At 45.5% G+C, this 61,694-nt stretch overlaps 4 protein-coding genes across 6 annotated transcripts; all 4 read left to right on the top strand.

Moving 5' to 3' along the window:
- The first annotated feature begins 6,021 nt into the window (after nucleotides 1-6,021).
- atp6v1c1b (ATPase H+ transporting V1 subunit C1b) lies at nucleotides 6,022-11,183 on the top strand. Its single transcript, XM_088364299.1, has 13 exons — nucleotides 6,022-6,232; nucleotides 6,947-7,130; nucleotides 7,249-7,316; nucleotides 7,572-7,657; nucleotides 7,731-7,825; nucleotides 7,897-7,988; nucleotides 8,059-8,157; nucleotides 8,525-8,593; nucleotides 8,693-8,785; nucleotides 8,868-8,961; nucleotides 9,038-9,135; nucleotides 10,361-10,484; nucleotides 10,574-11,183. The coding sequence occupies exons 2-13, from the start codon at nucleotides 6,999-7,001 to the stop codon at nucleotides 10,670-10,672; spliced, it is 1,149 nt and encodes a 382-aa protein (XP_088220425.1). The 5' UTR covers nucleotides 6,022-6,232; nucleotides 6,947-6,998; the 3' UTR covers nucleotides 10,673-11,183.
- A 538-nt stretch (nucleotides 11,184-11,721) lies between these two features.
- On the top strand, nucleotides 11,722-13,781 carry LOC148380451 (uncharacterized). 2 transcript variants are annotated; one of them, XM_088364329.1, is made up of 3 exons: nucleotides 11,722-12,075; nucleotides 12,431-12,567; nucleotides 12,705-13,781. In XM_088364329.1, the coding sequence occupies exons 1-3, from the start codon at nucleotides 11,946-11,948 to the stop codon at nucleotides 12,828-12,830; spliced, it is 393 nt and encodes a 130-aa protein (XP_088220455.1). In that variant the 5' UTR covers nucleotides 11,722-11,945; the 3' UTR covers nucleotides 12,831-13,781. The 2 variants fall into 2 exon arrangements, with proteins under 2 accessions (XP_088220455.1, XP_088220456.1); XM_088364330.1 differs by having other exon boundaries at nucleotides 11,728-12,075; nucleotides 12,434-12,567.
- Nucleotides 13,782-13,883: 102 nt separating this feature from the next.
- On the top strand, nucleotides 13,884-29,719 carry spire1a (spire-type actin nucleation factor 1a). Of its 2 annotated transcripts, XM_088364285.1 has the most exons (18): nucleotides 13,884-14,384; nucleotides 20,838-20,872; nucleotides 22,629-22,883; nucleotides 24,048-24,173; nucleotides 24,428-24,502; nucleotides 24,577-24,741; nucleotides 24,812-24,898; nucleotides 24,967-25,096; nucleotides 26,171-26,218; nucleotides 26,324-26,457; nucleotides 26,521-26,599; nucleotides 26,687-26,835; nucleotides 27,268-27,300; nucleotides 27,670-27,807; nucleotides 27,887-27,957; nucleotides 28,034-28,061; nucleotides 28,127-28,284; nucleotides 28,350-29,719. In XM_088364285.1, the coding sequence occupies exons 1-18, from the start codon at nucleotides 14,105-14,107 to the stop codon at nucleotides 28,615-28,617; spliced, it is 2,259 nt and encodes a 752-aa protein (XP_088220411.1). In that variant the 5' UTR covers nucleotides 13,884-14,104; the 3' UTR covers nucleotides 28,618-29,719. The 2 variants fall into 2 exon arrangements, with proteins under 2 accessions (XP_088220411.1, XP_088220412.1); XM_088364286.1 differs by lacking the exon at nucleotides 27,268-27,300 and having other exon boundaries at nucleotides 13,887-14,384.
- A 5,225-nt stretch (nucleotides 29,720-34,944) lies between these two features.
- Nucleotides 34,945-44,064, top strand: fam91a1 (family with sequence similarity 91 member A1). Its single transcript, XM_088364284.1, has 23 exons — nucleotides 34,945-35,277; nucleotides 35,800-35,884; nucleotides 35,966-36,117; nucleotides 36,302-36,359; nucleotides 36,503-36,570; nucleotides 38,950-39,063; nucleotides 39,136-39,226; nucleotides 39,299-39,361; nucleotides 39,435-39,541; nucleotides 39,612-39,650; nucleotides 39,731-39,843; nucleotides 39,902-40,011; nucleotides 40,097-40,299; nucleotides 40,390-40,519; nucleotides 40,666-40,814; nucleotides 40,890-41,024; nucleotides 41,253-41,366; nucleotides 41,515-41,587; nucleotides 41,661-41,807; nucleotides 42,050-42,151; nucleotides 42,240-42,363; nucleotides 42,436-42,505; nucleotides 42,646-44,064. Exons 1-23 carry the CDS (start codon nucleotides 35,206-35,208, stop codon nucleotides 42,829-42,831), a joined length of 2,505 nt encoding a protein of 834 aa, XP_088220410.1. The 5' UTR covers nucleotides 34,945-35,205; the 3' UTR covers nucleotides 42,832-44,064.
- The last annotated feature ends 17,630 nt before the right edge of the window (nucleotides 44,065-61,694 follow it).

Here is a 61,694-nt window from a genome sequence, read left to right as displayed (position 1 = left end):
GGCCACGGGAGAGGATTTGTACCTTATAGTGAACGTGAATGTTGGAATTGTGGAGAAAAGGGCCACATGGCACACAATTGTCCATATAAACAAAACAATAATGACTAGTACAAGATCAAAATAAATCAGATTCTCATGTAATAAAGTGGGGACCTGGCAGCCAAAATTAAAGAGAAATTAGCTCAAATATACAGGAGATATTTGTGTTAAAAGGATAAAGTAAGATAAAGAAACACTGAAGTTAAAATTTGCAAAATAAATGGAACAGAATTACAAATAGCTCCTGAAACTAAAATAGAGAATAAATCTGACAAATAAGATGAGCAAAAAGGTGTTCTTAGTACGCTCGATGTGGTTTTATATGTTGTGCGTCATCCTCTTGTGCTGGTGTTTGTGTGTGCGTGTGCGCAGAGGATCCTCATGAATGTTGTGTATATGTGTGTGTGTGTGAGTGAGATGTGTGTCCTATGGAAGAAATCAGTAATGGAGAATGTTCAGGAGGCTGTTGAGCAATAATAGGGTAATTGAGAAGTGGATGATGGTGTGCTTAAGTTGGTTGGAGAACCTAAGATGAGCAGTGTGTGGCAGTAGAGAAAATAAGACGTGTGTGGCAGAAAGTGACTAGAACGGTCGCTTGATAGGATGAAAATAAGAGACAGCAAATGTTGTGTAGAAGACAGTGAAAGATGTTGTATGTGAACATGATGAAAGGGGGCAACAGCAAAGTTGGCCTGCCCTTTGAGAGGGTGAGACTGACAAGCGTGCCTGCGCTCGCGCGTAGTCGCGGGTCGGGGCTGTGCGCGTAGGCTTGTGCTATGCTCGTGTGGGCGGTGGGCCGGCATCATGATTGTTGCAGGAAATGGCCAGCCTGTGACCAATCAACATTGATGCCGCGTCCCCCCCTCGCACGGGGGGTGCTATGGCTGTGGGCGAGGCAGGGAAAGTGTGAGTTTCTCAGAGAATGTTTGAAGCAGGGTGATGCTTAAGGAAGATGTGACAACATTAGCATGAAGGATAAAAGGCACTGATGAGAAAAAAAAAAAAAAAAGGTATAACCAAAACGTCAAAATAGAGGATGACGTTTGCGCAGCGTTGTTTGTTGGTATTGTTTGTGATCTGTGTCTCTGCTGTTTTTGTGTTGTCTGTGTGCTGTCAGTGTTATGTGTTAAAAGGATGAAATTGGCTAATATACGTAGGTGCACAAAATAATTTTATCTGATTTGCACCGCAAAACAAAATCAATTTTGAAAAAATAGGAAGTAAAGAAAAGCAAGCAATTTGTTTATGGGCAGAAACTGGTCCACACTGCATTAATGCCTAGCCTTGATTAAACAAAATTTGAGAGATGGAAAGAACTTGCTTTCTGGAATTGGATGAAGAAAAATTATGTAATAACGACATTTCAAAGCTAAATTTAAAATTTGAGAATAAGAGAGCGATTGAGATAGTTAAAGTTAAGAAACAACAACAATTAACTATTATATTAATTCACTGGCAGTTATTTTGTTGATTTTTTCCGATTGGTGGATTGGTTTGTCACTTTGAGAAAGAAAAACTTCCGATGCAAACGGGCAGCAATATTATCTGCCCGTACAAATGAACCGATACATATGGGCAGCAATATTGAGCCATGAAGTTGTCACGTAATGTTGACTTGACACATGGCTCAACAGGGGGGATGAAAGGGCAGTTCAGTCGGCTTTATACAACATATGGATTTGATTCATATTCAAAACATTTATAAAAAAAAAAAAAAAAATTGTAGAGCTTGTTTACCATGTGCTAAACTCAATCCACAGGGTTATAATGCCTGGTCATAATAGATGCATTCTCAAAATGGATCGAATTGGCTTCAAAATAAATACTGAATGCCTTAACAGTGGCAAAAATGTAACGAAATAATACTTTGGCAACAACAGCTGTAGAAGTTAAAGAATGAAATTAATATCTCTAAAATGAATGTTTGATAATTGGTTTCAGGTAACTACCTATAAGAGTAACTGGTAAAAGAAACAATTGATTGCTAATGGCAAAACAAGCTGCAAACCAGAGAGAAAAAGAAAAAAAAAAAAGAAAAGAAAAAATTTAATATGTGTATGGGTTTGCGACCGATTCTTTATGTTGTACCATTCCCATTGACCAAAGATTGTGTGAAATCTGTCACGTCTACTGATTGTGAAATGTGCAACAGAGCGTTCTATATAATATCCGTTGAGGAAAAGAAAAGAAACCATTGCTTCTAGAGAATGTAGTCAAGCAAAATTGTATATGTATCGACACGCCAAGATCTGGGGAAAAGCTGGTAAAAATCAAAATGTCTTTAAATTTGAGAGGCGACGATGATCTGACTTTAATTGATGCAATTAGAGTCCCCAGAGGAGTTCCTGATTAATAAGAATTAATTGACCAAATTGCAGCAAGATGGGAGTCTTCCATTTGTTGGTGGTGTACGATAAACAAAAACGTAGACAGGATAAATTACATCCATTACAACATGCAAAAATTGGGCAAATGGACACAAGCGGCGCTTGAGGCAGTGCATGAACAGCTCGCCACGACTTCCCTAATGGCCTTCCAGAATCGCATTGCTCTTGATATGTTGTTGTCTGAGAAAGGAGGGGTCTGTGCAATGTTCGGAGAACAGTGCTGTACCTTTATCCCCAACAACACCCCCCCTGATGGGAGCCTAACAAAGGCCATTGAAGGCCTGCGATCCCTCAACACGAGGATGAAAGAGCACTCTGGTGTGGACACATCAATGTGGGACAACTGGATGCATGCCTTTGGGAAGTATAAAGCACTTGTGTCCTCAATTATAATATCAGTTGCAGTATTTACTGCTATACTCACCTTGTGTGGATGTTGTTGTATTCCATGTCTGCGTGCTCTGTTTAATCGTCTCATCACTACAGCAATATCGCCCATGGAAGACAACATGGCCCGGGTATGCCTAATGTCTGAACGCCAACATGTTGATGATAACGATGAAGATGAAATTTTTGCACTTGAGTTTACAGACTTTTTCCCAGATCTGTGTGTTTCCGAATGATGATGATGCAACATTTATCCTTTTTAGTGTAAATATATTTGTGCTCATACCTGTGATCCGACAACTGAAAATCGAGTGAAGTGGGTGTTTTTGGTGATGTAAAAATTGAGCAAATATGTGATAAACAGGGGGAAATGTTGGAATAATTTTAAGTGAAGCTTTGGCCTGCCAGACCTGGAGGCCTCGCCTTTACGAGTTTATCTTTCCTTTTATCTAGGTTCTTCCTTTTTAGTGATAGGGATGTCTTTTGATCCCTGTCAGCCATTTGTATCCTTCCTGTCCTTATGTTGTCTGTGTGTTTTGGTTCCCGTAAGAGGCCTTCACTAACAATGAGCAGGGCTTATTTGCATAGGTGACATGTTCTTTGTTTGATTCACAGGAACTTCATTCCTTTTCATTTAGATGTAGGTTTGGTTCATAGATTGTAGTTTATCAGACCTATTCTTCTTTGTTAAGGGTTACATACAGTTAGAAGTAGTTGCATAAAAGTTATCCCATATTTACTCAATGTTTGTTTAAGGAACTGCATACCGGTTACCTCACATTTGTTTAATGTGTGTTGAAATGTTTAGGACAAGTTACTTATTATTATTATGTGTTAATTACCAAGTAGATAAAGTTAGCAAAGGTCTAGTTGCATTTGTTCCACAGCAAAGCGGCAATCAACGTGCTTCAGGGTATTTGACCCCGGTCGAGGAAGAGTCAGCCAACTGAGGGAGGACAGCTGGGGACGGCCTCTGCGGGGGGTCACGAGCCAACAACGAAGTGCTAATTCACACCACACTACATTCTTTAACTTATCAGCGTTGCTACAGACACAATCCCCCCTCCCTTTAGTGTAGCAACGCCTCTGTAACCAGGGCAACCATAACATTAAAAAGAGGGGCACGTGGAGTAAGGACTCAGAACTGATGGAGGTTGTAACTGAGATTGCTTTCTCTATCGTTCTCCTCGCGAGTAAACCTGTTCTGGTTGTCTTCTCCTCTTCATTCCAGCGAGTGATTTAATGTCTAATCGTATTTAGACCCAACAGTTATCCATGCAGCCAGGCGCTGGTGCACACCCGCCTTCTCCATCTTCACCCTAAGCCAGGGGTCTCAAACTCCAGTCCTCGGGGGCCGCATTCCTACATGTTTTCCAAGTTTCCCTCGTTAAACACACCGGATTCAAATGTTCATCCTCACGTTCTGCAGGAGCCTGATAATTGAATCAGGTGTGTTCAACGAGGGAAACTTGGAAAACATGTAGGAATGCGGCCCCCGAGGACTGGCGTTTGAGACCCCTTACCTAAGCAGTGATGGCTGGATGGTGTTAAAAGCGCTGGAGAAATCGAAGAACAGGATCCTCCCAGTGCTCCTGTTGTCCTCCAGGTGAAGCAGTGTTCTGTGCAGTAAATAAATCACTGCATCGTCCACCCCAACACCAGGCTGGTAAGCAAACTGCAGGGGGTCCAGCTGCGCTCCCACTAGTGAACGCAGGTGACCCAGGATGATCCTCTCCATAGTCTTCATCAGGTGGGAAGTCAAGGCAATAGGCCTGAAGTGGTTAGGCTCCTTGGGGCGCGGCACCTTTGGTACGGGGACCACGCAGGAGGTCTTCCACAGTCCTGGGACCTTTTTCAGGCTCAGGCTCAGGTTGAACAGGTACCTGACCACATCACTCAGCTGGTTTGCACAGTCCCTGAGCAGTCTCGGCCAGATGCCATGTGGGCCCGGGGCCTTCCCTGCCTTGATCTTTCTGAGGTGACTCCTCACCTGAAGATCTGTAAAGGAGAGGGGTGAGGAGATATGATTCTGTCCATGGTTACGATCTTTTAACTGCTCTCATTTCAATGGCATTTTATGACTGAAAATTTCCATTTTCAAAATTGGTAAATTATAGATTTAAAATGAAATAGTTCAGTGATGGGCGGCTCGTTGGCGCACTGGGTCGCACGTCCGCCTCACAGTTAGGAGGGTGTGGGTTCGATTCCACCTCCGGCCCTCCCTGTGTGGAGTTTGGATGCTCTCCCCGGGCCCGTGTGGGTTTTCTCTGGTCACCTCCCACATCCCAAAGACATGCTTGGTAGGCTGATTGAAGGCTCCAAATTGTCCCTAGTTGCGAATGCGAGTGCGAATGGTTGTTTGTCTGTGTGCCCTGCGAATGGCTGGCAACCGGTTCAGGGTGTCCCCCGCCTGCTGCCCGATGCCGGCTGGGATAGGCTCCAGCGCACCCGTGACCCCTGTGGGGACTAAGCGGTTCAGAAAATGGATGGATGGATGGATATTTCAGTGATAATTTACAAAAATTTTGTTACTAAAAATTTCCATTTTCAAACTTGGTAAATTATAGATTTAAAATGAAACATTTTAGTGATAATTAGTGTTCTACTTTTTTTTTTTATAAATAAATACAGTCAAACCTCGGTTTTCGAACGTCTCGGTTCCCGAACAAATCAGAATTCGAACAAAAAAATTTTACGCTACGGTTGCGTGTTCGGCGGTGCGCTGCAGTTGCGCGAGCGGACCAAAATGCGCAAATGAAAAAATGCTTAAAAAAGGCGTTTTCTTGGAACGGATTAAATTTTTTCCCATTATTAGTAATGGGAAAATAAATCCGGAATTCGACCAATTCGCTTCTCGAACCGCCTTCTGGAACGGATTGTGGTCGAAAACCGAGGTTTAACTGTAAATAAATAAATAAATAAATAAATAAACGCTAAAAGTGAGGAGGCAGCATTATTGACGCTTACTGTGTTGCAATGCTTGAATCTCACCAGGGGCGTCACTGCCGAGTCGAACTCGCTGGCGGTCAAAACGATAAACTTGGATGTTTTTTTTTTCTAAACACTGCTGGAACAAAATATTATTGTATCTTAGACACAATTGCACTTGCGTCAACATTGCAAAGCTTCATTGTCTGCGTAATTGAATGCAAATATGTCCTGTTCCTTTCTTAGACATAGCTGTTAAATTCACCAAGCCATTTCGGTCCCTGAAGGCAGCACAGTGACGTGCGCATGTGCAAGCCATCTCCGTTAATCAGCTGACCGGAGATGCTAGCGAGGCTGAATTGAAGGACCTCTGAGTCGCAACGCCGCAATTATCAGTCATATTTTACCATTTTCTGTGATATGAATGGAAATCTGCGACTGTTTGACTGAATCTCACCGAGTCAAGAACGGTGAAGTCTGTAAACGTTTCGGTAAGGACGGCGACGAACGAATTGATAATCGTCGTGACACGACTAAATGCTAACAGTACCGAGAAGATATTGGTTACGTATCGTTTCAATGTGTTTGTTTCGGACTATTTTTATGTCCAACATACGTCGAGGACCTGTACATGTCTTCATATCTGCATGACTGTCATATGACAGTTGCACTTCTCTGACGTCATCACCATGCTGCAGAGGTTGAATGTAACGAGAAATAATAGAAGTGAAAAGAGGAACAAAGTCATGTCGTGAGGATTTAAAATTGCTCACAAGAGGACGTAAAATTAGGTACAATTGCATAATCAAACGAAAGCTACCTACCTATAATAGTGCTCATTTTTTTGTTTACATCAGGGGTCTCAAACTCCAGTCCTCGGGGGCCGCATTCCTACATGTTTTCCAAGTTTCCCTCGTTAAACACACCTGATTCAATTATCAGGCTCCTGCAGAACGTGAGGATGAACTGATCATTTGAATCAGGTGTGTTCAATGAGGGAAACTTGTAGGAATGCGGCCCCCGAGGACTGGAGTTTATGACCCCTGGTTTACATTGTTGTGGGAGTAGTGTGCAGTGATTTGCAGCTGTTATGTATCAGCTGTTGTTTCTTATTGTTGGCCAATGAACAGATTTTGAAAAAAGATACAATTTTAAATATCAGTTGTTTAAAAAAAAAAAACATGTTTTGCCCCCAACCACTACAGTGCTCCTCCTGCATTAGTTGAAGCCTCCTCGAAGCCCAGCAGCACCGCAGCCATGACGGAATTCTGGTTGATCTCAGCGCCGGGTGAGAAGACGTGTCAGCAAACGTGGGACAAGCTGATGGTGGCCACCACGCGCACCAACAACCTCTCCACCAACACAAAGTTCAACATACCCGATCTCAAGGTGAACCAAATGAACTCGTGCAGTCCCCCAAAAAATACACAGTGGCTATGACAGCGACGCTAACGTAGCCGAGGTGGCATCTGTAGAGCTGAAGTTCTGATTCTGGTGTCTGTGACAGGTGGGCACGCTGGACGTCCTGGTGGGTCTCTCGGATGAGCTGGCCAAGCTGGACACGTTTGTGGAAAGGTGACAAAAACTAATCTGAGCGAAGGCCTGAAATTGTTAAGATGACTACCGATAACGACGTGGAAATGCTGTGAAAATAAACATCCAAAGACATGAAACATAATAAAGAAGTAATACAGGAATAGCAGAAAAAAAATATTTTTTTTAGATAGACACTTTATTTGCATAACAACACATGTATTTTCTGTATCTTTAATGTTTAAGCTGAAGAACATTATTATTTTTACCATTCTCTTTTTTTGTGTGTGAACGTAGTGTGGTAAAGAAGGTGGCTCAGTACATGGCAGATGTCCTAGAGGACAGCCGAGACAAAGTGCAGGAGAACTTGCTGGCCAACGGACGTAAGACAGCAAACCCGTCCTTGCGTGTTCTTTGCAAAGCACTGGCCAGTGTTGACTCGTTGTCTTTGAGCAGTGGACCTGGTCACGTACATTACCCGATTCCAGTGGGACATGGCCAAGTATCCCATCAAGCAGTCGCTGAAGAACATTTCCGAGATTGTCTCCAAGGTGGGTCGGGGAACATCGCCACGTCGTTCCTAGATTTTTCTTCTTCCTTTATATTTCTCGTGATTTGCCAGCAAGCGACACAGATCGACAACGACCTGAAGGCCCGAGCGTCGGCCTACAACAACCTGAAGGGGAACCTGCAGAACCTGGAGAGGAAGAACGCGTTAGTCTTTGTTTGGGAAGTTTGTTTGCCTTTGCCAACTTGACCGTAAAGTGCTTATGATGTCCACCAGGGGGAGCCTGCTGACCAGAAGTCTGGCCGACATTGTGAAAAAAGACGACTTTGTGCTGGACTCGGAGTACCTGGTCACCATGCTGGTGGTGGTTCCCAAGTAGGTGCACATTTTATTGCAGTGTGTGAGTCTCGTTTGTCGACACGTGTAGCCGTATCATTTGCGTTCAATCATCTCGAGCTTAATGGGTTATGATGGCAATTTTGTGAGGCATCCTGTGGTGCTTTCTTTGCATATTGTTTCAGCATTAAGCTAGCAGACTTTGATCAGACAAGGTTGTTGTGGTCTTTGCTAACCTACTGCTATATTTTAGTTTCCTCAATGTTTTTTTTGCAGATCTTGCAAGAATTATGTTTCTCCCAAACTGCAAACTTTTTTCTAATTTGTTCACAACTCAAACATGAAAATCAGCCATGCAAAAAGGTGCTGAAAAAGCTTAAAACTGCTTTTTTTGTGCCACGATCAGAACAAGCTTCGTGGACTGGCAGAAGACATACGAGACCCTGGCGGAGATGGTGGTGCCGCGTTCCACCAAGTAGGCCGTCCGCCTTTCAGACGCGTGCCAGCGTCAAGTGCCTGCCGTGGGCGGAGCCCCGACGTGCATTGCCGTGCTAAGCAGCTCATCTGTCCGCAGGTTGCTCTTTGAGGACAACGACAGCGGCCTGTTCAGCGTCACGCTCTTCCGCAAGGCCGTGGACGACTTCAAGCACAAGGCCAGGGAAAACAAGTAAACATGCTTTTTTCCAAGATTCCCATTCTGACGAGACGGCTGCCTCAATGGCTGACAAACTGCCGTGCGTCATGTTCAGGTTCACCGTGCGTGACTTCCAGTATAACGAAGAGGAGATGAAGGCCGACAAGGAGGAGATGACACGCCTGTCCACCGACAAAAAGAAGCAATTTGTGTGTTTGGCGCTCGCCCGCGCGTGCACGCACGCTCTCGCTCCTTGCTGCACTTCACCGGTGTCCTCCATTTTAGGGTCCGCTGGTGCGGTGGCTCAAAGTCAACTTCAGCGAGGCCTTCATCGCGTGGATCCACATCAAAGCACTACGTGTGTTCGTGGAGTCGGTCCTGAGGTCAGCCTGTCAAAAATAGGAACTTAATTTTTCAATATCAAAAAATAGGAGACTTTAGCTTTTATAAAGTCATGATTAATAATTGTATACATTTTTAAAATATCTTTAAAATAAATATATTTTTACATATTCTACATGCATATATACCAGGGACGTGCGGTCAGAGGAGGCCTCCCCTGCCGTCATGAAAAAGGGAAAAACTAATTCAATTGTTTTTATTATAAAGTCATTTTCCTTTTAATTTCAATAATTTTGTATTATTTTGAACCAAAATCGCTGAATTTTTATAGTTATTTTTAAAACCGAAGGCGATTCGTTCAGAGGAGCCAACGTCGTGTCTAGCCTCCTCTGAGGATTGCGTAATCACACGGCTGCCTATGCCGTTCGACTGAACTGCTCTCTGTCTTTATGTCGCTGTTTAAGTAATCAAACACTGTGGCTATATTAATTAATTTCTGTAGTTAAGCTGGTGTATATAATATCTTGTGTGTTTTTTGTCATCTGTAACGTCGTGTTTTGTTTTTTTAGAATCTAAAAGTTTAGATGAACAAAACGGCTCTGAAAAGAGATCTTACGGAGGCTACGAAAAAAGGTTCTCCGGCCTTATGGCAGGGGGTGCTAGTGATCCTGGGATGCTTCATGCGCCTACCTGTACAATAAGTGATCTCCAGTTCAAATTTACAGTGAACAACTGAGGAGCAGTCGTCCATTTGTTTCGTATTACATTCGTTTTTTTACCCCGTTTTTACATTTCGTTTTACAATGGAGGATTACATATCCAAACGATTTTCAACTATGGATTTTCGGTCGAAGCAGTCGGTCATCAGTAAAGGAAGACCAACTTCGGAGTTAAAAGGTTTGATTCGGACAACGGGACTTCGGAACGGAGTGGTACGCACGATCGAAAACAAGTTTTTGATTTCGTGTGCTTTGAGTGTATGTGTGAAACTGCTGATAGGAGATTTTAATTAAAATAGTTCAAATTAAATAATGAATAAGCCACACTAGAGAAGCGTTCCCCAATTTTTTATGTGACACGGTTAGGTGCTGGACAGTGATGTCAGTACCTCCCCAGTCATGAACCTCACCGCACGTCACTGATATATACATACATTTGCATATGTTGTTTGTCTCTGTTAATACACTGTCAATAAAAAATATTTTAATATTAACAAAATACTGTATCGGCACTGCGAATGGGACGTTGCTTGCATTGTTCTTCCAGGTACGGTCTTCCAGTGAACTTCCAGGCCATGCTGCTGCAGCCCAACAAGAAGAACATGAAGAAGCTGCGGGAGGTTCTGTACGACCTCTACAAGCACCTGGACAGCAGCGCTGCCATCATCGACGTGAACGCAACCGCCTCGTCGCCATTTTGGGTCAATAGCCGGTCTCGCAGTTTTAGCATTCTTTTTCTTTTTTTAATTGTCCCTCGCAGGCCTCCATGGACATCCCCGGTCTGAACCTGAGCCAGCAGGAGTACTACCCATACGTTTACTACAAGATTGACTGCAACCTGCTCGACTTCAAAGTTTAGAAGGCGCCGTCGTGCCCATTTTACATTCCCGCCCTGGTTTGCTTCCTCTGTCCGCTGTTCATCATTGTCTAACTTTGGTTGCCGCTCCGTTCCACGAATCTAAACCAAGGGGCATCAATTGAAAGAAGACCAGACGGTGGCTGTGCAACCTTCCCAACGTGCCCTCCCGCCATCCAAAGATGTTAACACTCCATTGATATCGTGGCTTCATCGAGAACATCCTAAAGAGACACAAATGGAGATGTACATGACAAAGTATTTATTTTAAGCCTCTAATGAGTCGGTGAAGATTTTATTTGATAGTGACGTGCGTTCTTAGTGTTTGTTTACAGTTAGAAGTTGATCATCGTGCCCCAGTGAAAGCAATATATTTGTTAACTGTGCTAACTTGATTCTGTATATTTGATCATCATAGTTTGCGTGGCTACTGTAATGTCATCTCTCACAGAAATGTCAACATATTTAAAAAGCAAAATAGTAATAAATGTGAAAACAATTATTGACATGTAAATCTGATTGCTCAATTTGATTTTTCTTCAATACTTACAAGCTGAAAATCACAAGACAAAAATACAAACAATGAAGTAAGTTTATTTTTCTCTCAAGGAAGAAATGTTTGTTCTAATTTACCATTTCATGGCATTTAAATATTTTTAAAGTCATTTTATTTTTTTAATCTTAGGACTTGATTCTTATATTTAATATATCACCTGTACCTAATAAATTAGCCCAGGCGTTATTGTTGTGCGATGTACTGAATAACTTGACCAGAGTATTATTTTCATTGGGTGTGTCTAATAAATTCTTTCAAGCATGAACTTTGTGCGGTGTACGTAATAATATGGACTAAACATAAGTAGCTTTCTAGGTTGTACCAAATTATTCTGCGCATTAGCTTTGTAGGGTGTCGCAAATAATATAATAATAATAATAATAATGATAAATTTCCCTTGGTTAAGCGTCCCGAATGTTTTGTCCAGTAAACCGATGACAACGGCGATGACTGTGACGACATTGACGAGTTCAGCAAATCAGCATCACCGGGTTGAGTCAGCCCCGCCCTTCTCCCTCCTCGCTCGGATGACGCACGGCGTGTGGTCAGGCGGGTCAGCCGATGTTATCCGAGGGACCAGCATCACCGCTGCAGCAGCAAACCCAGTAGCAGAAGTGAGCACACCCTCCCACGGACGGCGGACGAGCGCGTCCCCGACGTCGTCATGAAGCTCGCAAGAACGTGAGTAGGCCCAGGCCGCCTTGGGCGCACCTGTGGCGGATGATGGGCTGCGGGGGGAGCAGGGCGGATGCGATCATCGAGCCCAGGTACCACGAGAGCTGGACTAGGGACACCGAGTCGACGTGGCTCACCAACACCGACGTGGAGGCCCCTCTGCCGGTTGCCACTAGTAAGAATGTCTTTTTTCTGTTATAAAAACACCGCTTTTTACCTCTTGTGGAAAGCAGTGGCGTGCAACCTGGGCCCCGTTAGCTGTATAGTGCCTTCTGTTTGCTCGTCATCATTTTAAGACATTTTTAGCCAGTCAGGCTGTACTATTTTTATGCTTTCAGCCAATTAAATGGTTTATTGAGCTTGTGGAAGGTAGATGTGGATGAGGAAGGTAAGTAACGATATAGCCTACTGTCTATATTCATTTTTTGAACCAAGGTATTTATCAGGCAGGCAAAAAATACTTTACAGTAAATGCTGCTAAATGGAGCAAGACATTTTCCTCTGTTCAGCCAGCAGTTAATTGTTGTCAGCAGGTAAGGATTTCGAGGCAGGTCTGCGTGAGAAGAGAATGGTGACCACAGGCACCCAGTGCGGGAAGCAGACTCTCACCAACACCGCTAGCGTGGGCTGCAAGCACCATAGGATACCCAGACGCTCCTTCAGTGAAGTAAGGCTTTCCAATACGCGACATTTTGTTCACATTACCACAGTGGTTTTGAATGATTGAATTAACATTCAACCTTTTAAAGATAACTTTGAAGTTAATCTCTGTGTGCAGGTTCTGAACTTTCTTTCTAATTGCAGCAAGCCAGTCGTGATTATAAGCGCAAGACCTCCAAGCAGACCGGCGCTTTGAGCAAAGATGGTCAGTCCATCAGTGGCGGCAGCGGCGATGACGACGAGCCTGTCAAAGTGTGTGACGAGACGTGAATGCTAACCGTAGCTCCGCCGCCGTCAAGATGACAATAGCCCAGAAAGCGCCGGGGTCACTCGGGTCTCCAAAGGGCTTGGAATGCTGCCATCTTGTGTGCCCCCTTGCAAGGGGCATACCAAAGCAAAGCTGGCAGTCAGGGAGCGGATCACTGTGCCACACCGCTGCAACGGGCTTCACTTCTGTGCGCACATGTTCCCCTTTTCAAAAGAAACCAGAAGTGCTGTCTTTTTTTTAAAGAATCTGCAAGATGTTGAAAAGCACCCGCATGTGCCTACACTTCATCTGAACAAATCCTTGTGCTCACAACTTGTGTGTGTGTGTGTATGTGTATGTGTGTGTGTGTGTGTGTGTGTGTGTGTGTGTGTGTGTGTGTGTGTGTGTGTGTGTGTGTGTGTGTGTATATATATATATATATGAGTGTTTGCTGCTTTTGTTGGTCATTGGGACTGTTGTGTCTGTACATTACATTGTTGTAAACACAAAATACTAATTTGTGCATACTAAACATTAATTTGTGCACACACAATACCACAAAAATATAAGAAAGACTTATTTATGCGCACAGAAAACTACCGAAATACCTATTTGTGCGCTCGGAAAAGTACTTCTTGTGCACACAAATGTATATTTATTTCTATGTCATGTCTGGGGCTGTGCAGTCATGTTTTGTGCATGTCAAAAAATGAAGGCAAAACCTGTTTGAGCCACCAAAACAAACTGGTGGCATGTGCAGTGTGGCCTCTAAACGGCGCTAGTGTTTTTCTTTGACAGGCAAATCCAATGGGCGCTTTTAGTTTAGCCAGATATTTAATAAAACTTAAAAAGAGGGGTAACTGTGTGATTAGTTATTAATCTACCGTTAAAATAATCATATCACCACAAACAAATGTAACAGGACGAAAAGTGTATTTAATTTTTTTTCATTAAAGTTTCCCTATTACATAGAATGGAAGCGTGCATTTCCGTTTCGGTTCTCGCGAAAGATCGGCACTAGGACCACGCGGAAGGCTGTCAGCTAGCTTGTATTGACTCCCTGCAGTCGACTTATCATCTCGCATTCGATCAATAGCTAACAGTTGAGTAGCGACATTCCTATCTATCTCCGCGTCAAAACGCCCTAAACCGAATTTATTTGCAATCGATCTTTCATCGCCGTCGGTATGCTGGTATATCCAAGCGACCTGTTATCAACGACGGGCTGCTGACTTCACCGACCTTTACCCGCGTATTCGCCGCCGCCTTGAACTCCTCCTCCGGCGGCGACGTCAACATGGACGCGGCGGGCACCAAGGAGGCGCAGGTGGAAATGGAGAAGATGGACGTTTCCCTGGCCCAAATTCTCGCGCTCTACAACCAGCCCATAAACGAGGAGCAAGCCTGGGCCGTGTGCTACCAGTGTTGCCGAACGCTGGCGGCGGGGCGGCCCCGGCGAAAGGGTTCCAAGAGCTGCGGCGGTGTTGGAGGGGACTCCCTGCGGAGGATCGAGGGACCAGGGGACGTATGGCTTGGCCGGGACGGCACCGTCACGCTGCACTTTGAACGTACCACAGGTGACACAAACGCACAAATCTTAGACGGCACATGTTTACCTCATGACGGATAGTTTAAAATTTGCAGAATGTTGTGATTTGATGGAGTGGTTGTCCACTTGATGGTCAGTAAACAATGTATCACGTGATGGGGGCATCTTGTTTGACAGTCTTTAGCAGGAAAAAGGCAGCTAAGCCAAAAACAGCCCGAAAGCTAACATGCAGAAATATCTCCAATAATACAGTCACGAATGTCAAGGTTACCATTTTGCGCGTATAAACGTGCGTTCAAAGCCTTTGCAACCACGTCAAACATAACAGAAACACGTTTAGTATTGTTTAGACTATGTCATCAACGTTTGTCAGTTGGAAAGACAATTTGTTTAAAAGGAAAAGAAAAAGGAAACAGCCCGAAGCCAATTTCACTAGGCAACACAGACGCACACGTTTACCAAAGTTTGTCATGACTTCAAAAAGTAGTTATGCTTGAAAACGCATTAAAAGCTTGACAGTTGGTTTGGAGCAACCATTTTAGGATAACTTGCGAGCGTTCTTCAAAGTCAAACATGTCTCTAAATGTAGCCCCTTGAGCTAATTGTACTTGGAAAGATGTGTCTATCATGAGTAGCCGCACCAAAAAGTCTCAGGAAGCCACGTTCCAAAAAACATAGGAAGTCTGACATTTTGGTTTGACACAGTTTATTCTCACAAGTCCTTCAAACTCAAACTAGTCAGCGCCTGGATCTATTTGTCTATTTCAATAGAGGCTATGCACTGACGTCACAGATCGGGGCGGCCATTATTGTTGGGCGTCAAAAAACCTCGTCCGCTGCCACTAGACTCGTGAGGATGGCGGCCTGGGTTGGTGTCGTGAGTGATTATTTCGACCAGTTGGACTAAGAAAGCTGCAAGAGATTCATTGAAAACATTGAAAAGTTGAAAAAATATAACATTCGTGTTGATCCGCTGTGGAAACCAAGTAAGAACGCCAGTAACTTTTCCGCCAGTAACATATCCAGACATTTACAACTATTTGATAGATTGTTCAAGTCCATATACCAAGGAAGACCTCAGAGCCTCCAAGAGTTTGCAACCATATCGATACCTGACGGCTGGTTATGTCCGTTCCGTTGAGTCACAGCCAGTGGAACGGAACGGAGAAGATGCCAGCCATGGCAGTACATAATATAATAATAATATATTATAATTGTAGATATCTGAACAATTTAATTATTAGAAACTAGCAATTGGGCAAACATAATGTAATGAAGCTGTGTAATCATGCATTCCTTAGGTCATAGCCGAGTAGCAGCAAGAAAAGGGGAATATCCGAGCAATAATAATAAACTTTATTACAGGCTCTTGGCCCACAGGGTAAAAAACAAACATCACATATATTAAAATAAATAAAGAGTACATTTCAAATGTTATGAGAAGCACTCATGCCAGCGTCCTCTGATGGTGGATGTGTACCTTATAGCACTACAACAGTATACCTCACAGGTGAATGTTGACGTCAATAAAAGAAAATTACGTACTTCCTACGAAGTGATCTGAGCAGATGTAAGAATGGATAGTTGGCTTCCAAAGCTTGGAGCTTGCGGCCATGTTCCGCCCTACGAAGCGCCGCCACCCAGCTATCCTTTCCGGTCTGGTCCGCAGGGAACCGATACAGCTTCTTGGTATCGCCTTTTTGGAAGTGATAGGCACATCCTATGGCACAACAAGTCTTCACCATGGTCAAAGTTGCACCGTAACAACTCTGCCACGATCTGCCACCGATAAAATGCTAAAAAAATGCCCCAGTACACGTATCTCTAAAGCTCAATTCAGCCTTGGCCCTATTAGCGTCCGCCGCTTTTTGCCACCCAAACAAACCGTCAGCTGATCTGTGATGTCACATGCATATCCGCTATAGGGGCTGAAACACTGGGAAGTTGCAGAATAAATAACATGTCCACTCTGTCATAGGAGTGAAATGTCAATTGATATAAAAATGGTACATGATACACCAGTATGGTCAGCTTGCCAACTGAATGATGTTGCTAAGTGAAGCACAACAACAAAAATGCTAACAGTAGACAAAAATGTCGAACCTGTCATTGTCCACCCTGTTAGCAAGCTCACATTTTGCTGTTTGCACGAGCTTGACAAAAATATTTCTGTTTGCGTTGCTTCCTATGGGAAAATGTTCTCTGTGAGGTGGACTCTGCCAACACAGGCAACACAGAGCTCCCTGTGTGTCGTCCTGTTTCCAACGACCGTTAATGGATGACTCTTTTATTTTCTCTACCGTCTCAATTTGCAGCGAGGGAGCTCAACTGAGCTGCATGGGAACAAAATTCACATGATTGTAATCCAACGTTGGGATACAAAAGGAAGCACGGCGACGTACGCAGAGGCCGGGTGTGAGGTGGCACCGAGTTCATGCAATCACCTCTCTACTTTTAGCCTATTTTTACGTTCTGTCCCTGCAACTGCTGCATTATTTTTAGTGTCCGTTTCAAACTTGTGAGAAATACTTTTGATATTCAAAATGACAGGTACCGGCATCTCTGAGTGCCCGCCATTGGCATTGACACGCACAAATGCGCTGAAAAGGCTTTATGAATGCACGTCTAAAGTACAAGTGTCAGTCATTCGCTGAATGCGAAAAGGCAGCTTTAAGATGAAGGGTTTTGAAAATTTTTATCATTGGGGTGCGGCTTCTCCCACCACGGGTTGGTCTTTTCTGAACGGACTCAGTTATATATATATATATATATATATATATATATATATATATAGTTATATATAGTTATATATATATATATATATATATATATATATATATATATATATATATATATATACACACACATACACATACATGTGTGTGTGTGTGTGTATGTGTGTGTACATTCCTAAACAATTATTTTTTATAATTTATAGGAAAAGTAAAATGTAAATTTAAAAAATATAAAAAGATCCAAAACCCTTAATACTGCTTAACATTTTTGACAAAGTTATAGAAATGTTTTTGGCAAAATAATATGTGTATACCGTAATTTCCGGACTATAAGCCGCGACCTTTTTCCAAAATTTTGGACCCTGCGGCTTATATAATAATTTTTTCGTGATTTTTGTGATGACTTGATCACTTTTACTCTTAACACTATTATATACAGTAAAAGCTACAAAACAAACTGACAAATAACTCGTTTTCGAATCAGACGAGTAAAAACTGGTCAAATATTTTTAAAAAAAGATATTATTAAAAGTGAAGACAATTTGCAATTCTAATAATGACACACGAATTTGATGCACAATTTGTCTTCGCGGGCCACATAGAATGATGTGGCGGGCCGTATCTGGCCCCTGGGCCTTGAGTTTGACACCTGTGCTCTAAACCCTTTCTCTTACTCTGCCATGTGACTCAGAGATTACACAAAGCAGTGGCGCTGTTTGGACCATCTGCATTGTATTAAAACCCAATCAATCAGCATTTAAATTAAATTCTTCTGACATTTTGCTCACCAAAAACAAGTTGTAATGAATGTGAACTTTAATGCATTTTATTCAGAAGGTTACTTTGACCCTTAAATGGCGGTGCGGCGTACTTATGGATTTTAACGGCCTCCGGCCTCCAGGGGGCGCTCTAGCAGGAAGCAAGAGCGAAACAGGCGAAGAAGAGATAATGCGCCGAAAAAGACGCAATAGTTTATGTTTACAACATTTCGCGCATCACGCAGAACGCGATCAAGACGGACATTACCAAAAGGAAGCTTTTATACACAAACCGTCATTATGGGGGACAAAAGAAATACATATGATGCCACTTTTAAGCCAAAGGCAGTCGATGTTGATGACATTGTGTTGTCTGCTCTGGAGCGTATTTATGGATTTTTACGGCCTCCAGGGGGCGCTCTAGCAGGAAGCAAGAGCGAGACAGACGAAGAAGAGATAATGCGCCGAAGAAGACGTGCTAGTTTGTGTTTTGATCGTCTCGCGCATCACGCACACACCCACACTCGCACTCACACAAAGAAGAGACAGAACGAGATCAAGACGGACATTACTGAAAGGAAGCTTTTATACACAAACCTTCATTATGGGGGACAAAAGAAATGCATATGATGCCGCTTTTAAGCTATACATGTCGCTCGCTAGTTTAATGTAATTTAGCACTTCGTGCATGAATAAGATTAGCATGAACAGACCCTCAGCACACTCGAAGAAATGCATAAAAGCGACGACGAAAGACAGACTGAGAAAGTGTGAGGCGAAGGACATCTAACGCTATTCCAATCGGACACTAAGGAGGAAGACTTCGATGGTTTCAGTGCACAGGAGGAAGATGAAGACGGCTCTTTTTTTACTTTTACGGGTACGTTTTTTTTAACCAGCCCTGTTAGTGCTCTGCTACCGTGTTGCTGCTGTGTTGCTGCCGCATCTCAGTGACTTTGCTGTGTTACTTCCGTGTTGCTGCGGTATTACTGCTGCGTCACAGGCAGTGTTTGGAAAGAAATGTTAAGGTTAAAGCTTTAAAAAAACTTTCTGTGTCCAGTCTTTCTTTGCTAATAACTCGCGTGCACACTTCCGCATTGCTGCGGTACTACTGCTGCGTCACAGGCAATGTTTAGAAAGACATGTTCAAGTACGTTATTAAAACGTTAAAAAGGCTTTCTATGTACTGTCTTTCTTTGTAAAAAACTTGTGTGCACGTGCGGTTTATAGTCCGGTGCGGCTTATGTAAGAAAAAAACTGAAATATCCCTGAATTTTAGCTGGTGCGGTTTATAATCCGGTGCGGTTTATAGTCCGGAAATTACGGTAGTTTTAATAATTTTTTCTAAAATAGTTTTACAAAGGTATATTTTGAATGAAAATTAAATCCAGGAAACTATAGAGCAGGGGTCACCAACCTATCTTAAAACGAGAGCTACTTCCTGGGTACTGATTAAGGCAGGGGTCTCAAACCCCAGTCCTCGGGGGCCGCATTCCTACATGTTTTCCAGGTTTCCCTCGTTAAACACACCTGATTCAATTATCAGGCTCCTGCAGAACGTGAGGATGAACTGATCATTTGAATCAGGTGTGTTTAACCAGGGAAACTTGGAAAACATGTAGGAATGCGGCCCCGAGGACTGGAGTTTGAGACCCCTGGATTAAGGCCAAGGGCTACCAGTCTCACGTCTCGTCCCCAGTTTTGCTATGTGTCTCGGTTGCCATATTTTCTGTTCGCGTTGCCCCTCTCCTCCTGTGTCACCTCAATCAATGTAACCGCGGTCACCTGCCTTGTGTTTCGTGTCTGCCCCTCACTCCCCGTCTGCTCATTGTGTGTTGTTGTCGTTCTGTTCTTGCTGTCGTCATATCCTGCTGTCTTTTTGTTTCACGTCCCGGTCAGTCAGTCAAGTTATTGTTTGTCAAGTCATGTCAGTTTGCCTTTTGAGTTCCCTTCAATAAACCCTGGTCCAAGCTGTATTTGGTCGCCCTGTTCCATCCGTTCCATGACAACCAGTTTGACACACTTCTGAAATAGCCAATTTGCTAAATTTGGCTTTCACTATGTGTTATCATTGTCATTTCCAGTACACATGTAAGTGTGATTTTAACAAGAATAGCAAAAATACAGTCAAACCTTGGTTTTTGACCACAATCCGTTCCAGAAGGCGGTTCGAGAAGCAAATCGGTCGAATTCCGAATCTATTGTTCCCATTACAAACAATGGGAAAAAATTTAATCCGTTTCAAGACAAAAACCCCCCTTTTATTAAGCATTTTTTAATTTGCGCATATTTGTCCGATTGCGCAACCGTAGCGCGTCGCCCACCGTGCAACTGCACCGCGCTGGTCGCATTATTGTGAAAGAGCCGTCGCTGAAATTTAGAAAATATTTTTAAAGTCCTGATGTACTTTCCAAAATCTAAGTGCGCAGGGAGCTTAATTCTGTCTGATTGTGCAACTGCAGCGCGCTGGGCGCTCACTGTCGCATTGCTTTTAGAGCGTCTTTGCGTTTTAGGATGGCTTTACTGCTCCCACTTGCTTTCTTTGGAGGCATGATTAAGGGTTAATACAATCCTCAAAATAACAAAAATACAATAACAACAGAGTCAGTCTGCATCTGGGCAGGCGCGGTTCAGTTTTCTCGGGTCCTCCCGGCTCATCTCGCGAGGTTCGACCTCCAAATTTTGTTCGAAAACCGAAGCAAAGAAATCTTGAGAACCAGGACGTTCGAAAACTGAGGTTTGACTGTAAAATAAATAGATGCAGCTCACTGACAAATGCCGCTATTTGAGCTAATTTTAGGACAGTCCTGCGGGCGACTCATGCGGTCCTCACGGGCGACCTGGTGCCCGCGGGCACCGAGTTGGTGACCCCTGCTCTAGAGCTTGTGTGTTCTGGAATGTTCCGCACTCACTGTTCTGTCATTGCACAATTGGGCATGAATAATACAAATAACAGTTGGCGTGTTTCTTTTTGTTGTGCTCTTTCAGATGACTACGTATCGGCGCCGCCGTCGTCACTGGAGGTGAGTGTCACGCATGCTCGCCCTGCGCGCACCACACACAACATGGGCGCAGGGGTGGAGTCGTCCGAACATAGAGAAAAGTTTCCAGAAAGCTGAAAAGATGCAGAAAGTTGTCTATTTGAAAGTTTGCACGTCTGAGCTTGAGTGCTGCAAAGCGAGGCGACCTCTTTGTCTTGCAGCCTTTTCAACTCAATCGATCGATCCACTCGTGTTTCACTTTGAGCTCGTATTAGCCCAGGCCCGTCTCGCCTTTGTGCATACGCGTCAACATCTGCAAAAAGCCCCGGACGAGTGGCTCGAGTAGCTCCAAATCAGTTGCAGTGTTCAACTAGCTAAATCGCTGCTCCTTTAACTTGTATTATTTATTCATATTATCGTTGTAAATGAGGCCCGTGTCTCGGTGCATCGTGAGGTTTTGGAAGCCACGCCAGAAGATAATGTGGAACCAGTTTTTCGGTTTCTTGAGTGTTTCTCTTCCTTGTTCTTGACATGTGACTCTCCCTTTTGTGTTGTGTCTAGTCTTTTGTCCTATGGGTTATGCAATTATATAATATGAGAATGAGCGATATGGTATTTATTTCTCTAGGCAAGGATTACGCAGAGATAAGTCATGAAAAATGTTGCTTTACAGCCTTAAAGGCCAGGGGAGGGTTTGATGCCACCGTGGTCCTCAAGAACTAGATCCTGGCCAACTGGTGCTCATGCTTGGAGGAGACCGTAGCCCACTGTTATGTGTTGTGGTGTTCCCCAGAGAACAGACCTTAGCCCACTCCTCTTTAAGTCCAAAGAATAGACTCTTCAAATTAATTAGCTTGCTGACGAATTTAGCCCACTATTATTTATGATTAAGACTTGATTGAATCTTTTTGTTTGTGAAAGCAGAATGTCAGAAATAATCCAAATGCACAAAAGCCAGAAAATCATTTTTAAAAGCGCTAGCATTCATGTTGACTCTTAAGCACTGACTTTGAAGGCAAACTCGATAATCTAGAGGAGAGTGCAATAGTGGCAATTTCCCCGCTTGTCAACAATTTAGCGACTTCTTTAGACAAACAAGTCCACGCCCTGTGACTTACACTCCTGTGCCAGTTCCTGCTTCCTGGCACAGCCAACCTAAACATTGCTCTGCCACGCCCCCTTGCACCTGGCGTTGTCTTGCTAGCACAAGGTTGGAAGCGTCTTGTTTCATTTGGCTTTGTTTAAAATCCTGTTGAACACTGCAAGTGCGCCGACTTTGCCCACTTGAGACGTATGTAAATGAGACAAATCCTACCACATCGTATTGAAATTTCATGTGCAGATTGAAATGAAAAATGGGTCGCACAACAGGCATGGGGATTCTTTTTCTTATTCAACCGCTTGACAAAATGTCAGCCATGCTATAGGAACAATGGAAATATGAGGCAGAACCGGTTCTGCGGATTCTTTGCAAGGTTTGCCACCTAAGTGCTCCTTTCTTCTGAAAGATTCCAAAATTAGTCTCGAGTAATCTTTTGTAAATAGATTTCAGATGAGAGCCATGAGGAAGTCTGTCAAGTTTAAAGAGGTCCCTTCAAATGCCAGTCTGTTCTTTTCTACCCCAAGGACCAAAACCATAGCTGTTGTTTATGCTCTGGTATTCCTCAAGGCTCCACTGCTTTTTAGGTTGTGGTGTCCCACAAGGATTCCTTCTTAGCATGCTGTACTTTGTACTGTACATGTAGTCTCAATTCAATTCAGCATCTTCAGCCTTGTTGTGTCCTTTGCGTCGCCACAGGTGATCGACTCGCTGGGTGTGGTGATCTACAAGGCCCTGGACTATGGCCTGAAAGAGAACGAGGAGCGTGAGCTGAGTCCACCGTTGGAACGCCTCATCGACATGATGACCAATGCGCAGGAGGCGCGGAGCGACGACACCTGCCCCGATGAGGGCTACGAGGCCACCGAGGAGGAGGAAGAGGACGAGGAGCTAGCCGTCTCAACTTCGGCCGGTGCCGTCAACCAAATACGAAGCTACCGCGACTTGATCTCGGTATGACTTGAACTGACAGTTAGCTCAAGTGGCTACTAGAACACCATTAAGCTGTGGTCTTCCATAAGCTCACTATTTATGGTGTGGTGTACACCACGGATCACTCCTTAGCCCACAATTATTGCTTATGTTAAAAATTCTGTCATAACGTGCAATTGACCTCAAACTAGGTTCAAAGAGTTTATCTTAAGTTACATCACAATTACCTTGGCGTGAATGCCCCCTCCAGTCCCTCCTTCCCTCCCTCCCTCATTCTGCCGTGTTCTGTACGTCACGCTGTACATTCCAGCCCCGTAAACACACTTGGTATTTCCAGCACAATAAGCTGAGGGAATATTCACAGGTTTAGTTCCTCATAGTGGACGCTGTGTCATGGCACGCACACACACACATCGAATGGGTGTGCGTTGCATTGCATTGGCATGACTGCATTGGCTGAAATCCTGCGCTGATGTCGCTTGTGTAACACAGCTTTTGTTGTATTTTTCTATGTATTACAAGTGTTTAACCCAAAGTTTGATGCTTATCTATCGTGGGAAGCCTTTAAATATTCCTCCGATAGTTCTTCTGTACAGTTCGCACTGTTCTAAAGCTGAGCTCGTCAATTCAGAATGTGTCACAATCTTCGAGCATCGAATTCCGAGCCAGATCAACAGCTTGCCTTGTCATTTGCAATTGAGATCTACGTCAGGGTAAAGACGCCTTACGGCAGTGGGTGGTTCCTTAAGTTTGGCCTGCCTTCTTTCTCAAAGGAACATTTTTGGTGCACAGTCACAACAGTCACACGTGATGCAACGGCAAATGTCTCAGCTGTGACTTTGTCCTTGTTGGCTATTGTTGCAATGACTGCTACTAAGCATCTTAAAGGGCAAACTTGTCACTGCGACTGGGTGCTCAACTTATTCTTTCACGAGATCTCTATGGCGCAGTCTGAAGTTTTTAATTTCAATGACATTTTGTATCTAATGTGCTATTGCAATAGCAAAAAAAAAAACACCATTGCATAATGATCTTATAATTGAATTAGATTGTGTATTAGTTTGTTTATTAAAATGTCAATTGTTTTTGGTGGGGATCACAAATTGTGGCAAGTATTTGACTGAGTTCTTGTATGCTCCATTTCTTATTCATGATATGTTATTATTTTTGGGACCCCTTCTTCAGCTGTGTTCCTCGCACCTGCCGAGCCCCTCGGATGCCCCGGACCACTACCAGGCTGTGTGCCGTGCCCTCTACGCCGAGTCGCGGGAACTGTGCACCTTCCTAGAGAAGATCAAGAATGCCAAGGAGGTAAAAAGTCAAATGCATGCCAAGTTTCAGCACTGAAAAATGGCGGCCGACGTGACCAGCGGGTCACCTTCTGACAACTATTTGAGGAGCTTAGCCAAGGGGCCCCGTCAAGTGATGCTAATAAGTAGCCGCGCAGTTGCGCATACCAGTGAATTAAAATGTTACACAACAGGGCCCTCAGTCACCTGTTGTTTTTGTGCATTTGCTAGAATTTGGTATTCTTTTAACTTTACCTTGGTGCCGCCGTTTGGCAGAATCTTCGCAAAATGGAAGGTGAGACCCTCCAACAACCTGCTCGAGACTTGGATGAGCTCCAAAATGCAGATTGGGTAAGGATGATAACGCACATCTATCTGGTACGAGAACAACAAATATCTTGACTGTTGTTTCCCCTGTGCGACAGGCCCGGTTCTGGGTCCAGGTGATGCGAGACCTCCGCAACGGCGTCAAGCTTAAGAAGGTGCAAGAGCGTCAGTACAACCCACTGCCGATTGAGTACCAACTGACGCCTTACGAGATGCTCATGGATGACATCCGCTCCAAGCGCTACAAGCTTCGCAAAGTCATGGTAAGCACTTTGTTTTCATCAACCGTTTCTGTTAGCAATGAGGCAATGACGATATATTTTGACCCACCAGGTGAACGGCGACATTCCGCCAAGGCTTAAGAAGAGTGCCCACGAGGTCATCCTTGAGTTCATCAGGTCACGGCCGCCTCTGAATCCGGTGAGTCAACGCGCACCCGATTGCGACTTGATGACACGCACGCTGAGCTCTCGGCACGGTTTTGTCAGGTGTCGGCCCGCAAACTGAAGCCTACGCCGCCGAGGCCGCAGAGCCTCCACGAACGGCTGCTGGAGGACATCAAGACGGAGAGGAAGCTCAGGCCCGTCTCGCCGGACACCACCCGCCGGACCCGTCTGGGTGAGGGCGCGCACACCCTTCGTTAGCTTTATTCTTGAGAAATACACAATAAAAGGCCTCGCCCTCAATCGGCATTTGCTTGCCGTCCGCGCTTGCGTAAATCAACTATTAGTTGCTAATTAGATTGCAAGGGCATCATTGCGCCTTGTGCTGGTGTCGCTTGTTGCATAATACTGCGTATGGAAGCAGTTATGAGAAGCAACGCGTGTTCACTTGGCCTTGTTTTTTCTCCAACCTCCAAACAAACGTGTCAGTCGTTCGTCCGCTTATCACGTCTTACAGCTTTGACTCGTCAGGTAAAAAGTTTCCCACACCGCCGTCGCCTGTCGCACCTTCTTGTTCTGCTATTCTTAGGCCCAGCTTTTTCTGTGCGTGTGTGTTTTTTTTTTAAGTCACAAACACACCCTTGTTTGTGTGTTTGTTGTCCAAGTATGTGCGTTCGACACACCCGCGGCGTCTCAGCTCCACTCAAAACGTTTTGCCAAAATTGTTTTGCCATTTTGATGTCGTCATCAGAATTCCAAATTTTGTACATCCACCTATCATTATGATGAGACCCACAGAAAAGAAATACACTGGAAGTCAGCCATTTTGCTTTGTGGCCAGTTTAGGACAATTTGGCCATTTACAGCCAAATGAGCGACCAAAAACGTGAGCTTTTGTCATGTCGTAGCGGTTAAACCCAAAGGCAGAATTGTGGAATTGTTCTGTGCTTGAAGCACGCCCTCCAGTGGTCTGGAGGAACTTTAGCTCCCTCAAATGTGTCACAACAGACAGATTACGCATGACGGCTGTCTGCTCCAGCCAGCCGTTGCCGTAATCCACACCCGCCAAAGAATATGTCCTATTACGTAATCTGCGTGTGCGCCTGAGATGCCGATGGGCCGCAACGCATCACAGCGCCAACCTCAATCCTGACCAGTAAGCGGGAAGAAGCTCGTTCCCCGGCTTGCATCCCTCTTGTGTCTGCCACCTTCCTTTAGGCACTCCCAATGATTGTTGACTGGCCACCCAAAGCACCGATCTGATCCGGGAGAGCCATTTTGTCTCATTCATGATTGTTTTCATTCACAGGTGCCGGGAAAAGCATCAGCACGCCTCACAATTTGTGCCACACTTCAGGTATACAACAGATAAAAACACTCACTTTTGACTGATGGGGGGGAAAAAAAGCAGACAATTTTGCAGCATTGTTGCTAACGAACTGCTTTTGCCTTTGCCTCTCAGACACCCCCGACGCTCCCCGCCAGATGGCAGTCAGCACTCAGTCGCTGGTGCGGGGCTCGGCCAACCAGCTCAGCCAAAGGAAGAGACTCCTGCGGGCGCCCACGCTGGCCGAGCTGGAGAGCTCCGACTCCGATGTAGGACGCCGCCGCCATGACCTGCTTCCCTTGCACATTTGTATTGAGGGAGCTTGTCCGCAGGAGGAGACAACGCAGAGCAGCTCCAGCGCCACCACGTCCATGATGGACATCTCGCCCGATTCTACCAAAGGCAAGAAATGTAAGCGTGACAACGTGGTTGCAAGCAGACGATAAGCAACGGTGTCGGCCTCTCCTCATAATTCAAAGCGGCGCTTCCTATTTGCAGCTCCGCCCACCTTCCTGCCAGCGTCCACCATGCCGCTTCGTGACAAGCGCCAGCCGTCTCCTTCCTTACGTCGCCACTCCATCGAAAAGGAGGCGCCAGCCAACGCCGCCCCCTTGGTGGCGCCGTCCAGACAGAGCTCCAAGTCTCTGGTACGTACATGGCTGCTGACAAAACGTGTCGAGCTCGTGTAAAGCAATGACGGCAGTGCGGACGTCACATTTGCTGAGTTCTCTGGCATTGCTAAGTTGACTGGCCCACTTACTGTTTTCACACTGCAGCTGATGGACAACAGCGGCAAGGTAACGTCCACCCGCCCTGCTAAGCCCCCCCCCCCTTCTCAATTTTGCTCATCACGGGTCTGCACTGTAATGCGCTGCAGCTCCTTTCGAATTACAAAGCATAAAATGCGTCCTGAAAAACATGACAAGTTTATGGAAGTGCGCCTATTAGCTCCACTCTGACTCTAATTATGACATCATGCGAGAGGTATTAGTACATTCAAAGTGCAACTTTGATGTCATTCAAAAGGCTCTCTTGCTTATTTTGTGAATGTTGTCGTCGTCCCTCCCTGTGCGGTTCAGGTCCAAGCTGCCAGTAGTGCTACTCAGGGCACGGTATGTCAAACAAAAAAAACAAAAAAATTATTTGCGCACTTTGGCCCATTCCACTTTGCACGATCCAAATCAACGTCCTCATTTTGTCATCACAGCAATTAATCGTCCTGTTGTCATTTTGGACCCAATCATCATCAACACATCCGCTAATGTTTTTTTTGGGATGTTTTGAGCGCGGTCGCAGCACAAATGACATTCGTGTCTCAAGGCACGGTCCAATTTGCCTTTGGAGCGGAACAAAACGGTCGATTAATTGCCCTTGAACGAATCATCTGCTTTGGTGCCGGTGCCGCTTTTCTCCTCCGCTCGCGCGGGCTTGTCGACCGGCTGGTCCCAGCATGATGCAAAGACTCCCGTGCCGTCCCTCAGGAGGAGTTCTGCTTCCCGGTGGAGTGCCTGGCGCTGACGGTGGAGGAGGTGATGCACATCCGCCAGGTGCTGGTCAAAGCCGAGCTGGAGAAGTTCCAGCAGTACAAGGACGTCTACTCGGCGCTCAAGAAAGGGAAGGTGCGAGCCAGCCAGCGCTACTCTGCTCTGCTTTTTGCTGCACCCTGGCATCCATTAATGCAGATTGTTTTGTTTTTAGCTTTGCTTCTCGTGTCGCGTGAAGAGGTTCTCCTTCTTCACTTGGTCGTACACCTGCCAGTTCTGCAAGAGGTAAAGGCAACTCGTTTTTTTTTATTATGATCAAACTGCTGTGAAAAAGTGATGACTGATTCAGTTTTTTTTCCAGGCCCGTGTGCTCGCAGTGCTCCACAAAGGTAACATTTTGTTTTTGTCAGACTTGTCAGATCTCGTAAATGTTTTACGGCAAACTTCTCCTTAGATACGTCTTCCTTCCAAGCCCTACGCCACGTTGCCCATCTACACCTTGGGGCCCAGCGCGACAGCTCAAGACGTAACAGTAGCATGTTCGGCCTCGTCCGAGACGGGGAAGCAGTCGTTCGGGTCGGCCCAGAACCGCCGCAGCCTGCGCATCTCCAAGTCAGTTTTGATACGTCAAATCTATGAACGCAAATGACTCGATGACGAACGACTATCTTCCTCAGGTTCTCCAAGGACGGCGAGGATGACGTGTCCCCTCCGCCGCGGGACAACCTGGACCTCCCCAAGGAGTTGACGGACGACTGGGCCTCCACAGAGGTGTGCGTGGACTGCAAGAAGTTCATCACGGAGATCATCTCGTCCAGCAAGCACAGCCTTAGTGCGGCCAGCAAGCGGGCACGCCTCCACCGCCAGAGTCGCTCCTTCTACCGCAACTCAGCAGCGTCCGTCGACTTCCGGCCCTCGCCGCGCATCGCCATCCACGAGGCGTAGACCGCCGCAACAGAAAAACACGCTTGCCAAAGTCGCTTCCCCTTGTTCTGGGAAAAAAAACACTGGAGAATGTAAAAGCCGAATGATGAATGAAAGATGGACACTAGTGGTTGTACATAGCGTCCCACCAAAGCCCGGCAAGTTTTCCAAGTAGCACTCAGGAACAACAAGCGATCGTCACCACCCTCAGGTTGCCTCCCTCCACCTTCGTCTTCTCTCTTTTACCAAATCGACCTTGTTGGGGTTTTTTTTTCACTCCGCAATTTCTCAACTGCATCTCTTTGTCATTAATCCAATTATACTAAATAAGCGTTTGTTGACCACGTCTCATGATGTAATTGGATAACAAGAGAATTCCCGATTTTCTTCAAATATGCCCAAAAAAAAAATCAAACGACACCAAATGATTTGGGAGGGTGGACATTTTCCTGCAAATGCTATGTATTTAATAAGTACTCCCATTTTACGTAGCTCTCGTTTACAGATTTCACCCAATTTATTTTTCTACTTCTCCAACTTTTTGTCAACATTGCATTTTGAAAAGCGTGCCTGGTGCCAAATTGCTCTTTGTTTTCTTGTTGTACATAGTGTACATGTATTGAGTGCTATGGAATCATCAGTGGGATGACCGGCTGCTGCTTCTGCTTCCGTTTCTGCTCTGATTGTTGTACATGCCGTATAGCTCAAAACACTCCGGATGGAAAACAACGTTTAAGAGGATCAAATGTTTGTCAAATCATAGTTTTTATTTTGTGTTCAAAACAACCCCTGCGTCTTATATTTAATTATTTATGTTGGGCAAAAGCTTAATAATTATTGTTCTTTGTCAGTTTTTCAAGCCCATGATTCCTCCATGGACACAAAGCAAACTTGATTGTTGAAGACGTTTAAAAGCATTGAATGACCATTTGTGACTCAACAACAAACAAAAACAAAACAACAAAACCAGCTAGTCTTGTTCTAGAATGACGCTTATGTTCTCATCAAACCTGATTTGATTTTTAGGCTCCTCCCAAGCATGTGTGCATGCTTCGATTGTCTTTTTATTTTTTGTTTTGTTTTTTCAATGGAAGAAATTAACAATAAAAACTTGGATTTCCCATGTTTGACTCAGGATGTATAATAGACATAGACACGGTGTACCATTTTTAAGCTGTATAGTATGTAGAATAGAGTAGAATAGAATGACCATTATTATCATTTTACAATCAATTGTACAACGAAATTGGAGAGCTCTCCCTTTCTAATGCAATAAGAATGAAAAAGAAATCCCAAAGATTAAACATTACAAAAATTAAGAAGTATAAAGGAAGCATAAAGAATTAAAGTGACAGAATCTTATTTACAGTATATACAATGTGGCTATTTATATAAACATGAATACCGTATTTGCCGGTGTATTGGTCGACCTTTTTCGATCCAAAATCGACCGAAAAAAATCGACCTCGACTTATACACCGAGTCATAAAATTTAACTTCGTATTCATCGCTTCAAATGTGATGGTAACCAAGGCTGTTTCTCATGCATCTCATTGTGCGTTGCACTTAGAAAATTTGAACCGGGCGGCGTGCGCGAGTGCGCGGCCCGCTGGAAGTCGAATGAGGCGCCGCGACCACCTCCGCGGTTCTTATAAACAGCCGATCCGCTCGGCGGGGGCTATTTTCGGCCACTTGGCTCGTGCGCACGGCCTCCCGGATGTGCCGGGCGGGTGCGCGAGCTCGCCGGCCGCTGGAAGTCGAATGAGGCGCCGCGACCACCTCCGCGGTGCTTGTAAACAGCCGATCCGCTCGGCGGGGGCTATTTCCGGCCACTTGGCTCGTGCGCACGGCCTCCCGGATGTGCCGGGCGGGTGCGCGAGCTCGCCGGCCGCTGGAAGTCGAATGAGGCGCCGCGACCACCTCCGCGGTGCTTATAAACAGCCGATCCGCTCGGCGGGGGCTATTTTCGGCCACTTGGCTCGTGCGCACGGCCTCCCGGATGTGCCGGGCGGGTGCGCGAGCTCGCCGGCCGCTGGAAGTCGAATGAGGCGCCGCGACCACCTCCGCGGTGCTTATAAACAGCCGATCCGCTCGGCGGGGGCTATTTTCGGCCACTTGGCTCGTGCGCACGGCCTCCCGGATGTGCCGGGCGGGTGCGCGAGCTCGCCGGAAGTCCAATGAGGCGCCGCGATCTCCTCCGCGGTGCTTATAAAGTGCCGAGCCGCTCGGCTTGGAGCTATTTCCGGCCTCCCGTTGGTGCCGGGCGGCGTGCGCGAGCTCGCCGGCCGCGATTTCCTCCACGGTGCTTATAAACAGCCGCATGCGCACGGCCTCCCGGAATTTGAACACATTTCGTCAATAAATTTCGCATATTGAATTTTGAAGTTTAATATAATGCAACAATTGAGCTCGACTTATACAAAGGATATATCATAAAATCGTAAATTTCCGTCGAATTTTAGGGGGTCGACTTATACACCGAGTCGACCTGTACACCGGCAAATACGGTAAGTTATGTACAGGAAGTAAATGGTAAATAGTTATTGCACAGTGTTTACAGCAGCAGTGACAATGTTAGTGTATGTATTTAGATTGTAATTTTTAATTTTAAAGTATCAAACTCAAGTCCTTTTCCCAACATTTGACTTAAATATATTTTATATATATTTTTTTAAAACTTGTTTATAGAGCATCTCCATCGATGCACATGATTTTAATGCTCTCTAGTGGCGGAATAAGTCTCTTAAAAAAAAAAATCTCAAAAATTGTCTTTTTGGAAAAAATAAAATCGGACAAAATATAAAAAAAATGTTTTATTTCTTTTAAACTATTTCCGTGTACAGTCAAACCTCGGTTTTCGAACGTCCCGGTTCTTGAACAAATTGGAATTCGAACGAAAAATTCGAGATTTTTTTGCGTCGGTTGTCGAACAAAATTCGGAGGTCGAACCTCGCGAGATGAGCCGAAAGGACCCGAGAAAACCCGACCGCGCGGCCCGGATGCCGACTGACTCCGTTCGTTATTGTATTTTTGTTACTTTGAGGATTGTATTAACCCCTAATCATGCCTCCAAAGAAAGCGGATTGTACACTGCTCAAAAAAATTAAAGGAACAGTTTTTTATCAGGGTATGTCATGAATTCAATTAGACTTTTCTGATAAGGTTTTGGTCAGGTACGTGGCAGAAGGGGTTGTTAATCAGTTTCAGCTGCATTGGTGTTGATGGAATTAACAAGTGCACTAGAGGGGCAACAACGAGGTGGTCCCCAAAACAGGACTGGTTTAGCAGGTGTAGGCCATTTCAAGTTCCTCCCTCTTGATCTTTTTTAACTGTTTTTCCGCAATTGTTGGCTTTAGCTAGAGTCATTATCACGACTGGGAGCATGGGGCGATTTCTTAACCCTCCTGAAGTTGCGCAGATTGTCCAACTCCTCCAGGATGGCACATCCATGCGTGCTGTTGCAAGAAGATTTGATGTGTCTCCCAGTACAATCTCCAGAGCATGGAGGAGATTCCAGAAGACAGGCAGTTACTCTAGGAGAGAGCTGGACAGGGCCGTAGACGGTCCTCATTCCATCAGCAGGACCGATATCTGGTACTTTGTGCAAGGAGGAACAGGTTGAGCACTGCCCGAGCCCTACAGAATGACCTCCAGCAGGCTACTGGTGTGAATGTCTCTGCCCAAACAGTCAGAAACAGACTTCACGAGGGTGGCCTCAGGACACGACGTCCTGTAGTGTGCCCTGTGCTCATTGCTCAGCACCATGGAGCTCGATTGGCATTTGCCATAGAACAGCAGAATTGGCAAGTCCGCCACTGGCGCCCTGTGCTTTTCACAGATGGGAGCAGGTTTACCCTGAGCACCTGTGATAGACGTGAAAGGGTCTGGAGAAGCCAAGGAGAGCGCTATGCTGCCTGCAACATCATTCAGCATGACCGGTTCGGTGGTGGGTCAGTGATAGTCTGGGGAGGCATTCCCATGGAGGGACGAACAGACCTCTACAGGCTAGAGAACAGCAGTCTGACTGCCATTAGGTATCGGGATGAAATCCTTGCACCCATGGTCAGACCCTATGCTGGTGCAGTAGGTCCTGGGTTCCTCCTGAGCCACAACAATGCCCGGCCTCATGTGGCAACAGCATGCAGACAGTATCTGGAGGATGAAGGAATTGACACAATTGAATGGCCCTCACGACCCCCTGATCTAAACCTGATAGAAAACCTCTGGGACATAATGTTTCGGTCCATCAGACGCCACCAGGTTGCTCCTCAGACTTTACAGGAGCTTGCTGATGCCCTTAGACAGATCTGGGAGGACATCCCACAAAACACCATCCGTCGTCTCATTAGGAGCATGCCGTGACGTTGTCAAGCATGCATACAAGCTCATGGGGGCCACACAAGATACTGAAAAGAAGTTTGAGTTGCAGAAATTGAATTTAGGCAAAATGGACGAGCCTGCCACATAATTTTTTCACTTTGATTTTTGGGGTGTCTATATACTGAGCCCTTTGTAGACTGAAAACCTTTATTTCCATCAAAAGATGTGGCATCCTTTTGTTCCTGAGACATTAAACTGTCCATATGAGTATAGATATCCAACTTTTTTTTTCACCATTGAAATTTGATGTGTTTTCAAAGTGTTCCTTTAATTTTTTTGAGCAGTGTATTAACCCCTAATCATGCCTCCAACGAAAGCAAGTGGGAGCAGTAAAGTCATCCTAAAACACGAAGATGCTCTTGAAAGACGCTCAGCTCAGTGGCTCAGTGGCCTAGTGGTACAGTTTGAGGCTGGAAGGTGATGGGTTCAAACCCCGGCCGGGTCATACCAAAGACTATTAAAGATGGGACCCATTACCTCCCTGCTTGGCACTCAGCATTAAGGGTTGCAATTGGGGGTTAGATCACCAAATGATTCCCGAGCGCGGTACCGTTGCTGCTCACTGCTCCCCTCTCGCCCAGGGGATGGATCAAAATCACACGTGGATGGGATAAATGCAGAGGACTGATTTCACCACACCCAGATGTGTGTGTGACAATCATTGGGACTGTAACTTAACTTTTTTTAAAGCAATGCGACAGTGAGCGCCCGGCGCGCTGGGGTTACGCGATCGGACCAAATTAAGCTTCCTGCGCACTTAGGTCCAGTTAAATTTCGGAAAGTACATCAAGACTTTAAAAATATTTTTTAAATTTCAGTGACGGCTCAATAATAATGCTGGTCATAATAATGCGACCAGCGCGGTGCAGTTGCGCGGTCGGCGGCGCACTATGCTTGCGCGTTCGGCGGTGTGCTGCAGTTGCGCGATTGGACAAAAATGCGCAAATGAAAAAGTTTTCTTTAGTCTTGGAACGGATTAAATTTTCTTCCATTATTTGTAACGGGAAAAATGGATTTGGAATTCGACCGATTCACTTCTCTAACCGCCTTCTGAAACGGATTGTGGTCGAAAACCGAGGTGTCAGGTTCAAAATCAGCAAAAGGATCAGCAGACAAAACCAGTGAGGCAGAATGTTGAGTCTTTTCTCGCGAGGAGTGCATCCAGACTTACAGCAGTCCGACTACACTAAAGATCTGTTTACACCCCTCGCTCTTTTTATTTTGGGATGCCCTACCCACAATGTGAGACTAGCCCCTAACAGGTGGGGGGGAAAGCATGGCTTAGTCTCGTTTCACTACTGTGAAACAAGTAGTCACAGACAAGACGCCATGAGAAAGGAGTGCAAGGACAAAATGCCATGTGCAGACATCAACAAAATAGATTGAGCTATCAAAAGCTTTCTTGGATTCCCAGAGATGTAGAAGGTCAGGAAGCTCCAGACAGCATCGTATGACTTGTGGCCTGGTGGACGTCTGCAAGGCGAAACAGCAAGCATTCTGCGCAATAATCTTATTAATAAGTACTCATTAGGGAACGCATGATAACATATATGTACAATTTATCTAACACGAGGTTTGACTGTATTGTCAATCCATTTATCTATCCATTCAACTCCACTTTTTTGTCCAACACATACATTTAACGACCCCTGGTGGCACATTAGGTCAGCTGCAACATTCCAACTTTTTGAGATTTAAGTCTTGAAATTCTATAACCGAGCCCCCACAAAAAAAATCTAGAATAATAAAAAAAGAATAAAGCTGTGTGTGTCTTAAGGGCTGCCACAATACCTTTACATAGTACCCGAAAAAATATTTAGCTTCACTTCCTGTATTTTACTACATTCCTACTAATTTACAGTTGTAAATTACGAGACTAAAAAGGTGGGTTTCATATTTTCTGCTGAAATTTTCTATTCAGTATCATAACCCATTCGCATGAATGGCAGCCGGAAGTGACGCGTGTAGTCCCAAGCGTGACGCCAGAACTACAACAAGGAAGTGGACGTCCCCTAATTGCCTGCCAGGAGAAGGCAGAAAGAAGACTGAGGGAAACTCTACTCCTCGAACCAGGCGACGCTTTGCTTGGTTGTCGGCTACCGGTGAGGGGGCGTCAGCGGTGGCTTGGGAGATCTTGTGGGGCTGTCATTGGTGGTCACCGTGGAACAGCGCCTCATCGTCTCAGGGGCTTCTAGCCAGCCAGCTAGCTAGCTAACGAGCTAGCTTGCGATGAACACAGACGTGGAATTCCACATCAGGCAGAATTATCCGTGGAATAAGCTGCCGGCTAATGTCAAACAGGTATGTCGTTTGAAAACAAATGTCCAAAGTCGGCCACTCGTGACAGGATACCGCCTCCTTAAGGGGGGCGGGGGTGGCTGTCAATGTCACCGTGAGAGACAGGCAGGCAGCGAGCACCATCACATGACATAACCGCTGCTCATACCATAAATATTTGCAAGAAAAAGTTACATCGTTTGTTGTTGGGCTGGAGGGTTCAATACCCTTAAATGACCTTAGACGTTGATTTGTACCTTGTAGTCTGAAAATCTCAGAATGCATGTCAATTGGAGTCAACATTTAAACACCTGGGTTTGACTCGCTCATCATTGCAGATGTCTACAAAATCTTTCTGATTAATCACAACAACATTTGGGACCACATAGAATACATTAGTGTAAAGAAAATGTAAAAGTTTCAAATCGGTACCAAGCGACATTTAAATAAATGATGAAGTGTAGGGATCTCAAACTTCTTCATTCCGTCACATAGAAGTGACGCATGCTCTACCTACGCATCCTTTGTTTGCATACTTATTTGCAGAGTTTGGGCAACTCTCAGCGCGAGTACGAGAAACATGTGCTGCTGTACAGCATCCGCAACCAGCTGCGATTCCGCAATAACTTAGGTGAGCTTTTTTCTTGCAAGCTCCCGCAGGATTGTTTTGCCAGCAAGTCAATATGTATTTGTTTCCACGTTGCGGCCGCAGTGCGCCATGTGCGCAAAGATGAGCGCAAGTACTACGAGGAGTTGCTCAAGTACAGCCGTGAGCACCTGATGCTATACCCCTACCACCTGTCGGACATCATGGTGAAGGGGCTGCGCGTCACGCCCTTTTCCTACTACGTTGGAATCATGGAGGTAAGCGGCCGCTTCCTGGCAGGGCATGACTTGCTGCTCGCTCAAGTGGAACAATGGGTGCCTTTCTGGAGACAATCTAGTCCTTCACGGAAAATAATGTATTCTTCCAGCAGTTAGTCGTTCATATCACGTTTGTTTTCATTGTTCCTTTTTTCTCCATCGCTCGTTTTGTTTGGGCCTCCAGGATATCATGAACAGCGAGAAGAGTTACGACTCCTTGCCCAACTTCACCGCTGCTGATTGTGAGTTTTCACTCTCCTGCATTGTGCAAGTTACGTTCTTGTCATGTGCTGAGTTCAACTCTTTTTTTTTTTTTTTTTTTTTTTTTTTCTCTTTCTTTTTTTTTTTTTCTTTTTAAATCACGCCACTTTGTGTCATGACGCAGGTCTGAGGCTGCTTGGAATCGGGCGAAACCAGTACATTGACCTGATGAACCAGTGCCGCTCATCCAAGGTGAGAGATGTGTATCCTGAACATCTGCAATGAATTCGATGCTTTAAGCATCTCTGGGATGGTTGAAAAAAAAGCACGTCCACGATGACCTGGAGCACATATTTGACTCAATTTTAGTACCGTAATTTCCGGACTATAAGTCGCGGTTTTTTTCATAGTTTGGGTGGGGGGGCGACTTATATATGTTTTTTTTCACAAATTTTTACTTGATCATTAAGACATCACTTACAAGTATAGTTGACCACTTCCCATGTTATTTTTAGTATAGTTGATCACTTCACATGCTTTTATATCTTTATCTTGAACATATTCAAAACATAAAAAATAGAGAAAACATCAAATAAAGCAATTAACACTTTAAAGCACCATATCCAAGTCCACTGTCTGCTGTATGTACACTTGCTCCATTTTTGCTCCTATTATATTTATTATTATTATTTATTATTATTTGTTTATTTATCATTTATTCAACACTCTTATATATTCATTGTTTGTGCCTTCTTGTTTTTTTTGTGTTGCTTGTATGCACATGTGTACTATCTCACCAAGAGATAGTGGAAACGTAATTTCAATCTCTTTGCGTGTCTTAGTATATAAAAAAAAAAAAATCAACGATAAAGCAGACTTTGACTTTGATAAAACAACCAAAAAAAAATTATATTTTCAGACGAAACTGGATGAGGGCGCTCTAAATTTCACCGTTGGCCGTGACTCATCAACTGGGTGGGCTTAAGAAAAATGGCACCAAAAAGAAACTCATATTTTGCAGGTTCCAAACTTCAAGTTGTAAAATATGCAGCTGAAAACAGTAATCGAGCAGCAGAAAGACAGTTTGGAGAACCGTGATGTACCAATGGATTACTATTTCAAGTGACGTCAGTAGCGCGGCGCGGCGGTTGTTTACATACAAACGTGCCCACACAAGGACATCATTAGCGGTGATCATTTCTAAGTGACACGGAGGACAAAGAGTTTGAAGGAATTAAGGATTTGGAGTGACATAGAAGGTTTGAAAAACTATTATGGCTTTTACGCATGCCCGGTCCTACTCTACTGAGTCGGGGGCCGGCGCTCGGCCGAGTGGTTGTCCGCGAACGGTGCGCGGGGCTCGGACATGGCCATTACGCACGCCCGGTCTGTCTGGAAGTCCACGCCGCCACACGCTTGGAAGTTTGTTTTGTTTAATAAAGAGCCGTTTACCAAACCCACGTCTATCCTTGTACTTTGTTAACGCTACAATATAGTTATATAGTAGATCTGTGGAATAAAGACGAGGCTGACGTCAGGGCGCACGCGCGGCGATGTTGACAAAGGACGAGGAATTTGATCGATGGATTTAATGGAATTAAAATGCACGGATGGTTTGATAATATTATTGGCTTGTATTATAGTTATTTGAAATATAGTTTATCTATCGTTATATGAGCCTGTGGAATATGTGGAATATTTTGAAATGCAAGCGCCCTCAGCCGTGCGCACCCATTGTTGACAAAGAACGATCGATGGATTTAATGAATTGAAGTGACACCGATGGTTTTATAAACATGTTATTCATGTAATAGTTGTCCTTAATCACTCTATATGTTACGTCAGGCCCGTTCTCAGCTCTTTGTTTGTGTTTGTCACGTTAGCATACCTATCGTTTAGCCTGTTGTTGCTATTTAATGAATTGGAGTGACACCGATGGTTTTATAAACATGTTATTCATGTAATAGTTGTCCTTAATCACTCTATATGTTACGTCAGGCCCGTTCTCAGCTCTTTGTTTGAGTTTGTCACGTTAGCATACCTATCGTTTAGCCTGTTGTTGCTATTTAATGAATTGGAGTGACACCGATGGTTTTATAAACATGTTATTCATGTAGTAGTTGTCCTTAATCACTCTATATGTTACGTCAGGCCCGTTCTCAGCTCTTTGTTTGAGTTTGTCACGTTAGCATACCTATCGTTTAGCCTGTTGTTGCTATTTAATGAATTGGAGTGACACTGATGGTTTTATAAACATGTTATTTATGTAATAGTTGTCCTTAATCACTCTATATGTTACGTCAGGCCCGTTCTCAGCTCTTTGTTTGTGTTTGTCACGTTAGCATACCTATCGTTTAGCCTGTTGTTGCTATCGTTAAGCCTGTTGTTGCTCGTTCATGACTGTTTTTGGTGTGGGATTTTGTCGAATAAATTGCCCCCAAAATGCGACTTATACTCCGGAGCGACTTATATATCTTTTTTTTCACTTTTTGGGGCATTTTATGGCTGGTGCGACTTATACTCCGGAGCGACTTATAGTCCGGAAAATACGGTACTGTGTTCCTGCAGTGTAGCTTCATCGTGCGCCATTCCCACAATCTGTAAAACATCTACCTTTTCTACCCTTTTCAGAAATTCTTCCGCCGGAAATCGGCGCGGGATCTTCTCCCATCCAAACCGGTGGAGATCTCGGTAGAGCCGTGGTGGGTGGCGCAGACGGGCTACATCACCGAAGATGACATCAGGGTGAGAGAACGTGTAGGCGAGGGGCCCGCGCGAATGTCCCGCTGACATGACGCCATGTTTGCGTCATCGCAGATCTGCTCTTCGGCCGAGAAGAAAGCCATCGATAAGATGATCGATTCAGGGCCCCAGCTGGCTGGCTCGATGGAGTACAACGTGGTGCTAAGTGAGCAAGCTAGCGTCGCGGTCTGTCGTCTTGGTGCAGTCTGTGGAAGATTGTTTTGATTTCCATCTTCAGGTTTGTACAACCGGGGCTTCATTTACTTGGATGTTCCCATTTCGGACGACAGCTGCATCTCAGGTTTGTGCCGTACAGAATGGTTTTCGCGCCGGCGTATTGACTGGCTTTGGTGTCACTGTGGCTGCCTCCACAGTACCGCCGCTGGAGGGCTTTGTCATGAACCGTGTGCAGGGCGACTACTTCGAGACACTGCTCTATAAAATCTTTGTGTCCATTGACGAGCAGACCAATGTCGCCGAGGTAAGACGCATCCTTCCGCGGCGCCCTGAGCGGATTTGCTCATCCCGCTCATTTGCGTTCCCACCTCCAGCTGGCAAACGTGTTGGAGATCGACTTGGATTTGGTGAAGGTAAGCCGGCGCGTCCGTGGACGTTGACGACGTGCAAGCGGACAGATTTTCCTCCTCCGATATTTTGCTCTCGCGACCAGAACGCCGTGTCCATGTATTGCCGTCTGGGCTTTGCTGTGAAGAAAGGTCAGACGATCAGCTCCGAGCAGCTCCACCCCACCTGGAAAAACGCCCCCTCCCTCAACAGACTTAAGTACGTCCCCCTTCCCCTCCAGAGGGTGTCCGTTCTGACTTGTCTTGTCCATCACCAGGAGCACCATGGACCCTCAGAAGATGCTGCTGTCCTGGGAACAAGGCAGCCCCGTCATGGAGGGAGGATCCTCGGCCACAGATACGGACACCACCAGTCTGGAGGACCAAGGTCTGCTTGATAGCAAGCACACGCTCATGCACTTTGTATGTCTTGACTGGTGTGTGTGCGCTTGCGTGTGCGTGTGCATGCGCAGCGGACACGGGCAGCGTCAGCAGCCTGAGCCTCCCCGCGGTGGCGCCTACCAAGCGCATCGCCTTCCTGTTCGACTCCACGCTGACCGCCTTCCTCATGATGGGCAACCTGTCACCCAACCTCAAGAGTCACGCTGTCACCATGTTTGAGGTGGGCAAGCTGTCCGACGAGACGCTGGACAGCTTCCTGGCTGAGCTGGAGAAGGTGGGGACAGAGGATCTCGTCGATCAGCTGCAAGCGCAAGTCAAGGGTCGCGCTCCTCGAGCTCTTTTGCTTCTTTCGGCCTTTCCGCAGGTGGAAAGCACGGCCGAGGGCGAGGCGCAGCGCTACTTTGATCACGCCCTCACCCTGAAGAACACCATCCTCTTCCTACGCTACAACAAGGAACTCACTCAGGACCAGGGACCTGATCTCCCAAATATAGGTAAGCGGTGCCCCCCGGGTGCTTGTCCGACTCGTTTCCACGCCAGTGCAATTCTAATAGAGATTCTAAAGTCTTTTAAATGATCATGCATTTAAAAAAAAAAAAAAAAAGTTCAATCAAAGAGCAGGGTGTTGCTCGGCCACCAGGTTTCCCGCTGGACATGCTGCGCTGCGAGAGCCTCCTAGGTCTGGACCAGGCCACCTGCAGTCGTGTGCTCAACAAGAACTACAAGCTGCTGGTCTCCATGGCGCCGCTCAGCAACGAAATCAGACCAATCAGCAGCTGCACACCTCAGGTACACGTTCGTGAAATGGCTTCCCCCGTGCTTGCTGATAGACTCATGCATTTGTTGTGGTTGTTGTGGCTGCAGCACATCGGGCCCGCCATCCCTGAGGTGAGCTCCATCTGGTTCAAGCTCTTCCTGTACCATGTGACCGGCCAGGGTCCGCCCTCACTGCTGCTGTCCAAAGGCTCCAGGCTGCGCAAGCTGCCTGACATCTTTCAGGTGAAGTCTCTCGCGGGGACTCCTCAAGTATCCAGGTAATGCGAGGAGGGGATTGGACTGGAGGAAATCCCAAGGGCAGAGTGGCAGCACAAACAAAGACCTGACCTACTTAAAGCTCTTCTTTTCTAAAAGCAAGACACGGGCACAGCTAATGTTGATGCCACACTTAAAGGCCTGCTCACGTTTGCATCGTTCTTTCATACTCATGGGACTGCCTTGTGCTGTCAGGTCTACGACAGGTTGCTGATCACATCCTGGGGTCACGATCCTGGCGTGGTTCCCACGTCCAACGTGCTGGCCATGCTCAACGACGCTCTCACGCACTCGGCCGTTCTTATCCAGGTGAACAGCCCAAAGCTGTCCAAAATTTGATTGACAGCTGTCGCAGTGGTTAACGCGTGTGTGTGTGTGTGTGTGTGTGTGTGTGTGTGTGTGTGTGTGTGTGTGTGTGTGTGTGTGCGTGTGTGCGTGTGTGTGTGCGTGTGTGTAGGGTCATGGCATGCACGGCCACGGCGAAACTGTGCACCTCCCATTCCCTTTTGACGAGGAGGACCTAAAGGGAGGTCAGTAACTCCCAAAACAATTTACATTGTGTCCATTGTTGAAGTCTGCCATTGTCGCTTTCACGTTTTGTAGAGTTCTCCTACTCCAACATGTGCGTGCACAAGGCACTGGGCAAACTGCGCGAGCACGTGGATCTGGAGCACCAGTGCGGCTATATCACCATGCTCAATGCCAACAGCAAGCACCGCCGGCGGCCCAGCGACACCATCGAGTGCAGAGGTGTACCAACACAACCGCGATGCGACCAAGAAAGACAGACTTTTGCAAAATGCACACTTCTGTGGTGACTGGGTCATAAACCACTTTTGATCCATTTCTGATCTGGATTGAGAGTTTGCATTGAAGGTTGAACATCCAGATAAGGATGAAACAAAAGCTCCTAAAAATCAAATCAGTGTCAAACCTGATCCACTTTAGGTTTACATCGGTGACAAATGAGCACAAATCTCTCTCATGTGTAGGAGACACCCACCTCGGAGGAGGCCCGGACACCAATGGCAGCACCGAGTCCTTTGAACTGGTGTCGGAAGAGAACAACAGCGACAGACGGACGAAGGCCGACGGTACGTTTGCCATCAGAGCCAGCGAAGCCGTCCCCGCTGGCCTCCACTCAAAAGTTTGCACGTTGGCATGGTTCTCCGCCGTCCGCAGCCCTCTCGTGCGAGGACGAGTGGGTTCCCCTGGAGCTGTGCTTCGGTATGCCGCTCTTCAGCTCCGAGCTCAACCGCAAGGTGTGCCGCAAGATCGCTGCCCACAAGCTTTGCAGCAGCGACAGGTGACGCCTTGGTGAATTGCGTCATTGGCATTGATCGCAAGTGGCACAGCACTCACGCTTTTTGCTCCACAGCTTGCAAGAGCTGCTTCACTCCAGCCGGAAGCTGTCCCTCAAGGTGCTGAGCTTCGTTCAATCTTTCCAGGTGAGGGACGCTCAACGTGACCTCAGCCAAGGCTCGAACACTTGCAGAACTACTTAGAATGTCTCAAACACAAGATTGAAATATTTACAGCTGAACACGTGCAATCTAGATCACATCATCTCGTTTTGTTTCACGGACAGGATGGTGGTCCGCCCTACGAGCCGGACAGCGGGATGACCAATCCTCTCAGTCAGCCCTCGGCCGAGTCAGGCGTCCCTCTGCCGGCCCTCAACCTCCTCTACAAGGACGGGCAGCTGCGCGAGTGGAGCGGGCGGGCCCCTCCCCATCTGGACATCACAGCCCTACAACGCGAGCAGTCCACGTAGAACGACCCCACCACCACCGACCGCCACCATCCACCCTTATTTTTGTATCCCGGGCGGGTTGTCCACCAAACACGAGTGCTAGCAGGGCAGGACGACTCACTTAGCTCGCCCCCAACCCTTTCCCGCAGTTGATGTTGAGTAGTACCCCTCTTCATATGGTATCGGTGTTGCGCAAGTCAGCCTTGTCCCAGGACCACTTGTCCCCTGTCTGGTGATCCCATGCATGAAAATCCCTTCCTTTGAGGGGAACCAGACTTTCGTTCGTCGTTTCCACCCTGCAGTCCTTACTGTGGAGCGTACTCGACGTGATTGCTTTCTTTCATCCTTTCCCCTTCTCTTTGAGAGCACCAAATACTTTTTTTAAGCATAAGACATGTTTTGTTTTTTTAGTCTTTATTCTTTTTTACTTTTTGCCTTATCACAACGTCACATTCCGACTTCCATGAATGAAGCTGATCAGGAAGAGCAGGTACAGGTGGTCCTGACTGCCGGTGCCTCCTTCGCATCGGGTCCAGCTCCGATAGCTGCCTGCTTGCATTTCTTCCAGATTAGATCCAGCTCTGGTCTGCACGTTCTATGGACTGGGCCCAGCTCTGCTAGAGATTTTTTCCCCTCTTTTTAATGAAATCCAGCTGTGGCAGCCTCCTGCTTGCACCTCATATGGATTGGTTAACCATCTGCTTGCATCTCATCTGGATGGGTGGCAGCAATGGGAAAGTTCACAAAACGGCACACACATGAAGAGATGGCGTCTTTATTTTCATTGCGTTCCTGAAGGATTCATCCTCTCTATTTTGTTTTCCTCACAATAAGTGAGTTGAAAAAAAAACAGTAATCTTGTTCAAGCATGTTTGTGTGCGCGTGCCCGCATTGTGCACCCCACTTGCGCTGTGTCAGTCTCGTTTTAAATGGAAAACGCGCTTTCCCTGCAATACCCTCGTCGACATGTCAACACCCTCTTGTGTTTACAAATGTGTTCGTTTTCTAGATCAACCTCTTTTAGGACATCTTTGTTGTAGCTCGTTTAAATGGTTGCATAATTATAATGATGAGGACAAAATAGGACATTCCTTCCGCATTCTGCTCATGTTATTCAGAATAAACGTGTGTGTGTGTGTGTGTGTGTGTATGTGTGTGTATATATATATATATATATATATATATATATATATATATATATAAAAGCATATGAAGAAATATATTTAAAAAAGGAATAAACGGTTTTCAACCTGCCTTTGGCTTTCATTTCTATTCCTGACTGCATTTTAGAGCCAATGTAACATTGGGGGGGGGGGGGGGGGGGAGGGGACAGATGGTGTGGTGTCACACGCTCCCCGAAGCTTCCATCTGCCCCTTGCATGCACTTGTTCACCTTCTAGAATGACTCAAGCAAGGAAAAGAGATGGTGCTCTGCTTGCATCTCTTCGTTAAGGTCCAGCTCCCGTTGCTGTCTGCTCGTATCTGTCCTGGATCAGATGAGCCACCTGCTTGCACCTCTTCTGTCTTGGGTCCAGTTATGATAGCTGCCTGCTACTGTCACTTCTGGAAAAGGTTCAGTTGTTTTACATCCAAAGAGCTGCAGACCCCATTTGGAAGACACGCCAGTGGCTAGCCAATCCAGAAGAGAGCAAATATGCCATCAGGCAGCCACCAGAGCTGGACCCCATCCTGATAATGTTACCAAGTGGTTACCCAATTATTGTCGACAGCTACCATATCTAGACTCTGTTAGGGTTGATAGATTAGTTTGATCCTATGATTATGTTGGAATGTAACCTGTAATAATTAACCAAACTTGTCCTGTCTTGACAAAGTAGTAGAACAAAGTGCTAAGATCCTTTGAACTGATTGACCAGCTGCAGAGGAAGCAAACTAAGTTGATCTGTTTACACAACATCGTAAAACACCCCCTGCTATGATTTGACCAGAGGCCAGGGGTTTCAACCTCATCCTGTCCACTCTCACCCCCACCCTGCTTTCTCTCAATAAATACTCTCTTGGAAGAATCCAAAGTCAGACTTCGTTCGATCATCGCTGTATGCACAGTGACGAACGAGCTCTCCACTTGCAAGTGTTCAAAAGCCATACTGTCTCCCGTGTGGTTCTTACAAAATAAGTTAGAGTGAACATCACTCTAACATTTCGGTGCCGTGACTCGGATCCCTAACATGCCCACTGCTGATCGACGGAGGACGACGTGCTGCATTGTCGACAAGCCAGCGTCCATTAGGAGGACCTGGAAAAGAAAAACCTGGGAAGAAAATTCTTCGCTGGGCCAGCATCTTAGGTCTGCCTTCGTCTGACAACAGTGGATTGACGGGATCCGGTAGTGCAACGAACCAGGGGACAAGTAAGTAAAAGCCCTAAAAGTTGTGGTGAAACATGTAAAACTTAAAAGTGCATGAGATACGGCTTTTGTTTGTCCAAGCCATGAGATACGGCTTTGGTTTGTCCAAGCCATGAGATATGGCTTTGGTTTGTCCAAGCCATGAGATACGGCTTTGGTTTGTCCGAGCTATGAGATACGGTTTTGGTTTGTCCGAGCTATGAGATACGGCTTTGGTTTATCCGAGCTATGAGATACGGTTTTGGTTTTTCCGAGCCAAGAAACAGCTTGGGTCCAAGACCCAGTGGAAGGAACAGGTTAAGAAAAACAGAGCTTCTTTTTCTTCATTGAAGAAGGGCGTAGATTCTTTTTTCTCCATTTTTCCAAGCCTTTTGCATGAAAGTTGTGTGGTTGAGTGTGACTGGTAGGATAAATAGACTAAAGTGCAATACTAGCAAATAACACAGGCTAGAAATTTGTTGAAAGGTCAATTTAAACCTGCATTGAGGATCCTCAAAGATAAAAATTGAAAAAAAAAATTGAAAAAACTAAAACTACTAAAATTAAGATGGGAAAAGAAAACTGCAAATCTCCAAATAAAGGCACTCTTGAAGGAGATGAGAAGTACATGGTGTGTAGATTTCCTAATTGTATGTGATACATGCTGAAGTGGAAGACAAAATATGGAGCAGAAGGAAAGTTGAAGTTGAAATGTGGAAGAAGTGGTAGACGTTTTAGAGGAGAGTGTGGCTGGGAAGAAAAGGGAGAGAACTGAAATGCGCTAGAGTGTGATTGAAAGCTTCACAAGAGAGAAGAGAACAAATTCAAGAGACAAAGCATAGAAAGATGAAAACTGATGAGGTCACAAGTGTTTGTCAGACCAGAACACAATAAGGCGCCAGTGCGCAGGTGCAAGGCCACAGCTCAAACCGTGCCTCAAGCAAAGGGGCAAGAGGAGCTTCCGCTCCTATGCAAATCATGTTTCCAAATTTAAAAGACCTGAAGCCTCCCCCATATGACAGCAAAACATGTCATTGTCAGATTATTAGAACTTTTTTGAGATTATTAGAGCTCCTGTCCATACAAGAAGTATGACAATGCTGTTTGTATGCCCAATGACAAATGACCAGAGATCAAATTGTGTGTGTACACCAAAGTTAATATTTGCAACTCAAGTGGTAAAGAAATACAACTTGCTTCTAAAGATAAATAAAAAATTAGAATGTGCTGTCCTCGCGTGCGTGGGCGAGACCAGCTTCATGAGAGACTGCAGGAAATGGCCAGCCTGTGACAAATCATTGATGCCGGGCCCCCAGCCCTCGCGCGCAAGAGCTATGTGTATGTGTGTGCGTATGTGTTAAAATGATTAAATTGGCTAAACGTGTAGTGCAAAGAAATTTGCTGCACTGTGGTCTATCCAATTTGCACCGCAAAACAGAAACAATTTTTGTTAGGGTTTTCCAGGTTATCTTTATCATAGGATTATGTTGGAATGCAACAGGTAATAAATACCTTACCTTGTCCTCCTTATCACAAGGTCGTAAAACATCCCCTGACATGTTTAGACTAGAGGACAAGGGCTTTAGCCAGTTTACCCAAACCCCCACTCTGTTTCTCTTAATAAATATCCCATCGCAGGAACGAGGGTTCAGACTTCATTCTGGAGCGAGTGAACTCTCCACCTGCAGGTGTCCAAAAAGGACTTACTTGTCTCCCGTGTGGTTCTTGCAAAATATTGTTTGAGTGAGCAAATCTCTAACAATTTTGAAAAATAAAAAAGAGAGAAAAAGAAAGAAATCTGTGGGCAGAAACTGGTTCACAGTAGTGCTCATTAGTGTCTCACCTTGAAGACAAATTCGAAAGAGAGAGAAAACATGTTTTCAGGAATTGGATGAAGCAAAATTGTGAATTTAAGACATTGCAATGCTTGATTTAATAAGAATAATTGATTGGTTGTGTCATAACATTATACAAACTTCTATATGTGAGTTAAATTCGAGAGATTGAGTTAAATTTAAAAACAAAAACAAAACAAAAAAAATTCTGATTCATTTGCCAGCAGTTTTTTTGTGTTGAGTTTTTTTGGATTGGTGGATTGTTCTATCAAGAACCTTGAGTTGAGAATAATATATCAATGTTGTGTGGAGAGCTTGGATAAATTGGGACCAATGTGATAAAAAGACTGTGAGATGCAAATGAGCAAGGTTGAATGATTGCCTGAATGAAAGGAAAATACAGGTTGAATGGTTGAAGTTGTTGGAGACTACTATGGAAAATGAGTAGAAAACCATTGAAGAAAGAATGATTTTGAGTAAGTTAAAAGCTAAGAAAAAAAAGTTGCTTTTGGATTGATAATTAACTAGAGATAGAAACTGGAGAACCAGTAACACATGCAGAAGATGTGTGAATTGGTAAACTGAGAAGCGTTTTGGAAAGAAAGTCAAATTAAATGATGATAGAATCATATGTAGTAAAGAACACATCCTCCCAAAAAGTTTGTCAAGGTGTGAGGCATGGGCGTCGCCAAGCCTCAGAAGGAGGGAGGGAGTAGGACAGATAGTGAAAGATAGTAATAATACAACACTTTACGACATATGGATTCTCTAATACATTTTGCGTCATACCATTAAGTTAAAATTTTCTCAAGCTTTTCAAACTTTTGCTTGAAGCAATCGGAAGATGATTGAAAAGTGACTAAAGAAGCTATGAGGAAGTGGTGTAGCTGTTTGGAAGGGCACGCGCTTATGCGCTTCCCTGACTAATCAACATTTTTTTAACTGATAAGGAGGTGGGCAAAGGGACCATCTGCTACAGGACTTACGGTCCATTCCTCCAGTAACCAAGATCAGACAATCTCCTCTAAAACAGGAGGCAATAAATGGGATAGCCCCTGTCATAAATGTTCTTTGGTCAGGAGGAATCATTAGGAAGTGCTCAAACTCTTCTTGCAAACACTCCTATTTGCCCAGTTCAAAAGGACAATAAAATTGACTAGTGAATGATACATACAAGATTTGCAAAAAGCAGACGAAGAACAGTCCTTGGCAGATAGCATCATCAGAGCACTCAAACTAAAAGATGTGTCAAATGCAAATTTACTGCCACCTGATCTTTCTTCCCCACAGGTCAACAACCGCTCCAAGCCAGGAGACTGAGACGACATGAAGGTCGTCAAAAAGGACAAACTGGGCCAGCCATGGTGGGAGGGACCATTCCAAGTCTTGCTGACTACCCCCACTGCACTGAACATTGCTGGAAGGCCCAGCTGGTTTCACCTCAGTCACTGGAAGTTACAGAGAGTGCTGGACCCCATTTTCGGAGTGGGGGGAAGTCTGACTACAAAGCGGCCTCATTGTTTGGGGCGGGGCGTCTCAATGTTGGTGAAGAATCCATAGATCCCCACTCTGACTAGTTAATGGGAAATATCGGTGTCTCTGTCATCCGAGTAGCAATGGGGCTCCAGTGACGTGCGGTGAGGGTTGGTGAGGCACTGACTCAGAGTCAGATTTACAAACGTACTGTGACGCTAAGGCACTGACTCACAAGTCAGATTTACAAGCATACATGGTTGTTATCCCATTCTTGATTAAATTTAATTTGGTCCGATCGCGCAACCACAACCGGGCGCTCACTGTCGCATTACTTTAGGAGCGTCTTTGTGTTTTAGGATGGCTTTACTGCTCCCACTTGCTTCCTTTGGAGGCATGATTAGAGTTGATGCAATCCTCAGAGTAACGAGAATATAAGAACAAACGGAGTCAGTTGGCATGCGGGTCCTCTCGGCTCATCTCGCGAGTTTCAACAACCGAATTTCGTCCGACATCCGAAGCAAAAAAATCTCGAATTTTTTGTTTGAATACCGATTTGTTCGAGAACCGGGACGTTCGAAAACCGAGGCTCCACTGTACTTTTCCCATAATTCGCTACGTGACTAGTTGTTTTAGTTTTAATGATTTCGAAGAGAAGAGCTTCTGACACAAACGCTAAACATTGATGGTAGCTGAATTTGCTTTAAATTCCCAAAAGTTTGTTTCATGTCGATGCATAGTGTATGGAGTGGTTTTCTTAAATAAATAAAATCTCAAGTCTCTCTCTTTCGTGTAAAGGGAAATGTGCTTTCGGGAGTTTGCAAACATATTTTTTAAGGTTGTGTTAAACTAATCATATTAATATCTAGTATTGGAGTGCTCATGTGGATTGGTGGGTGGCGAAGAATGTGCAGGCAAACTGCATGAACTTGTTTTCTTCTAAGTGTTGTGGAATAGGCCCAGATAGGGAGTACCGGACGAGAACACCTCAAGATCGGTGAGAAACGAGAACAACAACACGTCTATGTGGCCGGGCTTCGCGGGGAAAACCCAACCGCCTGACCTCAGCGACACCTGGACGGGGAGGAGATGGCCCTCGACCAATCATCTCACAATATTTTGCATGCTTTAATATTCATATTGTGTTTCTTCAAAACTGGGCAACCTGGAAGAATGTGTCGTCTTTTGGTGGTCACAAAAACGCACAAGCTTTAGTGTGAGGGCCTGTATTAGTGCGCTTTGTCAGGAATAAACAATTGGTAAATTTGGTCTGATTGATCTACTGGTCTTCTCTTTGACAGAACGAACTCGCAAAATTGTTAGGTGCGCCAGTGTGTGGATTAGGACATAGCAATTTATGTGTTAAGTGTTGATCGCAATTTGGAGTCAGATCAATAACTAAAATCCGTAACCTAACAATTTCTTGGTGACCGCGGACGTGATGTCAAGCGAAGGGTAATTGACAACTCGTGGTCTTTAGCCAAGACACCGGACAGTGTCAGGGACACTGTCTCCCGGTCGGCGAACCGTTTGGAATAAGCGCACAACGTTGAGCTGGTACGACGTCTCCTCAACCCTGAGCTCATCACCGATAAGGTAAGCAGAATACCTGTTACTATAAGTCGAAATGCTGCAAATTGAAAGAGGAAATTTAAGAGGAGACTGTCGTTCAGATCAAATAAGGTGTGCATGAAGTTAAGATACATACGGTGAATAAGTTTGGAACTTACGTGTGTAACGTGTACGGTAAAGTCAGGGACTTACACGTACTACGGATAGGTCAGGGACCTAGTGCTTCATCGTGGCGGACAAAGGTGCGGTGACAATCGTATTCAAATAGCTGGGGTTTTTTAGAGATCCCCGAGGGGAAGTGAGGCCTCCTCAAAAAATATCCGGTGGTAACAGTTCCTCCTGTGAGAGATCAGACCACTAAAATATCCAAAATGAACCAAATTGGGGGGAGAGTGTGTGTGCGCGCAGAGGATCCTCATGAGTGGGTGTGTATATGAGTGTGTGTGAGTGAGATGTGTGTTCTATGGAAGAAATCAGTAATGGAGAATGTTTAGGAGGCTTTTGAGCGATAATAGGGAAATTGAGAAGTGGACAATGGTGTGTTTAAATTGGTTAGAGAAACTAAGATGAGCAATGTGTGGCAGTAGAGAAAATAAGGCGTGTGACAGAAAGTTACTAGAACGGTGGCTTGATAGGATGAGAATAAGAGACAACAAATGTTGTGTAGAAGACATTGAAAGATGTCGAATGTGAACATGATGAAGGGCGGAACAGCAAAGTTGGCTTGCTCTTTGAGAGGTTGAGACTGATGAGCGTGCCTGCACTCGCGCGTAGTCGCGGGTCTGGGTTGTGCACGTGGGCCTGTGCTATGCTCGTGCGGGCGGTGGGCCGGCATCATGATTGTTGCAGGAAATGGCCAGCCTGTAACCGGACAAAATTGATGCCGTGCCCCCCTCGCACGGGGGGTGCTATGGCTGCGGGCGGGGCAGGGACAGTGTGAGTTTCTCAGTGAATGTTTGAAGCAGTGAGATTGAGCGGTTGTGTGCGCGCTCGGTGTGTGCGTTTATGTGCACACTTTGTGTGGGTGCGGGCGTGTGAGGAGGAAGACGGCATGGATCAGAGAATGTTCAAGAAAGGGGGGCTCACTCGTAAATAATGATAAAGATAGGTTAGCAACACGAGCGATTTAGAGGTTCAAAAGAAAGACAATTAAAAGAAAATAACATTTTTGATTTGGACAATTGCAGGCTAACAGGAGCATGAGAAAGAAGAGCTGAGAAGCGGGATCCAATTTGATCGGGGAGATTGGAAATTCACAGCACCATATTCTTAGGCACATTTTTGAGCAAGCATGACACAGGTAATAACGTTTGAGAGGTCAAGACATAGATCAGGGCTAGATGTAGAACGCAGACCTTGATGAGTTAATTTTGAATAATGATACTGAAGACACAATGTACTGTCGCATTAAATTGGAACTATAGACTAAACGTAGCTCGGAAATAGGATGAGTTGCAGGACTTACAATATAAAGACGAGATCGCTGATACTAGGAGAATTTGACATTTGGTAAACAAACGTTACTAGTGAATTGATGGCAGCAGCTACATTTGGAAATAGTCTTACAAGTTTGATGTCCCAGTCTGTCACTCTCAGTGCCAGGATCCCTGAAACTCGATCCCGAGACTCCGCCTGCAGCCGTGGACGACTACAAAATGGTGCCTGGCTTTGAGGCACCTTTGACCTTTGGCAAGGACAAAGAAAGACTGTTGTTGTGCTTGGAGGGGGCAAGTACACCCCGGAGGAAAGACAACATCCTCGGGGACGAGAAAAGACAGTGAGAAGCGGAGGAACTCACAATGATGAAAATTGACTCATTTGAACAATAGACTCATTCGAGAGTGATGGATGGGTTGGCTCTGTAGCAACCACAAAAGAACACCAACTTGAGAGTGTGAGGTGCTGCAAAAGAAGTGTCCGACGGCCAAATCGCACTCGTTGCTGTGGCGTTACCAAACTGGGTGGAGCTTGGGTCAAGGTGGACAGGAGCTTCATTGTGCACTGAGTTTGACAGAACTGAGGAGATTTAATAAAAAATTGAATAATGCGTAGAGCTACAGAAAAAAGCATCATAGTCAGAGATTGAACAGATTTGGATAAAACAAAGGCTAAAACGGTAAGAAACAAGAGCGAGATCTGATATTTTGGCTCGTCAGGCTTAAGAAGTAGAAGTCGAGTTAGATACATTTTAGAATAGGACATTTGGACTAAAGTGGATTCAGTCAAGAGGAACAGGGGCATTTTGGCATTTTAACAGGGATTGACAGCAAGGGAGATTGAGGATAGAAGATCTGGACAGCAATGACGTAAATTACATTAAAAACTGCCCATTCGAGGGAGAGGGCTTGGCGCTCCCTGTGTGGAGCTGCAGCTTTGCAGTGGATGAAAGGAGTGGAAATAGGTGACGATTTAAGGAAGCAGGGAGAGGTGCTGGATGGTGTGACAGACAGGATTTTTAGGAAGAGAAAAAGGGGGGAGTGAGACTCGCCAAGAGGGGCAATAAAGAGAAGCAGACTGAGAAACATATTTGAGCTAGACAACAGGAAAAAGGGGGAGAGCCAAATGATTGTATTGCCAAATGAGAGCCAAATGTATTTGCCGGTGTATTAGTCGACCTTTTTCGATCCAAAATCGACCGAAAAAAATCGACCTCGACTTATACACCGAGTCATAAAATTTAACTTCGTATTCATCGCTTCAAATGTGATGGTAACCAAGGCCGTTTCTCATGCATCTCATTGTGCGTGGGTGTGCGTCCGTCAGGCTCATCAAACAGCGAGAAACTGAATCATTATAAAGCGTTCGTCGCATTAACACGCATCCTCAGCAACAATTTCAAATATTCTCACCTCAATAACGGACATCGAAAGCCAGGCAGCGACGATAACTGCTAGGGGGAAGTACTGGGTATTGAGCGAATGTGCGAGTCATCGTGCGTCAAGCAACGACAATAACTACCGGTACGTAAACATTCAATCACCATGTCTAAATGAATGTCGTTGGCACTTAGAAAATATTCGCCAAACTTGGCCGGACTTCCAGGGGAAGAGGCCGAATTTTCACTTGTTCTGGCCGACCGAAGGAACCAGCGGAGGCGGACACTTTACGGCGGTTGAGTCGTTGGCACTTAGAAAATATTCGCCAAACTTGGCCGGACTTCCAGGGGAAGAGGCCGAATTTTCACTTGTGGTGGCCGACACGAGGAACCAGCCGAGGCGGACACTTTACGGCGGTTGAGTCGTTCGCACTTTGAAAATATTTGCCAAACTTGGCCAGACTTCCAGGGGAAGAGGCCGAATTTTCACGTGTGGTGGCCGACATGGGGAACCAGCCGAGGCGGACACTTTACGGCGGTTGAGTCGTTGGCACTTAAAAAATATTCGCCAAACTTGGCCAGACTTCCAGGGGAAGAGGCCGAATTTTCACTTGTTCTGGCCGACATGGGGAACCAGCCGAGGCGGACTCTTTATGGCGCAAGAGCCGTTGGCACTTAGAAAATTTGAACCGGGCGGCGTGCGCGAATGCGCGGCCTGTGGAAGTCGAATGAGGCTCCGCGATTTCATCCGCGGTGCTTATAAAGTGCCGATCCGCTCGGCCGGAGCTATTTTCGGCCACCCGGCGCGTGCGCACGGCCTCCCGGCTGTGCCGGGCGGCGTGCGCGAGCTCGCCGGCTGCTGAAAGTCGAATGAGGGTCCGCGATCTCCTCCGCGGTGCTTATAAACAGTCGATCCGCTCGGCGGGAGCTATTTCCGGCCACTTGGCGCGTGCGCACGGCCTCCCGGATGTGCCGGGCGGCGTGCGCGAGCTCTCTGGCTGCTGGAAGTCGAATGAGGCTCTGCGATCTCCTCCGCGGTGCTTATAAAGAGCCGATCCGCTCGGCGGGAGCTATTTCTGGCCACTTGGCGCGTGTGCACGGCCTCCCGGTGGTGCCGGGCGGCGTGCGCGAGTGCGCTGGCCGCTGGAAGTCGAATGAGGCTCCGCGATCTCCTCCGCGGTGCTTATAAAGTGCCGATCCGCTCGGCTTGGAGCTATTTCCGGCCTCCCGGTGGTGCCGGGCGGCGTGCGCGAGCCACCTGGACGTGATGTTGTTTCGTTTCTCACCGACCTTGAGGTGTTCTCGTCCGGTAGTCCCTGTCTGGGCCTATTCCACAACACTTCGAAGAAAACAAGTTCATGCAGTTTGCCTGCACATTCTTCGCCACCCACCAATCCACACGAGCACTCCAATACTAGATATTATATTAATATGATAAGTTTAACACAACCTTAAAAAATATGTTTGCAAACTGCCGAAAGCACATTTCCCTTTATTCCCTCTCATGACCTCATTTATGAGGTCATCACCCGTTACTCTAGCAAACAGCTACCAGCGTGCTGTCGGTCCTTCCTTCCCCCTGCTGCTCATGTTGAGTCACCAGGGTATATTGGCCCATCGGTGGCAATGGGCCAACGGTTTTCTCGATCAACCGGACAGTGAGTGACCTAATACATGGAATACAACAACCGCATAAAATCATAATTGTAGTAAAAATAGCCACAGCAACAAGCACAGACATGATGAGGCCTTTCCAGCTTCCGAACGTTTTCATCCAATCAGACCAAATATCGGTGTGTAGGCCTGAATGATCCTTCATCTTTTTGTTCAGTGTCCTTAGTCCTTCCAACACCTTGGTCAGTCAGCCTCCTGGTGCCGTGTTGTTTGGGATGAAAGTACAGCATGCATCACCAAACATTCCACACACACCATGTTCCTTAGTCAATAGCCTGTCCAACGCAATTCTATTTTGGAACGCCATTAACAACGTTGCAGCCAATTGTTCATAAACTGCGGCAAATGATTCAGCTGTATAATTACCCAGTCGTTGGACATTGTAATGAAAGTAATTAATACGGTCTACATTTTTATTGGTAGTGATCCATAGGAAGATACCGTATTTGCCGGTGTATAAGTCGACTCGGTGTATAAGTCGACCCCCTAAAATTCGACGGAAATTTACGATTTTATGATATATCCTTTGTATAAGTCGAGCTCAATTGTTGCATTATATTAAACTTCAAAATTCAATCAGAAATATGCGAAATTTATTGACGAAATGTGTTCAAATTCCAGGAGGCCGTGCGCATGCGCAGTGGCCGGAAATAGCTCCAAGCCGAGCGGATCGGCACTTTATAAGCACCGCGGAGGAGATCGCGGAGCCTCATTCGACTTCCAGCGTCCAGCGCACGCCGCCAGGCACCACCGGGAGGCCGTGCACACGCGCCAAGTGGCCGGAAATAGCTCCCGCCGAGCGGATCGGCTCTTTATAAGCACCGCGGAGGAGATCGCAGAGCCTCATTCGACTTCCAGCAGCCGAAGAGCTCGCGCACGCCGCCCGGCAAATCCGGGAGGCCGTGCACACGCGCCAAGTGGCCGGAAATAGCTCCCGCCGAGCGGATCGGCTGTTTATAAGCACCGCGGAGGAGATCGCAGAGCCTCATTCGACTTCCAGCAGCCGGAGAGCTCGCGCACGCCGCCCGGCACATCCGGGAGGCCGTGCGCACGCGCCAAGTGGCCGGAAATAGCTCCCGCCGAGCGGATCGACTGTTTATAAGCACCGCGGAGGAGATCGCGGACCCTCATTCGACTTTCAGCAGCCGGCGAGCTCGCGCACGCCGCCCGGCACAGCCGGGAGGCCGTGCGCACGCGCCGGGTGGCCGAAAATAGCTCCGGCCGAGCGGATCGGCACTTTATAAGCACCGCTGATGAAATCGCGGAGCCTCATTCGACTTCCACAGGCCGCGCATTCGCGCACGCCGCCCGGTTCAAATTTTCTAAGTGCCAACGGCTCTTGCGCCATAAAGAGTCCGCCTCGGCTGGTTCCCCATGTCGGCCAGAACAAGTGAAAATTCGGCCTCTTCCCCTGGAAGTCTGGCCAAGTTTGGCGAATATTTTTTAAGTGCCAACGACTCAACCGCCGTAAAGTGTCCGCCTCGGCTGGTTCCCCATGTCGGCCACCACAAGTGAAAATTCGGCCTCTTCCCCTGGAAGTCTGGCCAAGTTTGGCAAATATTTTCAAAGTGCGAACGACTCAACCGCCGTAAAGTGTCTGCCTCGGCTGGTTCCCCGTGTCGGCCACCACAAGTGAAAATTCGGCCTCTTCCCCTGGAAGTCCGGCCAAGTTTGGCGAATATTTTCTAAGTGCCAACGACATTCATTTAGACATGGCGATTGAATGTTTACGTACCGGTAGTTATTGTCGTTGCTTGACGCGCGATGACTCGCACATTCGCTCAATACCCAGTACTTCCCCCTAGCAGTTATCGTCGCTGCCTGGCTTTCGATGTCCGTTATTGAGGTGAGAATATTTGAAATTGTTGCTGAGGATGCGTGTTAATGCGACGAACGCTTTATAATGATTCAGTTTCTCACTGTTTGATGAGCCTGACGGACGCACACCCACGCACAATGAGATGCATGAGAAACGGCCTTGGTTACCATCACATTTGAAGCGATGAATACGAAGTTAAATTTTATGACTCGGTGTATAAGTCGAGGTCGTTTTTTTTCGGTCGATTTTGGATCGAAAAAGGTCGACTAATACACCGGCAAATACGGTAGTTAGTCAAAATCTTGGATGTTGTGGTCCCCCCTTCACTCTTGATGGCTTACAAACCATTTGGTTTAATTGCTGCACTATCAAAATTAGTGGTCAAAATTTTGGATGTTGTGGTCCCCCCTTCACTCTTGATAGCTTACAAACCATTTGGTTTAATTGCTGGACTATCAAAGTTACTGAATTTTCAGTTATTTTTTGCTTGATTTCCTAGAAAAAAAAGTCCTCAATTCAACTTTGTCCACTCTTAATTCCACTCTTCTGAGACACTGTTCATAATTCCTTGTATACAGATTGCAAAACAGTCTTGTGTTGGGAGGGGCTGATTTGAAGACCTGCATGTTTCCAAGAAGACCATGGACAGGTATGATGAGTTTGACCTCTGTACTGTAGATTAAAAAAGACAACAGTGAAGGCTTATGATGTGGTGTCTGCTCTCAATGACTCTTTCTTTTCTGTTATAGACTCTACACAAATGACAATGACAACATTCAATATGCGTGGTTGTGTGACTCGTGCAGAGGGCCCTCAGGAAGCCTGCTCTGATAGCGCTGGTAAATAGAAAAAAACCTGTGTTCGTTCCTGTGTGATTGCTTAATGTTATAATGTTAAAATATGCGACTGACACGACATCAAGAAAAAACTGTTTTACAGGCAGTTGTTTTTTTTCATATTTCTTTTACAGAGTAATCCCAAGGTCTACAATGGGTGGTGTCCAATGTCCATCGAGTTCATCTTTGTAGTAGCTGTTGGGGACATGCACAAAGAGGCCACGGATGATGAAACAAGGACAGCAATGGCTTTAAAATTAAAACAAGCTCCAGCGCTGAGTAGCAGAGGGGGCTAACAAAAGCCCACAAGAGAGTGATGTTTATTTTGTTTCCCCCTTGTGTTTGGCTGAGCAGGTTGTTGTGTTTATTTGATATGTCCTGCATAAAAAGTATGTATACATTTATATTGCAACTTAGTAGTTTTGTTCTATTAAAATAGCTCCCATTTTTTAATATTGTATGTATATTTTTACAATTTTTTTTAAACATATGATTAAAAACATTGCACATTTATATTTGTGATGGTTGGATTATGTTTGAAAAATGTTTTTATTTAGGTTCAATTATGTTTTTGGTTAATTTTAACATCAAAAGGTGTATCTATATCTGCAGCTAACGTATGACTGTTACTGAAACGTATTTTTATATATAAAAAAAAAAGATGTCAATTTTCACACCCTGGCACATCACAAAGGTAAGGATCACAGGTTAAATGTACTAAAGAGAACCTTATTTAATGTTGAATAGACGTTTAAACGTCTAGAAAACTTTCACATATAGACTTCTATTAGACGTCTAGGCCAGTGTTTCCCAACCTTTTTTCAATCACGGCACACCTTTTCATTGGAAAAAATCTCGCGGCACACCGCCAACAAAAAACTGTTAAGCTCCTATATTAAAATCAGTTATATTACAACGAAACACGTACAGTCCTATTCCTATATATGTATGGAGAGTCGAATAATTTAATAGAAATAAATACTAAATATTCTTTTAATTGTATTCCTTTTTTTAAATAAAAGTGACAGTTTTTTAAAAAGGTTTTAGACGGTGTAAGAAATAAACTATTTAAAGTGATTGTGATTAAAATAAAAGAATCAACGTGATTTTGTTTACTGTTTTAGACTAGGTCTATAAATATTGCAACAATAAGAACAAAGTCACTCTTAAAGACGCTCTGCTGTTCTGACAGCAGCTGAGTAGCTATCACAGTCGAGGAATCTCGACTTGACTGCTTATTTTACGTATGTGAAAAATAACCAATCCAGGTTCTCCGGTTGAACTGCATGCTCTGATTTCCATTGGACCACAAACGCACCACAACCGTCATAGTGTCTGTCACTGTTAGCAAAAGCACACAGCAACACACACATAAACTGAATATGTGCCGATGCAATACAATCAGATCGACACAATATGAAATCTCAAGATTCTCCGATTCTCCACACATGCACGATTAGCAAGTGGCTGACCAGGCCTTGCGCGAACTGGCCAGTGGTTTGGCGATCCTGTTTACAATGCGGTCCGTAATTAATATTGGACAATCCCACGGCACACCAGTGTGCCGCGGCACAGTGGTTGGGAAACACTGGTCTAGGCTATAGACGCGTCTATAGCCGAGACGTCTATTAGACGCCTATTAGACGTCTACGGGATATACCGCTGTAAGACGTCTTTTAGACGTCTAAACTTTCACTTTTAGACCTTTTTTTTAGCCGCGTTTTAGACGTCTAGGTAGCATATACCGTATTTGCCGATGTATAAGTCGACTCGGTGTATAAGTCGACCCCCTCAAATTCGACGGAAATTTACGATTTTATGATATATCCTTTGTATAAGTCGAGCTCAATTGTTGCATTATATTAAACTTCAAAATTCAATCAGAAATATGCGAAATTTATTGACGAAATGTGTTCAAATTCCGGGAGGCCGTGCGCATGCGCAGTGGCCGGAAATAGCTCCAGCCGAGCGGATCGGCTGTTTATAAGCACCGCGGAGGAGATCGCGGAGCCTCATTCGACTTCCAGCGGCCGGCGAGCTCGCGCACGCCGCCCGGCACATCCGGGAGGCCGTGCGCACGCGCCAAGTGGCCGAAAATAGCTCCCGCCGAGCGGATCGGCACATTATAAGCACCGCGGATGAAATCGCGGAGCCTCATTCGACTTCCAGCGGGCCGCGCACTCGCGCACGCCGCCCGGTTCAAATTTTCTAAGTGCAACGCACAATGAGATGCATGAGAAACGGCCTTGGTTACCATCACATTTGAAGTGATGAATACGAAGTTAAATTTTATGACTCGGTGTATAAGTCGAGGTCGATTTTTTTCGGTCGATTTTGGATCGAAAAAGGTCGACCAATACACCGGCAAATACGGTAGACCTCAAGACGTCTATTATACGTCAAAATGCTGACAGGTATAACGCACGTCACCATGACGTTGTCTGTCTGGCAACTGAAGCTCACCCATGGTCTAGGCGTCTCTGGCTACTTGCGCAAACTGCTGACGCAAGCTGAGGAATCTAACGCGTCTTACCAGCCACGCTCCAACTTTAAAAAGTCTGCTAGGAATTAAAACGAAAACAAAGATTTTAAAGTGGCATTTGGGATGAAGTGATTCAGTGTACAACCTGAGCCAGTAGATGGTACTCGAGTGGAAAAATAGCTCCTTTTTAAAATAACATGAAACGACACGGCACATCGAGGCACTGAATTTTTTTATTGAATATGTTGACAAGAGAAAATCACTACACTGGCTTTTGTCATTATGGTGAATTCTGCGTAACTTGTTTTCGTCTTAGCAGGTTGTCGATTGCGTTCGTGGAAAGTTTGTGTTGAATTTACAAGAATATGTTAACCCTTGCCCTTTTGGTTTTTATGATGAATTTGTTGATGACATGGTTTTCAGGACATGATCCGCGGGCGCCAGGATTCATTTTACGACTGTTTTTATTTTGATACTTGATGTCAGTGTAGTTTTTGTGTGTACAAATGTCCGCTGTCAGCAAGGCTATATGCTCACTGACAGGAGTGCTATGATTTTTGTTTGTGTTGCCGAGTGTGTGGTGGACAGTCAATTTTCAGGGACTTGGGGCGACGGTCCCGGGGCCCAGATGGAAGCTAGAGGTTCTGCGGGCCTGGCTACGATGAGTGTGGTGATGTGGGGGAACACTTTGCAGGTTCCTTTTGATACATGATGACACATTGGGTGAATGTGTCAAAGGGGGGAGTGGTAAAATAGAAATGGATGAGTAGATTTCAATTTTTAATTGTGAGATTCAAAGTTTTTTTTCCAAATTCACTTGTTTTTTTTAAGGTTTAACAGGACAAGCAGTGATGGAAGGAGCAGAAGAAGCATCTTGAAAGAAAGGGAGTTAATGGGAGACAACAACCTGGAATGGATGCGAAGCGTGGTAACAATCTAGTGACAATAAGGTTTAAGGTTTTTCAATGACAAAGCACGAAGGACAAATCATACAGCGATTGGACAGTGGCACAATACACAACGAAAGTTTGGAAGGTCATTGAATGTCGGAGGAAGACGGGGCCAGAAACAAGGAAGAGGGAAAATTTTTGAACGTGTGACTGCATTAAAGCTGCTATTACAGGGCAAATGTTTAATTATACATTTTAGGACGATTAGTTTGCATAATGAATATTGAAAGGACTTGAGTAGTTGTACCATTTTGGAAAGATTACATGAGCGTTGTTTCAGAATGATGACTGATTTGAACAGTGAGGTGGCTCGAACATAAGACACGGATACATAAATGTACAGATCAAGGGAACAACAATGCTGTGAGTGGTACCAGTTTGAGAATGCTCCGCATCTTTAAACTGAAGAAGGAATTTGGGGGTGGAAAATAGTATATGGATGGGGAAAGATTGATTGAAGTGACAAGATTGACGGGGCTTCAGAGAGATGACAGTGTGATTGAGACAGTGACATCTGCGGCAGGAAAAGCTGCCAGGAACGGGTAGAATTTACATTGTAACGAAGGGTCAGCAGACGGAAAAAACTTTGTAGGTCACGCATGAGGTCGACCTCGAAGATAAGGTCACACTCAGGGATGTAACATTGACGCGAACAGCAGTTAGTCCGATGGACAAACATTTGTGGGTGTCGAGGGGGGCGTGCCAAGACTCGGACGGGGTGTGGAGAAATCACGAGGGTTTGGTGGTTGCCCCACCAGATTTGTTAGGACTGCTAATACAAGAGGCACATGGGCTAGCGCTAGCCCATGTGTCAAGGGGGGAGGTGAAGTGAAAAATAACCACAGAATGTGGTTTTTGGGCGCCATATTTGCTCGAACAAATCGATCACGTCATTGGCAAATGTGTAATCTGCTTGAAAAACAACGTGAGACGAGGGGTAACCACCCCCACGGGTTACATCCCGACTCCAAACGGCCCCATGAGGGAGCTAGTGGTGGATTTTGTCGACATGATTCAATCGGTCGAAGGGAAAAGATACACGTTAGTCGTTGTGGACCGGTTCTCGAGATGGCCGGAGGCG

The sequence above is a fragment of the Syngnathus floridae genome, chromosome 21 (genome assembly GCF_059516105.1).
Source record: "Syngnathus floridae isolate MCC-2025c chromosome 21, RoL_Sflo_1.0, whole genome shotgun sequence".
Classification (NCBI taxonomy): domain Eukaryota; kingdom Metazoa; phylum Chordata; class Actinopteri; order Syngnathiformes; family Syngnathidae; genus Syngnathus; species Syngnathus floridae.
This window is presented reverse-complemented; position numbering and strand designations above follow the sequence as displayed.

Bases quoted from the DNA above. Each gene is read 5' to 3' on its own strand.
- LOC148380451 (XM_088364329.1), top strand. From the start codon at position 11,946: ATGATGGGCTGCGGGGGGAGCAGGGCGGATGCGATCATCGAGCCCAGG. The intron at 12,076-12,430 runs GTAAGAATGTCT...AATTGTTGTCAG, and splicing joins CCCTCTGCCGGTTGCCACTA to CAGGTAAGGATTTCGAGGCA. The intron at 12,568-12,704 runs GTAAGGCTTTCC...TTCTAATTGCAG, and splicing joins CCAGACGCTCCTTCAGTGAA to CAAGCCAGTCGTGATTATAA.
- spire1a (XM_088364285.1), top strand. From the start codon at position 14,105: ATGGACGCGGCGGGCACCAAGGAGGCGCAGGTGGAAATGGAGAAGATG. The intron at 26,600-26,686 runs GTAAGCGTGACA...TCCTATTTGCAG, and splicing joins TTCTACCAAAGGCAAGAAAT to CTCCGCCCACCTTCCTGCCA. The intron at 26,836-27,267 runs GTACGTACATGG...TGTGCGGTTCAG, and splicing joins GACAGAGCTCCAAGTCTCTG to GTCCAAGCTGCCAGTAGTGC.
- fam91a1 (XM_088364284.1), top strand. From the start codon at position 35,206: ATGAACACAGACGTGGAATTCCACATCAGGCAGAATTATCCGTGGAAT. The intron at 35,278-35,799 runs GTATGTCGTTTG...ACTTATTTGCAG, and splicing joins TGCCGGCTAATGTCAAACAG to AGTTTGGGCAACTCTCAGCG. The intron at 36,118-36,301 runs GTAAGCGGCCGC...TTGGGCCTCCAG, and splicing joins ACTACGTTGGAATCATGGAG to GATATCATGAACAGCGAGAA.
- atp6v1c1b (XM_088364299.1), top strand. From the start codon at position 6,999: ATGACGGAATTCTGGTTGATCTCAGCGCCGGGTGAGAAGACGTGTCAG. The intron at 7,131-7,248 runs GTGAACCAAATG...TGTCTGTGACAG, and splicing joins TCAACATACCCGATCTCAAG to GTGGGCACGCTGGACGTCCT. The intron at 8,962-9,037 runs GTGTGTTTGGCG...CCTCCATTTTAG, and splicing joins CCGACAAAAAGAAGCAATTT to GGTCCGCTGGTGCGGTGGCT.